At 38.1% G+C, this 72,089-nt stretch overlaps 3 protein-coding genes and 1 long non-coding RNA gene across 5 annotated transcripts; 3 read left to right on the top strand and 1 right to left on the bottom strand.

Moving 5' to 3' along the window:
• Positions 1 to 18,708: 18,708 nt before the first annotated feature.
• Positions 18,709 to 20,700, top strand: LOC110924453. Its single transcript, XR_002584330.2, has 3 exons — positions 18,709 to 19,199; positions 19,740 to 19,864; positions 20,394 to 20,700. It is a non-coding gene; the product is annotated as an uncharacterized LOC110924453 (long non-coding RNA).
• A 1,196-nt stretch (positions 20,701 to 21,896) lies between these two features.
• On the top strand, positions 21,897 to 31,907 carry LOC110921107 (protein JASON). Its single transcript, XM_022165376.2, has 7 exons — positions 21,897 to 22,122; positions 22,214 to 22,268; positions 22,445 to 22,539; positions 24,430 to 24,674; positions 29,855 to 30,563; positions 30,676 to 30,758; positions 31,536 to 31,907. Exons 1-7 carry the CDS (start codon positions 22,033 to 22,035, stop codon positions 31,636 to 31,638), a joined length of 1,380 nt encoding a protein of 459 aa, XP_022021068.1. The 5' UTR covers positions 21,897 to 22,032; the 3' UTR covers positions 31,639 to 31,907.
• Positions 31,908 to 36,756: 4,849 nt separating this feature from the next.
• LOC110920604 (switch-associated protein 70) lies at positions 36,757 to 41,147 on the top strand. The gene is made up of 10 exons (XM_022164781.2): positions 36,757 to 37,059; positions 37,150 to 37,266; positions 37,717 to 37,778; positions 37,869 to 37,952; positions 38,043 to 38,074; positions 38,186 to 38,267; positions 38,444 to 38,672; positions 38,735 to 38,962; positions 39,637 to 39,929; positions 40,584 to 41,147. The coding sequence occupies exons 1-10, from the start codon at positions 37,033 to 37,035 to the stop codon at positions 40,948 to 40,950; spliced, it is 1,521 nt and encodes a 506-aa protein (XP_022020473.1). The 5' UTR covers positions 36,757 to 37,032; the 3' UTR covers positions 40,951 to 41,147.
• Positions 41,148 to 43,206: 2,059 nt separating this feature from the next.
• Positions 43,207 to 49,709, bottom strand: LOC110926268 (probable receptor-like protein kinase At2g42960). 2 transcript variants are annotated; one of them, XM_022170022.2, is made up of 8 exons: positions 49,543 to 49,709; positions 48,464 to 49,162; positions 48,283 to 48,387; positions 47,355 to 47,477; positions 46,983 to 47,153; positions 46,734 to 46,863; positions 46,308 to 46,514; positions 43,207 to 43,581 (listed from the first exon to the last, which is right to left on the bottom strand). In XM_022170022.2, exons 2-8 carry the CDS (start codon positions 49,105 to 49,107, stop codon positions 43,495 to 43,497), a joined length of 1,467 nt encoding a protein of 488 aa, XP_022025714.1. In that variant the 5' UTR covers positions 49,108 to 49,162; positions 49,543 to 49,709; the 3' UTR covers positions 43,207 to 43,494. The 2 variants fall into 2 exon arrangements, with proteins under 2 accessions (XP_022025714.1, XP_022025715.1); XM_022170023.2 differs by having other exon boundaries at positions 48,464 to 49,159.
• Between the last annotated feature and the right edge of the window lie 22,380 nt (positions 49,710 to 72,089).

Genomic DNA, 72,089 nt, shown 5'->3' with positions numbered 1-72,089 from the left:
ACGAGTTTAACCTTAATATAAGCCCCGCAGGGGTATTTTGGTCATTTTAAGGGTTTATAAAAGAGTTTATTTATAATTCTGATGTTCGGGTCTGAAGTAATCAATAAAACCACTTATTTTAACAAATTACATCAGTTGGTAATAAGTCTTTATATGACAAAATGGTTTTAAAGCTATACTAGGCGTTTAATACGCGTAAAAAGCCATTTTAAGCGATTTCCGGGTTAAACAGGAAATCTGAGTTCTCTGATCAGGTTACATAGTTCAAAATACTTTATTTATTATATAAAATCAGTAGCAATTGTATTTGTGCCAAAATACCATGTAGAACTCATTTTGTGCCCGAAAAGGGTATAATCGGTATTTACCGAATCAACGCCATAACCTTAGGTTATGAGCAGGTTAAAAATAATTAAAAATCTTTAAAAATCTCAAAATATTATATTACATCAGTGTGTAAAAGGTTTGGTGTCGAAATTTGGGTTTTAGATAGGCTTTATGCTAAGTGCACCGTTTAATTAACAAAAGTTTCTTAATTGCGCTATTTAGCATAACTCCTATTCTGGACCTCGAACCGTTATGAAACTTTAGGGACATATTTATAAATCAGTAACAAAGATTTTTGCTTTCTCACATTCCCCAAAATTCTCGTTTTATGAACAAAGGGGCATTATGGTCAACTTTTAAGCATTTAACGGAAATGTGCAAATGACTCGGACATTCAACGAACCAGTCACAGAGGGTTATACTATCATGTAACCCGGTCCTAAGGAAGTCCAAAGGCCTTTCTAGATTCTACTAAAACATGTCACAACTGAAGTCAAAGCAAAAGTCAAAGTTTTGCGACTTTCGGTTCCGAACCGGGCCAAAACAGAAAATTGTCGGATCAAACAAGCTTAGACCAGTTATAATACTTATTACCAAGTTATATGAGTGATAAAATAGGTTACATGCCTTCTACATTGTTAATTATGTGTTAATTCAAAAATTAGCATTCTGTTGACTTTTTCTAAACAACTTTGACCCGACATTTGATCTAGTTAGAGTGGGAATCAGAGGGTGCCCTTTTAAGGGTTTAATGCCCACATAATTACCAACTTATAACTACCTTTGATTCGACTAATCACTGAACCATTAGTGATTAATCGTTAAGTCAACCGTTAACTACGACAGTTTGACTTTTAAGCTAAGACTAAGTAAAAACTCAACTAAGAAAGGTTAAGCATACTTACTGGAGTCCTATGCACGATTAGGAAGGCTTAGAGAAGGCTCTTGAGCTCCAGAAAGCTCCAAGAATGCAGATGGAATGAGTGAACACAATGTTGCAACTTAAGGGCCTTTTATAGTGTTCTAAACACCTTAGATCTTTGCCAAGCAAGTCTAGCATGGATCCCAGATTATTACAAGTGTTTCCTAGGGTCTAAAAAGCAAGTAGGGGTCGCCCATACTGGTGAAAAGATTGATGTAAGTCGGTTACAAGGCTGAACAGTGCTGCTGTCTACGCATTCTGTATCTGAGAGTCTGACGCGGCCCGCGTAAGGCCTTTACAAGGCTTACGTGGCCCGCCTGGATCACTCTGACAGATTTCAAATCTTTTCAATAATTGCAGGTTAGCTCTTGGCTCTTCAGAAGGGTATTTCTTGCATTATGAGCCCTTCTTATTTACGTACAAGGGCCTCGAGACTTTTACCCATCTTGTTAAGTCCTTGGTCACTTTGTTATTACCCGAGAAGTCATAACTTTCAACGTTGACGCTTTAACCCCTCATGTACGAATTTGATCATAACTTTCTCATTTTATAACGAAACTTTATGAAATTTTTATCGTGCATTCTAGTGAGCATAATTTACCGTTACAAAGCTTCGGGTTTGCTAAAAGGTCACTCAGAGGTATAACTTAAACATGTTGACACATTTAACCCCTGTAGTCTGTAATCTCTCACTTTCTTTCACATTTAGCTCCGTATGATCCATGATTTATTCGTTTGAAGGTATGAGCATCATGTAGGGTTACTGTAAAGTATATTTATCCCTTGTTGACCTCTTGAACCCTTGAATTCACATACATTCTATGTTTGTCAACTTTAGTCCATCTAGAGTATTCTTTCTCACGTTCTAGCTTATGACACGTGTCAATACATTATAGGACGCGAATTTTCGAGGTGTTACATGCATTTGCTGCCAGCTCCGGAAATTCAGATTTTTAACTTCGTTTGGCCATAACTTTTGACTCGTAAGTCCGTTTTAGGTGATTATTTTTCCTATACGTCTGTAAATTCATTACCGACGTGCCCATTACAATTATCATACCGAAAATTTGATTTACGGACCGAACTACTAAATGTCACTATGCATTTATTCGACCCACTATAACTTTACCCATTTTACTACCATTTCACTAGTAAGCCTATGGCGCCTTATGCCCATCATCCAGGGCTTAGCATCACCTGCATCTCCTTACCAATCCCATGGTTTAATGCTCTTGTGATTGTTATCGCCATTGCTAGCTAATTAAAACACTAATACTACCATTTACACTATTATTCGACCCGTTGGCTCATCTTGTGGGAATCCTCCAATATGATGACTACCAAACGGTTCCTTATCAATTCTAACCCTATTAATTCAAGTAACGATCATGGTCACTAAAATCAACACAACTTCTATTTTACAATGTGACTATGCATAGTTTAACAACAATTCATTTAATGTAACGGGTCAAGTTACATACCTTCAATGCACGCCCTTCAAACGCAAGTCGCCACCGGCTTGTCCACTCGACGCTCCGGTATCTTTTCCTATAGAGTTCAATCACGATACGTTTAGAACTCCTTTTCAATCACATGTCGCATAATTTGCCTAAACATCGCAATCATACGTTTTAACTTTAAATTTCAGTTTTAAGCCTTCTTTGAGGCATTTATACAAACACTTTAAGGGCAAAATTTCACATGATTATATATCAAGTCCCTAACTTATCATTTAGCCCGAACTTACATCAATCAAGCTTTCACATATAAAATTTTACATTCATATTTCAGTAATTTCTTTCCACGACCCATATTACACTAGAAAAATGCTCAAAACCCTAGTGTTTATCTATTCTTCACCAAAACCCATGAATCACCTTCAATGTGTTCATGAAATTTCCAGAATTTAGACTTGATATTTTTTTTCACACGTTGTTGTCTAGGTTTTACTCCTAGATACTATATCATCCCTATCTTAACCAAATAACAAACATGCATCATCAAATTTCAGATTTCCCAAATTCATGAGAATTTCAAGTAGAGAATTTTCATCAAATTTTACATACCTTATAACCCTCTTGCAATGAGGATCACTAATCTCAGCTCGGATTTCATTTTGGATCAGATTTGAACCTTCAATTTAGGTGTTTTGTGGAATTTAGGGTTTTGACAAGCTTAGTCGCCCCCCTGCTTTGGTCGATATCCAGCACTCTCACAAAGGGTGTTTGTGTTTTAATAAAATGTTTTTATTAAAACTAGTTTCAAGTTAAACACTTTTGGTCCCTCTAGTTTCTTTTAGTTTTTTTTATGTCCTTAACTACACATAAGTCATCATCTAACCAGGTTAGTGTCATTCCTAGTCAGTTTATTTTACTAATTTATTTGCAATCTAATTGCAAATTTAAGAATTTATATTTTCGGGATGTTACAAGTCCACCCCCTTCAAAGGGTTTCGTCCCCGAAACCAAAGTACGTACCAAATAATGTAGGGTAGAGACGTCGCATCTCCTCTTCGGACTCCCACGTAGTGTCTGAACCTTTCCTATGCTCCCACTTGATCTTGACTTGATCTATTTGTTTATTTCGCAAGTGCTTGACCTTTCGATCTAAAATCTCCAATGGCTTTACCTCATAATTCAGGCTATTATCCACCTCGATATCGTCGTAATGAATATAAGTTGCTTCCTCCGCTAGACATTTCCGCAACTGCGACACGTGAAACGTGCCATGTATTCCACTCAACTCTTCCGGTAGCTCGAGGCGATAAGCCACCTTGCCAACCCGTTCGATGATTTTAAATGGCCCGATAAACCTCAGGCTTAGTTTCCCCCTTTTTTCTGAATCTGATAACGCCCTTCCATGGGGAAACTTTTAGCATAACCATATCGCCTATCTGAAATTCAGTCGGTCTTCGTCTTTTGTCGGCATAAGACTTCTGTCTATCTTGGGCTACTTTCAAATGGGCTCGCACCACTTCAATTTTCTCATTAGCGGCTTGGATTATGTCTTTATGTGCCAATTCACGTGGTCCCACTTCACCCCAACACACCGAGGTTCTACATTTTCTACCATATAACATCTCGTAAGGTGTCATGCCGATACTCGAATGGTAACTATTGTTATACGAAAATTCGGCCAAGGGTAGATAAACATCCCAACTTCCACCGAAGTCGATGATACATGCCCGTAACATATCCTCTAGCGTCTGTATTGTTCTTTCACTCTGCCCATCCGTCTGAGGATGGTAGGCGGTGCTAATGAAGAGTTTTGTTCCCATCTGTTCTTGAAAATCTCGCCAATTTGAAGTAAACCGGGTATCTCTATCCGACACAATGGATACCGGTACTCTGTGACATGCCACTATTTCGTTTGTATATACCTCGGACATCTTTTCCGAAGTATGTGTTTCGCGTATAGGAATAAAATATGCACTCTTCGTCAATCTATCCACAATCACCCATATGGCGTCGAATCCCCGAATTGTTTTAGGTAGTTTAGTCAATAGGTCCATAGCGATATGTTCCTATTTCCAAATCGGGATCTCCAAAGGTTGCAGTTTCCCATAAGGTTTCTGGTGTTCCACCTTGACTTGTAAGCAAGTCAAGCACTTCTCCACATATTTCACCACATCCCTCTTCATTCCGGGCCACCAATAATTTTGTTTCAGATCGTTGTACATCTTGGTCGCACCCGGATGAATAGAATATCGGGATTTATGGGCTTCATCAAGTAGTAGCGCCTTCACCCCACAAGTATTTGGAACCCATATTCTTCCGGATCGAGTCTTCAACCCGTTCTTTCCATCCGGCAAGTCTTTTAACTGGCCGATTATTCTTTCCTTCTTCCAGTTCTCCTCTTTCACTGCTTCTACTTGCGCCTCTCGGATACGTTCAAGTATACCTGAGGTCACCACAAGCTGCATCGACCTTACTCGTATTGGGACATAGTCCGTTTTTCTGCTCAGAGCATCCGCCACCACATTTGCCTTTCCGGGGTGGTAGTGTATTTCGCAGTCGAAATCCTTCACCGTTTCCAACCATCGTCTCTGACGCATATTTAACTCCTTCTAATCGAAGAAGTATTTTAAGCTTTTGTGATTGGTGAATATGGTGCACTTTACCCCATATAAATAGTGCCTTCATATTTTTAACGCAAATACCACCGCAGCCAATTCAAGATCGTGCGTGGGATATTTCTTCTCATGTGTCTTCAGTTGCCTCGAGGCATAAGCTATAACTTTGCCCCGTTGCATCAGAACACATCCGAGCCCCGATAATGAGGCATTCGAATAAACCACCAAGTCCTCGACTCTGTCCGGCAATGTTAATATCGGAGCTTGAGTAAACTTCTCTTTTAGCGTCTGAAACGCCCTTTCTTGTTCAACACCCCAAATGAACTTCTCCTCCTTCCGGGTTAACTTTGTTAGTGGCGACGCAATCTTGGAGAAATCTTGAATGAATCTCCTATAGTACCCCGCAAGCCCTAAGAAGCTTCTAATTTCCGAAGGGTTCTTCGGGGGATTCCATTTCGACACGGCCTCGATCTTTGACGGGTCTACCAATACTCCATCGGCACTTATGATGTGGCCGAGAAATTGCACCTCTCGTAACCAAAAGGCACACTTAGAGAATTTCGCATACAACCTTTCTCGTCTAAGTGTCTCTAACACCTCTTGTAAATGGTGTGCATGCTCAGCTTCACTTTTCGAATACACCAAAATATCATCGATGAACACGATGACCGATTTATCCAGCATTGGCTTGCAAACCCGGTTCATGAGGTCCATGAAAGCCGCGGGTGCATTCGTCAGCCCAAATGACATCACGAGGAACTCATAATGTCCATATCGCGTGCGAAAAGCCGTCTTCGCCACATCTTCCTCCCTGACCTTTAGTTGGTGATACCCCGATCTAAGGTCAATTTTTGAAAACCAGTTCGCACCTTGTAATTGGTCGAATAGATCATCTATCCTCGAAAGCGGGTATCGGTTCTTTACCGTGAGTTTGTTTAGCTCCCGGTAATCGATACACATGCGCATACATCCGTCTTTCTTTTTCACGAACAGTACCGGTGCGCCCCAAGGAGACACACTCGGCCTTATGAATCCTTTGTCAAGAAGGTCTTGAATCTGGGACATCAACTCTTGTAATTCCGACGGCGCGAGTCGGTATGGTGCTTTAGATACGGGTTTTGCGCCCGGAATCAATTCGATCCCGAACTCTACTTCCTGTTCGGGCGGTATCCCCGGCAAATCTTCCGGAAACACATCTTCGTAGTCCCGTACTACCGGTACATCTTCAATATTCAGTGATTCCTTCTCGGGCTCATTTGCGTATATCATAAATGCCTTGCATCGTTGCTTCATAAGCTTGTGAGCTTTCGACATCGAGCATATTATGGGGTTACCTCCTTTTTCACCATAGACAGTGACGTGTTTCCCGCTCGGAGATGTTAGCTTTATCTCCTTACGAAAACACACGACCTTTGCGTGGTGCTGAGATAGCCAATCCATCCCAACGACTACTTGAAATTCCCCCATTGGCATCGGGATTAGGTCTATCAGGTATTCTTCATCATCGATGCTTAATTTGCAGCCTCGACAAATATCACAAACTATAAAACTTTTGTTGTCCCCTATTTCAACTTCTAAGGGCACAGATAATTTCGTCAATACAAATGAAGGATGTCGAATAAATCCATGTGAAATGAAGGATTTATTCGCACCCGTATCAAACAATACACGTGCAGGAATTGAGTTAATTGTGAATATACCTGAAACCACATCGGGTTCCGTCTTTGCTTAAGCCGCTGTAAGTTGGAAGGACCTAGCCTTCGCCTTAGGAGCTTCTGCTGGAGATTCTTTAACGTCTCTCCTTCCAACTAAGTCTGGGCATTCAGACTTTTTGTGGCCGGGCTGATAACATTTATAACAAACAGAAACCTTTCCCGGACATAGCGATGCGGTGTGTCCCATCTTCCCACGTATGGGACACGGCTTGTCTTTGAAGCGGCATTCTCCCTTGTGCCTTTTACCACACAGTTTACAACTAGGTGACCCACCTTTAGCATCAACCTTCTTTCCCGATTCCCCAGTTCGAGCTTTCTTTGTAGGGCTTGGATTCACATCCTGTGCCCTTCGCTCACCCCTTTCAACTTGTTTCTTCAACTCGATTTCCCGTTCCCGAGCAACGTTTATGATCTCGGTAAGGGTCTCGTATTTTGAAGGAGTCATAAACTCCCTATACTCGGCGCTCAACATGTTATAGTAGTAGTATATCTTCTGTTCTTTATTCATCACCAATTCATTGCAAAACTTCATCTTATCCATAAACGTCGCCGTAATCTTGTCTATGGTTTCGCCCTTATGCCTAAGTTGCATGAACTCTTCCTTGATTCTAGTAATGACCGCCTTGGGACTATGATGTTTAACAAACGGCGTCTTAAACTACTCCCATGTCATGGCTCTCGCCGCTTCGGCCCCTATTTCATTCTTTTTATTTTCCCACCAATCCTTGGCTTGACCTCTCAACTGACCCGTTCCGCAAGCAACAAAGTCACTTTTGTCACAATGGGTTCTTTCAAATACCCCTTCAACGTCGCTCAACCATCTTTGGCAAATTATCGGGTCAACCTCCCCGTTGTAGATTGGCGGTTTACACGCCATAAATTCTTTGTACGAACATCCTTTACGTTATCCCGAATTCTCTTTCATAAGGTTGACACTATCCTCCAACCTTTTGACTCGTTCTTCGACAAGTGACAACACCGTGTTTTGAATTTTGTCTATAAACCCGGATAGACTACCTTCAATTGCCTTCCCCACTTCTTCGGTAATTATCTCTTTCATTTGTTCGGTGCTTGTCTGCACCGGATCATCATCGTTTCTTTCCGACATCTTGAAACTGAAATGTTTACATTAAAGTTAAACATTTCATTTATAACATTGCTTCATTTGTTTCGGTCTAGCCAAGTTCCCAACTTGCTTTAACCGTTCACATTTGGTGCACTTTCCGGGTTTGAGTGTGTTAACACGCTCTTCCCATGCACATTTATTCGCATCTCATTTCTTACATAAGATATAATCTACTAAAATAATAAATTTATTCTTATCGGACAATCGATCAAGCTTGAACCAAACACTTTGTTGACAACCTTAAGCTCTGATTACCAACTTGTAACACCCTGTCTAATTACTACTTGAATTTAATAAAAATTCATACGATTTATATAAAAGGTGTCTAAATTAAAACATAGTTACCAAAACAAAGTTCTAAGTAATCAAAAACTAGTCATCTACCGACTAGTTAAGAAATTCATGACATGATTAGCAAGTTGTTTACATTCAAGATAAATAAAAGAAAACATCGTTTAACAAAGTTAGGAAATCGCGGAAGCTTCTAAAGTTGTGTTCGGTTCTTCAAAACTTGCTTGACCGCCATCCGTAAGACCCCCATTGTCACCTAAGGTCAAAACCACTAAAATTGTTAGTTTTGACATTGATATGGTATATATAAACAAGTTCTGACATCGAATCATGAAAAATAAAATAAAATTTCAAAATCGATCCTGTCGCGTGTCGCGTCAGGTACCCTGCATTCCGTCGCGTGTCGCGACAGATCCCGCGTGTCGCGCTGGATCTAAGTGATCCTGTCGCGTGGCGCGGGGGAGTCGGTTTTCCAGCAGATGCAGGTTTGTGACCTGCATTTGCTGCCAGCTTCGGAAATTCAGATTTTTAACTTCGTTTGGCCACAACTTTTGACTCGTAAGTCCGTTTTAGGTGATTCTTTTTCCTATACGTCTGTAAATTCATTACCGACGTACCTATTACAATTATCATACCGAAAATTTGATTTACGGACCAAACGACTAAATGTCACTATGCATTTATTCGACCCACTATAACTTTACCCATTTTACTACCATTTCACTAGTAAGCCTATGGCGCCTTATGCCCATCATCCAGGGCTTAGCATCACCTGCATCTTCTTACCAATCCCATGGTTTAATGCTCTTGTGATTGTTATCGCCATTGCTAGCTAATTAAAACACTAATACTACCATTTACACTATTATTCGACCCGTTGGCTCATCTTGTGGGAATCCTCCAATATGATGACTACCAAATGGTTCCTTATCAATTCTAACCCCATTAATTCAAGTAACGATCATGGTCACTAAAATCAACACAACTTCTATTTTACAATGTGACTATGAATAGTTTAACAACAATTCATTTAATGTAACGGGTCAAGTTACATACCTTCAATGCACGACCTTTAAACGCAAGTCGTCACCGGCTTGTCCACTCGATGCTCTGGTATCTTTTCCTATAGAGTTCAATCACGATACGTTTAGAACTCCTTTTCAATCATATGTCGCATAATTTGCCTAAACATCACAATCATGCGTTTTAACTTTAAATTTCAGTTTCAAGCCTTGTTTGAGGCATTTATACAAACACTTTAAGGGCAAAATTTTACATGATTATATATCAAGTCCCTAACTTATCATTTAGCCCGAATTTACATCAATCAAGCTTTCACATATAAAATTTAACATTCATAATTCAGTAATTTCTTTCCACGACCCATATTACACTAGAAAAATGCTCAAAACCCTAGTGTTTATCTATTCTTCACCAAAACCCATGAATCACCTTCAATGTGTTCATGAAATTTCCAGAATTTAGACTTGATTTCACATGTTGTTGTCTAGATTTTACTCCTAGATACTATATCATCCCTATCCTAACCAAATAACAAACATGCATCATCAAATTTCAGATTTCCCAAATTCATGAGAATTTCAAGTAGAGAATTTTCATCAAATTTTACATACCTTATAACCCCCTTGCAATGAGGACCACTAATCTCAGCTCGGATTTCGTTTTGGATCAGTTTTGAACCTTCAATTTAGGTGTTTTGTGGAATTTAGGGTTTTGACAAGCTTGGTCGGTCGCCCCCCCCCCCCCCCCCCCCGCTTTGGTGGATCTCCAGCACTCTCACAAAGGGTGTTTGTGTTTTAATAAAATGTTTTTATTAAAACTAGTTTCAAGTTAAACACTTTTGGTCCCTCTAGTTTCTTTTAGTTTATTTTTATGTCCTTAACTACACATAAGTCATCATCTAACTAGGTTAGTGTCATTCCTAGTCAGTTTATTTTACTAATTTATTTGCAATCTAATTGCAAATTTAAGAATTTATATTTTCGGGATGTTACATAGTCAAACCAAAAAGTGAGTTTGTATAAAAGGTTTTAGAATAAAACAAAGCAAGTAAAAATAAAGGAAAGCAATAACAAGAAGAATCGCTTGGATCCAACTCCCCAATAATGACTAAATTAACTACTTTGGTTAAGGACTTTTCAATATATCCTTAAACAAACAATACGCCTCTTCGGTGTGTGCTCCCGAGTACTCTACGAAATAATCCACCTAAAGTCGTTCTATGAAAAAAATGAATTTGTGTGCTATTGATGCCATAAAGTAGTAGATTTCCTTTTTTGGGCAAACGTTACACTCGACTATATTGGTCAGAAACAACACAGCGACCATCCCACAAAGTTGGAAAAATATTAATGAATTCTGATTATAAGGGATTGTCCCGTTATCTACTATGGACCCCTTGATTTGGTGTTATCTCCTCGAGGGTAGTAGGAATGTGACAACCCAAGTCCTTGCATATCGAGTATACCACATCTCCGTGCAATGCAATGACTTAACCCAAACCACGCTTCTAACCCCCTTCCAAGTAGTTAGTGTGTTTTATAAAGATGTACAAATACGAATGCTTGAATAACCAAACACAAAGTAATGGATACCTTAAAGCCCAATTTTAATATAACAAAATCATATTTAAAGTCATTGACACACACCAAATGAAAAGTCCAAACTAGGAAACTAGGAAATTAAAAGGACATTAATGTTCATCTTCACCAAGTGATGCAAGAACTTTAGCCAAATGATGAACATCATCAAACTTATACGAATAAACATGTTAAACAACAAGACTGAATTGTTATATGTGTAAGTTCTCACAATCTTGGATCATAAGACAAACCAAAACACTATTACAAGATGGAAATGGTGGTGGATAGTGATGAATGATGGTGGTGAGTAAGAGAGAATGGGTGCCAACGGATGAGGAAAATGATGAGCCAACACATCTATTTATAGGTTGAAGCATGATAGTGTGTGGTTGACTTTTGCATCCTTTTTGTCTTTTGTGTACAAATTTTGTACATCGACAAGGGGGGTGTGGGCTGGGGCACAACCCATGTCCTTTTGTGGAGAACGAGAGAGAGTTAGGGGAATTATGGGTGTTGTGATTTTGAAGTGGAAGACAATGTGGTATTGTTGTGTTATTCTTATGAATTCTATGCCATGCATTTCTTATTAAACAAATCACAAGGCCATACATATCTTCCAAGATCATCATCACAAGGGGAGGGCATGTGGGGGCCTCTCAAAACTGTCAACTCTAGGGGGTCTTGAGTTGTTTTTATTTGTTTAATCATTTAGAGCATGTGTTAATTTGTTTTGAAAGATATTAATGCAGTTAGGGTCTTGATTAGATTTAATTAGGACTATTAAGATAATAATCTAGTGTTATGATGTTGAACAAGCTTAACTAGTTCACTAGTTTAGGCTTTGATGGCTACTAGATGTTAGATGGACAATATTTGTGGTTATGGATTAATTAACAATCACTTATGTAATGTTACTTGATAATACATGTTTAAATACCATTTGAAAACGTACAATATATTCGATGGTAATTACATTATCCTGTGATCATATAAGTTCCTGCAACTTATGAACTTGTAGTCGATTTTTGGAAACTGTAGTTTTGTAGCTCGGATACGGACAATTTAATATTTTCCGAAAAGGTTATATCTTGTAAACTCATTTCCCCACTTAGGGGTTGGTATATGTTTGATGTTGGACATGATTTAATGTCTTATATGTGACATTTCAAGGAGTACTAGAACCGTGCTGGCATGAATAGTGTAACCGGATAATCTACCAACGATCTCTGTAATAGTTTTTATCGCATCGTGATGCGACGAATACGATCATGTGATCTGCAAATGTAATGCATTTCCTGGGGTTTGCTAGACTTATGAGACTCAATCATACTATAATTAAGTTTAATGCATGTAATTACATAGTTAAACAATGATTTATTTGTACGAAATTGTAGCGCCTCGCTTTTTGTAACTTTCCTTATTTAGAAAGTTTGTTTGTATTTCTATTTGTGGAAACTTGTAATTCCTTTGTATTTGTCTTTGATTTCCAATCAATGTAATCCGAGTCTTGAATCATAATAAAATTCAATCTTTTTATACACTTTGTTATACATATTTCATACATACTTGATAAGCATTCGTTGCATACTTGTTACACCTTCATCGTACGTGCATACTTGATACAAATATACGCAAATCCATACTTGTTTATACATGCAGAATTCATTTATACATTCATTTATTCATACATTACACTTATGCATTGCATTTACAGGTTTAAAACGCTTAAAACATAGCAATTATACGCGAAACCAAACAAAACCCAACATTCCAAGCGTCTGGCACCTTTCATGCGAAAGGCCCCTCTCGCCCGAAATCCCCTTTCGTCCCAACTCCATCCAGCCTATATATACGCACCTCCACCCTTATTTCTCACCTTCACTGACTCCGAAAATCTCTCTTACTTACTAAACTCGAACATTTTAGCTTAGCTACTTCCAGAATCGTCCTAAGTGAGTTCAAAGCTCACAAACACTTTAATTCCTCTTATTTCCTTCTACTATTTCTATCTTTTTACAATTCTTCATACAAAACAGCTTGGTTTCTCAGATTCCCTTGGCAGTCTGATAACAACATTCAATCATGTTGAGGACCAAGCTAAGGATTGAAGTTAAACTTTCAAACTTTTACAAAATAAACCTTCTAATTTCGAACTTGGTAGAATATTGGACTCACCAAGCTCACAAGATAAGTTCATATCTGTGGGTTAGTGTTAGGGTCGATTCCAGCCAAGAAGATGAACGGTTTAAACAAAATCGAACTGTTTTCATATCGAAACAGAGCCTATCGCACGAATGGCAGTCCATTCGCACGAAAGGATACCTCTTTCGTGCGACAGGACAACCCATTCGCACGAAAGGTGTTGTTTCTTCCTGTTTCGACATCTTCTAAGTGTTGAATGTTCATCATATCCTCATTTTCGATATGAACGATTCTGAGATAACAATGTGTGAACCGCGGAAGCCTTGGTTTCCAATCTAGTTCCACCACCTCACTTGAACTTGTAATACGAACACCCAAACAATCTCCTAGACGTAGAATAAGCTAACCCCGTCCAACCTCCAACACTTGGTTCATACCTTCCATGTTGAGACGGCACACCCGGATTGCTCTTGTTCGATTGTTTGGTTATTTACTTTATGTCTTTTACGTTCTGTATTCATGACCAACCGGTTAGTTAGCTAACTTGTGCTTTAATGAACTATAACGAGGTTATTAACCCCATGCATGACTTCTATTAATTCTATGACATTCTGGACTATTATCATACTATATATTATAACTAAATAACATAACTGGACTCACAACGTGACTGTTTCGTAGTTAAAACATTCAAACGAAGTTCGAATTCTCACCAAACTGACCTTATTCGCACGAAGGGTACTCCCCTTTCGTCGAAGGGTGTCCTTCCGCACGAACTGAGTTGTGATGTTCGGTTTTTGATTATTCCGTTTCCACATTCCTCGTTACTAATTATGACGGGCAAATCAGGACCCGTGAAATCATAGAAACTCAGTGTCTTAACGAGTGTCTGGACAGAATATATTTTTCTGTTTTAACTATAATTATATACTATATACTACATACTTTAAATTCTGAATCCAAATCTTCCTTTCAATTCCAACACTCACACATTCGTTTACCCACCTGTAAGGTAACCTCGGTGTTCCAAATGCACTAGTCATCAACTCTTCTACTTGCGGGATTAACTAACGAAGATTAGTAACACCGTGAGTACACTCGAACGCCCTTTTACGCTTTACACTTTTGGGTGCAATATGTTTAACTTATCAAATACACGTAATCACACTTATATTGTATGCAAACACAAACAATCCATCATACATGCTTAAATACGTGATACTTGATTTGTATTCTTGTAACATTTTTATGTGATTCGCTTGTCATTAACTTTATACGAGCCTCCCCTTAACATGTATAACGCTATAGGAGTAACGCACCGCCCGTAGCCTTGTAGTCATGTTAAGTCTTTAATTCATGCGGTAACCAGAGGATTGACTTGTATAATTGCCTGCCATGATACATTAATCCAGTTAACTATTTTTTGCCATGCGGATTCGTTTAAATCTTTTTCATACTTATGCTATTATTAAACTTGTGTACTCGCCAATACCTTGTGTGTTGAACTATACTTTTAAACATATTGCAGGTTGATGATGTTGACATTGATGAAATCTAGTAGGGAAGACTTAGAAATGCTTTTAGAAATACTAGATTTCGTTATCGTATTGTTGTTGAATTTTGCCATACTTTATCTTTGCAATGTTGTACTTTGATTTCATATGTTGTAACTTGACAACTATTGTTATGAAATTAAATTGGTTTTTGAATTAAATATTGTCACAATAGTGTTATGAAGTCTCGAGCAATCCCGTTCGTCTCACTTCGAAGTTTCCGCCATCGGTTGGGGTGTGACAGATTAATACCAGAGCCATAACTATAGGGAATTAGGTAGAATTGCGATACTTGTTTTTTTTCGTAGTTTTCTTATTCATATAATACTTCTTGTAGCATCATTGTGATAGATATACATCAAAAACGAAGTAATCTGGTAAATACTTTCATTGTGTTATGCATAGTTCACGAAGCCGAAACCAAAAGCATCGGTTAGTCTATTTTATTAACCAATCGGTTTTCGGTTAATCACTTCGATTTATTCGGTTTGATTGAGGGTTTTTGGTTTGGTTCATATAAATTCGGTTAATAGCCAAAACCAAACTTGTGCTAAAACTTTTGATTAGAAATACATGGAATTTAGGTATAAATACATGAAATGGATGTATAGGTACATGAAATGGAGGTATAAAAACATAAAATGGGGGTATAAATATTTAGTACATGATGTATAAAAGCTAGAAATATATGAAAATATGAATGGTTCCATTCAGTTAATTTTGGTTAAATTAGGGTACAAAAAATCGATAACCGTTTTTGGTAAATCACTTTTGGTTGATTTCAGTTCGGTCTCGGTTAACGTTTCGGTTATTACTCTCCCTTAGACACTGTTAATCACGTAAAATATCAAAATTTTAATTTATAAACTTTGGTAATATTATACTCAAATTAAAGAGAATAAAATACTCGTTTATATATGATGTAATTTAAAAAATAATACATTAACGTATCTAGAGGTTATAACCATTTAGAAATCGGGGGGGGGGGGGGGAGGGTAGTTTTTTTTATAAGGAGATAAAGTGTAACTATTAACTAATTATCTATAATTTTGTTAAAGATGAGAGATTAAAGTGTAGTCTAGATGAGAAGATTAAAATAACGGTAATCACTTGACATATGTAGATATTAAACATGATAATGACTAAGTACGTTGGGCTTTAATCACATGTACACTAAGACATCATCTACTTGTACCTTTTGATCCACACATCAATATTGGCCTAAGACAACTATCGAAACGTCGACAAAAATGATTAGCTCGTCACGATACTTTTGGATTTTTAAAACATCATAGTTTTTAAGATATGACAAGAATACATAAAATAATGATAAGTTTGTTGTGGATGGGGAAAATGTAATAAGATAGGGGACTAAAACATAATTATTGTTTAAAAGACCAATTTACCCTCAGTTTAGGGTGTATTTATAGTTTAAGAGGGAAAAGTTTTTATTTTTTTGGGTATCTTAAAATGTCCTCCCTAATGCATATTATAATATAGTATAGATGAACATAAAACCTAAAGTAAAACTTAAAGTAAAAATTCTCAAAAATAAATTAATAGGTTAAAATAATGAATTTATAAAACACGAGGATTTTTTTTTGAAATGTGAACTTCATTAAACGAAAACGACCAAAACCCACGAGATGTGGCAACCAAAACACAAACAAGCTACATATTCACAAAATTACACAAATCAACCAAAGAAACGGTTCTATCTCTTTACTTCTATTACATATCCAAAGGTATCCTAGCGTTTTGATCTCGCTTATCAACCACCTTCACTTGTTTGCTTTCAAACCTAAGTTTATTGCGCGCCCGCCATAAGCACCAGCAACCCACTCTCACAATACCGCTAAAAATGTCTTTGGCTTTACCCGATAGATCAACCTGCTTGTGCACTTCTAGAATTTCCTTGACCGAACTTGTGATAACATGAGCAATCTTGCACCATCTTGACACCGCAAACCAGACCTGAGCTGCAATCACGCATCTGGTGAATAAATGATTAGCATTTTCTTCACCCAAATTGCATAGAGGATAGGTCGTGTCTTTGATGTCCAATCTACGGTTGAGAAGAGCAACCAAGGTTGGAATTTTTCCCATCTCGGCTTTCTAAGCAAGCAGATTACATTTAGCCAGAACCAGTTTACTCCATTCAATAACATAATTATCGCTTAAAATCTCCCCCTTAGATAAAGTATACTTCACTTCTTTGACCGAAAATTCTCCTGACGTTGCCCCAACCCACTTCAATCGATCCCTGTCCTCTTAATTTGCCCCACAGTTAGATACATGCAAAGCCAATTGAGCTCGGTAATTTGGATGAAATTGTCAGCCCTTTTCCTCCACTTCCATGTCACGTTATGACTCCCCTCATAAGTACGCAATCTTTTAGCCAGTTTACATCTCTTGACAAAAGATCAAATACAAATAAATTTAACGTACAAAACGTACGAACGAAAGGTTTTGCTGAAAAACGCGATGGCATTTTCGTAATTATCAGTAATTATATTACTCTACAAATGATCCTGTAGAGTAATTTTGATCTTTGTAGAGTAATTATGTAAAATGTTCTTGTAGACTTTTAATCTTGTAGGGTAATTATCAAAATTACTCTACAAGTGTATCAAATTACTCTGCATCAAAATTACTTTACAAGTGAATCAAAATTACTCTGCAAGTTTATCAAACAGTTCAAAATTACTCTACAAATGATCATGTAGAGTAATTTTGATATTGTAGAGTAATTTTGTAAAATGACCTTGTAGAGTAATTTTATTCTTGTAGAGTAATTTTGTAAATTTGTTTTAGCAATTAGTTATGGGGTTTAGCTTTTAGCATTTAGTTTGGATGTGGGGGGGGGGGTTTAGGTTTTTTTTTTTTTGGGGGGGGTAGGTTTTTTTGAGTTTTTTTTTGGTGAGGTATAGTTTTTGATCAACATTACTCTACAAGAACATTTTACAAAATTAGTTTACAAATGCATCAAAATTACTATACAAGAACATCTTACAAAATTACTCTACAAGATCAAAATTACTCTACAAGAGCATTTTATAAAATTACTCTACAAGATTAAAATTACTCTACAGTATCATTTGTAAAGTAATTTTGATAATTATCATACAAATATATAATTTCAAAAATGCCTTCGTGTATTTTTATCCTTTTCATGTTATTTGTACGTTTAGTACGTTAAAGTTATTTGTACGAAAACTTTACTATACATCTCTTTTCTGAGTCTAATTTGAATATGTTGAGGGTGAATATAAAACATTTATATAATCTTAAAATCAATGGTAGGTGCACCGACGAAATTACTATTTTGCCATCCCTTCAATCCTCCAACTAATTTACGATATTGTCACTTTTGACTGTGTGTTATGAGAAGAAGAACCCCAATCTACCTTAGAGTCTTCGGATAACTCATCGCCATAGATCAGTTAGATGGGGTTCTCCTCAAGTGTGTTTGTCTCTCTCTCTAAGTTTTCAACAGTGTGGAGTGTTAGAAAGAATAGTAAGATAACATTAACATATTTTTCTTTTCGGTTGAGGACGGCGGTGGACGGTGAATGAAGACGACGCGGTTAGGTGGTTTCGTGGTGGAGGCGGCAAGGTTTTGTGGTAATTGTAGGTATTTCCGATGATGAAGATGGAGAAAAAGATGTTGACCAGAGTAAACATAGTGGTTTTTCCTTTTGTCAGAGAGAGAGATAGAAAGGTAGAAAGGAAGGGGGAGACAGAGAGGTTTTGTGGTAATGGTTTTGTCTCACAATCACAATGGGATATTTATTTCTTATTTTCTTTATTATATATTATAAATTAGCAACCAGTTTTGGCTGCTCTAAGTTGTACGCTATGTATAAAAGGTGTTTTGTGCATATGTATGTTGTACAATGGATTATTTGTTGTACCCATGACTACCTTACCTCTCTTTGCTACGTGTTGCCTCTTCATCTTCTCCTTTCTTTTGCTTGTCTTCATCTGCTCATCTCATCTTTTTCATTTTTACTCATCAATAGTACAAATTTAGAGCTAGAGAGAGGGACTCTAGAGACGAGGGTTGGCCGGTGGAGGTGATCGATGGTTGCGGTACCCATGTTCTAACCGTAGCGCGAAGCAAGCCATCACCGATTGTTCCCACGACCCTTCACCACAAACCCCCTGAAAATCGTGTTTGCTTTTATTATTTTTTTTCCCAATCTTCTACCTAAATCTCTTAAAGAAAGATGAAATGGGGAAATCGCCGAAGACGAAAGATGCCGCACACACATGCTCTTTTTCACTCTCTTCGACCACACTCATAAATATTACCCATCTGGCCATCTTCCACTTCACTACCATTCAATCGCCATTGCATTCATTGTGTTAAATCCCCCAATTTTGTTTCAGTCATGCTTCTTCCCTGATATTAGGGTTTTCGGAGACTATGCTTCCTTAATCACACGGTAATTATTGCTCATGTGTTTATTTATTACTGAAATTAGTTTAAATAGTGTGTTTGTTTGTAGCTTTTTTGATGTTAACTTTTGATATTTGTGTGTTTATGATGTTGTGATATTGTTTATGTGTTTGTATGGAAGATATTGTTGTTGAAATTTGTGCTATGTTGTGTTGCGATGTTATGTTTAGTGAAGTTGTTGTGGATGATTGTATTGTTTATTGCAAATGAGGTTTTGTTAGGTGATAGAAGGGATGATGATGATACATTCAGCTCGGATCTTGGGCATGGTTACTAGCTTCATGCTCGGTTTTGAAGTTTCAAAAGTTGCGAGTGGTTAAGATTTTAGTACCCACTTAAGAGATGAACTAGGAAGTTTGATTTAAATTTATTGTATGCATATGTTGAAAAGCATGTCACTCTATTTGATTTAAGATGAACGTACACACATGCACTCTAGGCTTTAAACTCCCAGCATGTACAACATATGACAATGGAATGTACACTGCTGGGATCTTGCTTACGTTGGACTGTTTTTGGGATGTAGGTTCAGTAGGTGAAGAAAACAGGAAGCCACATCGGTTTAAGCCTGGGACTCAGGTGCTGCGTGAGATTAGGCATTTGCAAAAGACGGTTGATATGCTCATTTCGGTTGCTCTGTTCATTCGAATTGTGAGATCTCTTTGCCTTGGTGGTTGTGTTGACTTTTTTGTATGACTGTTTTGCACATTGAATGGTGTTATGCTGATTATTGATCATGGGTTAAATCTAATATTGTGGGTCAGTAAAAGAGTTGCATTTGATTTGAAAATTAGCGATTTAGTTGTTGTCCTAGGGTTGAAAACGTATATACCAAAAAATTTCTATAGAATCGGGGGTCGAAAATTTATATACCAAAAAATTTCTATACGAAAACTACAAATATAACACTACTGAGCGAAAAGTTTGGGGGGTCGGGTGCCCCTCCCTGCCCCTTCTATACTTCGCCACTGGGTCCTGTGAAAAACAACAAGAAGAACCAACAATGTGTCCATGCTGGTAAGTGCTTTTGTTGGTAGTTCATCATAAACTTTTGAGGCTCACACTTTTGTCATTCTTGCATTGCATTTTAGTATTTGAAAACCTGTCATTCTTGAATCTTTTTGTGGGACTTTATCTTTTTTTGATGTTATTAAGTGTGTCTGGTACATGGGTTTTGCAGAAAGCATGGATGGCAAAGGAGGGTATGCAAAAAACATGGTTAATAAAGGGGTGTTGGAAGATGATCAACCAATTGCTGGGAAAAGATAGATTTGAAAGAAGAAATCAAACAACTTAACTGAGAACTCACGTTACAGGACACATTCGAGCGATTACGAATGGAAACAGAATAATCCATTTCATCATGGAGCACAAAACAAATGGGATTCATAAGTTGTATAAATAAGACATGTGAAGAAAACGCCTCGCTCACACGCAGGAAAATTTACAAGGCCCCGCGGGGCAACGCCCGCGGGTCTAAATTATAGTTTTTAATTAAATAACAAAATATTAGGTATTTTCTTATTTCTCATCAGTAAAAAAACTATTTGGTACATTCAAAATTAAACTGAGATTAAAATGTTCGACATTTATGATATGTTTAACCTTTACGACCAATTATACTAACAAAAGATATAATTTGTTTTTATTTTACATATCACTCGTTACTAACAATTCTATTATTAATGTGTTATGCATCTATATTTATATTTATTTTTCAAACTATCAGTTTCATGTTTTCATTCTCTTAAAAACACCATATTAGGAACAGAAAACTGAAAAATGCTTAACAATCTTTATGTGTAATAAGCTTACTATAAACCCATTTATGCTTACGAAGCAAAGTTACATTTTTTTCCTTATATTAATATAATATTTAATTTTTATAATTGTTTTGATTGTATTCTGTTTTCCACTTATAACTTTTAAGATACAATATAAAATATAGTTATGAGTATGTCATTGTAGTGAGACGACAATCTTGAGAGACAGAAAGATACGTTTCAATACAAGTTTTATTCAAAATGGAACAGGTGGAATATACTTTATTTTTTTTACTGTGACGAACCGAATCGATATCGTCCGAAAAACTTTTGTCTCGGTACCGACATTCATTTCCTATGGTTTCCGATATATTTTGTTAAAAATGGAGTTGTGAGATGTATTCAAATTTTGGTGTGGTAAACTATATCGAGTACTGGTACAAGTTGGGTCAATTGTAGTCTATACTTTATCACGTTGCGTACGACGCTAGAGTTTCGACATAAATATTGTTTGAAAGCAAGTCAGGTCAATTATAATACATTTTTATTCAATTGTATGAATTCGGATTACTTAACGTTTCAACGTAATAAGTTGTTGCCTCTTAACTTTAATAAAGTTACTATATGATGTGCATTTTATTATTTATGTCTCGATATAAACTTTTTTTAGAGATCGTGTTTTGAGTAGTAATGTATAAGTGATCGAAGCACAAACATACATCTAATTAAACCAAGAACGATTCGGTTTAGCGCGCCGCAACGCGCGCGGGATAAAAAACTAGTCAGGATAAAATTCAAAACATATTATATAATTTTTCGTTGGATTAAAAAAATCCTAAAAATCCTTATGTCTTTCAAAAGTCAAACACGGTGGGGGACGAAGTGTGAAATTCAAATTCCCCATTCCCTCGTGTTTTTGTCTCTTCTCTCTTTTAAATTTCGAAAAACGTTTACCTCACTCCTTATGCTCTCAACTCAAACATAATAGCTAGGGTTTCATCGTTGCTGCTATGCTCCCTGTTTAACTTCAAATTCGTCGATCTTCTTCACCGGACGATGGGCTGCTTCTTCGGCTGTTTTCGCGTCAGAGACGACCGTCGCCCTCCGATTCATCTCCTCTCTCAACCGGTTACTTCAAACGCAAAGGTAAGATCTAGATTCTAAGTTTCTAACATGGAAGAATTATAGGTTTTGTTGTTTATAAATTATGAATTATGACTGATGTATGTTTGTTCAGGATCCTGTTGTAAATTCAGCTAGAAATCCTTTATCGACGTTGCTGTTTTTGGACGGTAGGTGTTTGCTAGCTGATACTCTCGTAATTTTGTATTATGTTGACCTAATTTCATATGCTAGAGTGAATTCTGTTACTGTTAATTTATTTGATGCTATGTTAGTATGTTGCACGATATGTGTGGAGAAATTTGTTTAGATTGAGGATTTATTTATTGAGTTATTGTTGATTTAGCTGAAGATAGAGATCGATCCTCACCGAAATATGGGAGGAACGGCGGTACAGGATCCGGCGATTCTGATATTAATTTGCATGAGCTGAAGGCTGAGGTAATTGAAATTGCTTTCTTTCGTTGTCTTGTAGAATGAGTTCAGAGTTGAAAGTAGGGTTGGTACATGTGTTTTCAAGTAGAAGCTATATTTAGAAGGCCTTGGGTCACAATAATTGTTAACTTTTGAGAAGCTTGATGTACATGTTTTAACTTCTATGTTTTCAGTAGGATGAGCTTTAGTATCATGCTATCATCTGTCGTTTTCTTATGATAGAACTTAATTTTCATTTACTTTTAGAATTTGCATACGCGATCTACTTTTGTGGCGTGTGATATTTTCTATTTTGATTGCAAGTTTTCTGGAAACTCTTGGTTGAAGGGATGGCCAGATTTTTTTTTTTCAATCTCATATATGTTAGATAGGATCTTGGTTTTAAAAAGCGAGAGGCGCACAAAAGCCACGAGGTCTAAAATTGAGGCGCAAAGCGCAAAAGCGGTGGGCTTTTCGTACCCGAGGCGCAAGAAGATTATATAAATTTTTATATACATCCCATAGGTTTTTAGCATCCCTTATCCAAAATATAGTTATAACTAAGGTTTATTTATGATTTTACCTACATGTACAAGCCAAAAAACTATTTTCATGCATAAAAACAACATAAAAACACCCAAAATACATAAGGCGCGCGCCTCAGACCTCAAAAAACCCAAAAAATGCGCTTTTCTTGCGCTTAGTGGAAAAAGCGCGCCTCAGGTACCTTGAGGTGCTGAGACCTGCGCCTTAGTGCGCCTTGCCCCTAGGCGCGCCTCAGACACGCTTTTTAAAACCCAGGATAGGATTTATGCTAACAACTATCTATTGTCACTTCTAACTTGTAAGAACAAAAAACAGGTTCCAAATGTGAAAGTTGCCGGACTTTTTAGCATATACCACCTATAGTTTGAGATTATAAATGTATATATCCATTTTAGTCGAATGAGCCTAACTGTAATATGGTATGGCTTATATTTTGAGGACTGTACACTTTATTAGTTGCAGTGTTTTGTATATGATAAAACATACTACTTTGGTTTAGCTAATATATATTTAAGAATATTCATATGTGTGTTGCATTAAAAATAGCTATTTAGACTACCCATGTCATACTTTCTCTAGTTATGAAGCAAAGTGAGAATGCTTTAAGGCATACAGAGCATTAACGTTGTAGACATGCAACAAAACATGAGAGATCATCACTTTCTTTTTAACATTTTTTGAGTAATAAGACTAGAAAGAAATATCATGTAATGGAAGTGGTGCAAATATTAACAAAGGTGCAAAAGGAAACACTGACAGGTTACAACAAACATCAGCCTTTTTTTTGAAACTCTACAATGGGGGCTCCTGTAGAATGTAATTATACAATGTTCTCATTTTTAATATATTTGTTTTAAATTTCCTGTGCTTGTCAGTAGCAAATGCTACAAGATATCAACAATGATGACTGTGGTTCACATGTTTTTTAAGTTGTCTTGTTAGGGGGATTTTATTAGGTATTTGGTCAATAGTCAACTGTATGATGACTGTGGTTCACATGTTTTTTAAGTTGTCTTGTTAGGGGGCTTTTATTAGGTATTTGGTTAATAGTCAACTGTCAATACTTCTATTAAGTTACCTGCTAAGTAATCCGTGATTTTCTAAAACCCAAGATTCAAGTTCATTGCAGTGTATAGGTTTGAACAGTAAAAAGAGTTTAAATTTGTTAGTCGAGGATGAACATATTTAGTTGCTTATTGCATTTTACTCTACATATGCCAAAAAATATAACTCCATGTCAAGTTGGAATCTTAGGCTTTAGAAATTAACTTCTAAAAATATTATACATTTTTAGCTTAATAGACATTATATAATTGAAAGGGCAGGGGCTCTACTTCAACTTGCACCTAACTCGGAATTGTATCTGCACAGGCTAAATTTCTTAAAAATTGTGGCACTTTACCACAGACTCCAGCTGAGATTCGGAACAATAAGAAACTGACAAATTCAAAGCCTCAAAATGGAGATACAGAATCTACAACATTTCATTCATGGCTTCAAAATGCGAGTATTGAAAAGGTCAAACCAGAAAAACAACCTGGTGTGCAATATTCTCCGGTCAAACTCTTTGACAAATGGGAGAACAGATCAGATAGTTCATCACATTCACCAGACAGGTAATTTCTATTTGGACTAATAACTGAAAAGTCTGTTAGTTTCTGATTTTTTGTAGTTCCATCAATTGGTCAATCACAATCACTGTTACAATATCAATGTAACTTCTTTTAATACCTGAAAAGGCTGTTAGTATTGGATCTTTTTTATTCATTCTTCAAACTTTATACAGAAGTAATGTGTTAATCACAAACCATACTGTTACAATAATAAAGCCATTTTAGTGCTTTATGCATTTAATACACTTTAGATGACTTATGACCTGTTTGACTCATTTGACCTGTTTGACATTTTTCCTATCTAGTTACTGATTTCCAAATCAATAGGTAAATGGGTCAAAATTACCGTCTCTACTTGTAACAAACATATTAATAGATTAGATCAAGTTTATATTTTGTATAGATCTATATCTTATATTATTAGAGATAAATCTTTGTATTTATTTGGTGGTTATCTCCTCCCAAAATAGTGGAGAGCCATTTGTATTTATAGGGATATTGATTCAATGAAAAGGCAAGCAATTATACAATCTTTCATGGTATCAAGAGGGTAAAATACGGTCCTTCTTTCTGCCCTCATACCTCCGCTGCCTACCTTCTCCTACTCTTCTTCTTTTCATCTACGATCCCTATGGCCTCCAACCTGCACCCTGCAGTCACTGTTAATAACATTCGTACCCTTATTCCAATCACCCTTGACATCGAATCCGGGCATTACACAACATGGTCAGAACTTTTTAAAATCCAGTGCAAATCCTTTCAGGTGTATGATCACTTACAGCCTCGTACCACTTCTTCTTCAGCTGAGAAAGATAAAGATAAGGAACAAGCTCCTACCGAGAGTTGGGAACGATTGGATTCAATTGTTCTTCAATGGATTTACGGAACAATCTCTTCCGATCTTCTTCACACCATTCTAAAGCCCAACACCACCGCCTATGACGCCTGGACCGCGTTAGCCAATTTATTCCAAGACAACAAAGCAACCAGAACAATCGACCTCAACAACCGATTTTCAAGCACTCGCCTTGATCAGTTTCAGTCGATGTCCGCCTACTGCCAAGCCATGAAGATTATGTTTGACCAGCTAACCAACATCGGCTCCTCCATCACCGACGAACAACTGGTGTTACAAATTCTCGCAGGTCTCACCGAACAATACGAAAGCGTTGCTCTCATCCTCCAAAATACGAAACCCTTACCCAGCTTCTATGAGACCCGCTCTCAACTGTGTATGGCAGAAACCAGGAAAATCAATCAAGCAAAACAAGCCGCTCAGCTTGCTGGTACAGCCCTAACCGCCACAGCCGATCGTAACTCCTCTCGATCTTCAGATACTCGCCAGCCAGACAATCGGACTGATTCATCGGAACGCACTCGTGGTCGCGGCCGTGGTAGGGGCCGCGGTAGGGGCAGAGGGTATGCTTCTCGTGGACGCGGGAGCTGGAACTCTTCTGGATCTTCGATTTCTTCACAACAGGTGCCATGGAATTTCTCCTTTTCCCCTACGGCCGGTCATTCTCAACATAATTGGGCTGGCCATTTACAACAGCCATGGGCCCCTTGGATACCCCCTTGCCCTTATCCAACTGTCCCCAAAACAAACAATGCTGGGCCAGGTGTTTTAGGCCCACGACCAGCCCACAACTTTGCGGCTAATCAGGCCCAGTCAACTGCAGATGGCTATACTCCAACAGATCTGTCTCAGGCTCTATATCATATGGCACTTAATCCTCCCGAACAAAACTGGACCATGGACACAGGTGCGTCAGATCATATGACCTCTGTATTTACTAATTTCCCGTCTTTATTTTATAATAATTGCATAGCTCGTAATATTGTAGTCGGAAATGGCAAAACCATACCCGTCCTTGGACAGGGTAACCAAACCTTACAATCACCTTTTCCACCTTTTAAATTAACCAACGTCCTTTACGCCCCTTCTTTAATCAAAAACTTGCTTTCCGTCCGTCGGTTCACTAAAGATAATCATGTTTCTGTTGAATTTGACCCTTTTGGTTTTATTGTGAAGGATCTCAAGACCCGGACCCCTATCCTACGATGCAATAGTTCCGGTGACCTCTACACATTGGATCCTACACAAGTTTCAAAGTTCACTTCACCATCTACCTTTGTCGCTGTGACCCAAGATCTTTGGCATCAACGCCTTGGACATCCTGGCTCAAATTTATTGCATTCTCTTAAAAGTTCCAATTTTATTGATTGTAATAAATTGAAACCTAAACTTTGTCAATCGTGTGTTTTTGGTAAACATGTTCGACTTCCATTTATGGATTCTTTTAATTCTACTTCTTTACCTTTTGATATTATACATAGTGACTTATGGACTTCACCAATTCTTAGTAGTAGTGGTCACCGTTATTACATTTTATTTCTTGATGATTTTACTAACTTCTTATGGACCTTCCCAATTAGTAATAAATCACAAGTTTTCTCAATCTTCCTCACCTTCTCTACCTTCATTAAAACACAATTTGAGCGTCAAATTAAACAATTTCAATGTGATAATGGCAAGGAATATGTCAATGCTCAATTTAAACGATTTTGTGATCAAAATGGTATGCATTTTCGATTCTCTTGCCCTCATACATCGTCTCAAAACGGTAAAGCCGAGCGAAAAATTCGAACAATTAATAACATTATCCGTACACTTCTAGCTCAATCTTCTATGCCTAACACCTATTGGCATCATGCTCTAGAGGTGGCCACTTATCTTCTAAACATTCTTCCTAGTAAACTTCTTAACTACAACTCTCCTACTCAACTTCTCTACCTCACTCGTCCATCTTATACACACCTTCGTGTATTTGGTTGTTTGTGTTACCCTTTAATTCCTCACACCACCATTAACAAACTCGAACATCGGTCCATGCCTTGTGTTTTTCTTGGTTATCCCTCTAATCATCGAGGATATAAATGCCTTGACCTCGCTACTAACAAAATTCTCATCAACCGTCATGTTATTTTTGATGAAACTATTTTTCCCTTTTCTAATTCTCCTCAAAAGTCTCTTCAGTCCTATGACTTCCTTTCTTCTCCTCTTCATCCTCTCTTTTGGCCTCATTTTAATACTACCACCTCAACCAATCCCCCTCCATCTCCTAGCTCACCCTCTTCGGCCTCACCTATTCCCTCTGGGCCATCGCCTCCCATCGGCCCATCCATCCATTCTCCTACTACACAAGCCCAACCCTCTACTACTCACCCCACCAACCCGATTCCTAAACCTCCTGTCACCCAGACATACTCTCGCCGACCCAAACCACAAACCCAACCGATACAAACACCACCACCCCCTCCTCCTCCTGTTGTCCCAAACCCACCCCCACCTGGCCGTACCATGCGCACCCGTGCCATGGATGGTATCTCTAAACCTAAGCAACCATTAAATCTTAACGTCTCTCTTGTCACTCCCTTGCCTAAGACACCTACCGAAGCCTTGTCCAAACCGGATTGGTACAACGCCATGACTACTGAGTTCAATGCTCTTATTAAAAATAAGACATGGGAGTTAGTCCCTCGCACAGCAGACATGCATGTCATTCGTAGTATGTGGTTGTTCCGTCATAAATATCGCTCAGATGGCACGTTGGAGCGGTATAAAGCTCGGTTAGTTTGTGATGGCAGTACGCAGCAGGTGGGTATTGATTGTGGAGAGACTTTTAGTCCGGTTGTTAAACCGACAACTATTCGGACTGTCCTGACTCTTGCTTTATCTCAATCATGGCCCATACATCAATTGGACGTTACTAATGCTTTTCTACATGGGAACCTTACTGAAACTGTCTATATGTATCAACCCATGGGATTTCGTCACCGCCAGTACCCTGATCATGTGTGTTTATTAAAGAAATCATTATATGGGCTAAAACAAGCACCACGGGCATGGTACCAACGGTTCACAGATTTTGTATTGTCCATTGGTTTTCAGCAAAGTAAGTGTGACAACTCGTTGTTTGTTTATCATCATGGTTCGGACATGGCTTATTTACTTATCTATGTTGACGATATTATCCTTACGACTTCTCATGATGCATTACGAGTTCGTCTAATACATCAGTTAGCTGCGGAATTTGATATGAAAGACCTTGGGCCTTTGAGTCATTTTTTAGGGATTAATGTGACACGGCACAAACATACTATGTTTTTATCTCAACAGTCTTATGCTTTGGATATTATTGATCGAGCTGGTATGTCGTCTTGTAAGTCTGTTGCTACTCCTGTGGACACAAAGTCCAAACTTAGTGCTACTTCGAGCCCATTGTTTGACGATCCTACATTATATCGCAGTCTGGCTGGTGCACTACAGTATCTTACTTTCACCAGACCTGATATTAGCTATGCCGTTCAGCAGGTTTGTATGCATATGCATTCTCCTTGTGTAGATCATTGGAATGCTCTTAAACGCATCATCCGCTATATTCAGGGCACCACATCGTTTGGCCTCACTTTGGGCCCTTATACTGATCTCTCTTTACGCGCGTACACTGATGCTGATTGGGCCGGTTGTCCTGACACCAGGCGTTCCACTTCTGGATATTGTGTTTATTTGGGTACTAATCTATTATCTTGGTCATCTAAACGTCAGGCGGTTGTTTCTCGGTCTAGTGCTGAAGCCGAATATCGGGGTGTTGCTAATGTGGTTGCTGAGCTTTGTTGGATTCGAAATTTATTATTGGAGTTACACAGACCTCTTGTGAAGGCCAGCGTGGTATATTGTGACAATATTAGTGCTGTTTATCTATCCGGGAACCCAGTGCAGCATCAACGTACCAAACATATTGAATTAGATATACATTTTGTACGTGATTTGGTTCAACGAGGTTCCGTACGAATTCTACATATTCCGTCTCGCTATCAGATAGCTGATATTTTTACGAAAGGTCTTCCAAGGGTTCTTTTTGATGATTTTCGGTCCAGTCTAAGCATTCGGCCTCCTCTTGCTTCGACTGCGGGGGTGTAATAGATTAGATCAAGTTTATATTTTGTATAGATCTATATCTTATATTATTAGAGATAAATCTTTGTATTTATTTGGTGGTTATCTCCTCCCAAAATAGTGGAGAGCCATTTGTATTTATAGGGATATTGATTCAATGAAAAGGCAAGCAATTATACAATCTTTCACATATGACTGTTTCTGTGATGCTTGTGTTTTATAGTTGTGTGACAGGGCACACTTCAGAGAGGCTCAACTCAAGCTCAGCTGAAGGAGGTGGAGTTAAACAAGATTTAGAAAAAGCTTACATCCATGCTGATCTGGCACAGCACAGAAACAAATCTGTCCGATTCGATTGTGAAACTGACGCATCTCCATTTTCGTTAAAGAATTCTTCATCTGAAGTTACTAGCCAAGAACCAAAATCAGCCGGATATCCAAGTGATTACAGTGTTTCAAAACCTTCACCTTACCCGACCCCTCTAAATTTAACCAATGACATGCAGACACCTGGCACTGTTTTCCCTTCATATTTACACAACAAAGAATTTGAAAAGAATCCACGGATCAGATCTCATAACGTGTCCCCAGTGCTCACTCCTGTTGAAAATGCCGCACAATTGAAAAAACTAGTGGAAGAAAGTTTTAGTTCTGATTACTATTCTCAATCTGAAGAACATCTTGAAAAAGGAGGAAATACAGCTGGCGAAGAGTTGAATGTGGATACAAGTTTGTCATCATGGTTGCCACCTAAGCAGAAGACCCATCAAGCCGTCAACAACCGTTCGTTTACCGCCAAAACTCCGGTGGATAGGCCTATACTTGGAATGGTTGCAGCTCACTGGAATGCTGATGAAGTTGTTGATCCTCCAGCTCCACCTAAGTGGTGGGACGGGAATGGAATCCCTAATTCAACTAACAAATACAAAGAGGTAAATCTTGTTGATTTATTATACAGGCTGCTGTACACTTTTTTGTTACATGATAACATAAACAATGTGTGAAACTGTGAATTGGTTTTTTCATTTGCCTTTGGTTTTGCAGGACCAGAAAGTTAGTTGGCACGCTACACCATTTGAGGAAAGATTAGAGAAGGCTTTATCTGAGGATAGACTTATTGCTGAGAGGTACGATATACTTTGTGCAACTTTGTTTGTATTTAAATTTTAAAAACCAATGATATATATTTGCTGTGTAATAGGGGTGTTTACAAACTCTTTTGTCACCGAGTGAACCGTTTAAATAAAAGCAAGTTGGCTGATTCGGCCAGTTTGAGATTAATAAGGTTTGGTTCACAGTCTATTTTACGCGGTTTGGCGGTTAGTGGTCAGGCCGATGGCTTAAAACTGTTTGATCTTTTTTCCCATTTTCGGATCATAGTTGTCAATAGCGGTCACTATGGTCGCCATAGCGAATAGCGTATAGGTCAAAGGTCGCTACGGGGTATGTAGCCATATATAGCGGGATTTCAGTTTTTTTATAAATATAAATAAATAGCGACTAAATATAGCTATGAACTAGCTGGATTTTAGGTTTTTGTTAAATATACATGTAAGATAGGGTATATACCAGGGCATTTTGATATAATATACAAATAAAAATAAAAATTTCTTTTTCTAGTATATCGCTATTCATAAAATAGCGCCCACTATTTATCGCTATTCGCTACGTAGCATATAGGTACCTTATTTCTATTTGTCGCTATTCACCATTAACAACTATGTTTCGGATACACAATTATGTGTATGTGCTTTCAAAAACTTGGTTCAAACCGCCAAACCAAACCGTCGAACAGCCAAAACACAAACCGACAAACTGCACACCCAACCCAGCCGGTTGTAATGTTAACAATATCTAGAAAATTTGTGATATATAATTGACACTGAAAGGTTGTTGGTAAGCAGGAAGCAACTCGGAACGAGACCACTGCGAGCTGTAGACTTGAATGAAAAAGAGGAACATGAAGCTTCAAGCCATTTTGAATCTGGGTTAATCTTGAGTGCATGAAGATTAAGATGTGAGTACTTATTGAGATTTTCAGAAAATAATGCCTTATCAACTATATGGATTGTTTTGGAGTGATGGATTGTTTAAACTCTCGTACTTGGTTTTTGTACGACCAAGAAATGTTATTGTCTGTAAGAGTAATTGGTTTTAGACAAATAATGTAAATATAAAACCAAAACAGACCAGATCACTTGCAGTTGGAGTTGGTTGTAATGGAGCATCACTGCATCAGTGTGTTTTTGTGTAATCTAAATATAACGTTAACATTATTGAGTGTCTTTATATCCTTTTACTTGAGACTTTGAACCCTGCTTTTAAACTATCATGGTTGAAACCTCTTCCTCGATCTTCTGTGACTAATTGATACAACCCAACCGATGGAACATGTTGGCCAACCATTTGAAGGATTGAAAAAGTCACCGCCCATTGCTGATTTCATGCACACGTGAAGACGTGTTTCATCCCATGTTTCCTTTAATCGCTATGTTTTCCTTATTTATTTCTGTTTCCATGTCTCCAATAGTAGTTTCCTTTTGTTTGTATTTAAAACAACTTTGAATTGAGAACCTTCCTCCATCATGCTGCCTCGTAAAGATCCTTCAGCTTCTGACGATAACCCTCCATCTGTCACCAACCAACTAGCTCAACTGATTGCCGCCGCCAACACCGCATTGGCCAACCATTCCACCCAACTATCCGCCCTAATCAAAGCAACCGAAACTTTTAATTCCAAACTCAATTCTCAAACCGAACTACCACCCACCTTGTGAACCACATCACCCAACTTTTGGCTCATCTTACCACTGATGGGTCATCTCCATTTGGAAAAACCCCAGACTACATGAAACCTGTGATGCCACCAACTCCACTGAATACCAACCCATGACCACCCAAAATCACTCTTCCTTTTTCTGATGGCTCTAACCCACTTAGTTGGTTTTTTCAGATTGAGAACTATTTCTTATACTACCAAACACCTATCAATCAACGCCTTTCCCTCGTAGTGTTCTATTCTACGGGTGATGCGTTGTCTTGGTATCAACACCTTGGCAGTCGTTCAAGCGTGCACTTGAATTACGTTTTGGCCCATCCACATACAAAAACCATGATGCAACTCTTTTCAAACTACATCAAACCTCCAGAGTAGCCGCATACCAGGTGGAATCTGAGTAGCTCAATTATGCATATGTACTCCAAATATGGAGACATTAAAGCTGCGAAACGGTTGTTTGAGAGTTTGAATGAACCCAATCTTGGTTGCTGGAATGCTATGGTTGGAGGCTATGTGCCTTGAAGCTGTCAACACCATATGTTTCATGCACCCGAAAGGAGTTTTGATGGATGAATTCACTCTCATTCATGCCGTTATTTTTGCTCAGTTACAAGTGATTTTGATTTTGGAAGACAGATTCATGGATTGATTGTTCGTAAACAGTTACATTAACGAATTCACTTATTAATATGTACTTCAATGTTGGTGCCAATGAACATGCTTGGAAGCTTTTCCATACGATGGAGCACAAAGATATTGCATCATGGAACACCATATTATCAGTTTCTTCTCAGGCTGCAGATGTAGAGCAAGCTGTAACCTTATTCTCTGATTTTATGGTTACAGGCTTGAAACCGAATCGTATAACATTCTCAATCTTGTTTAAAATGTGTGGGGACATTCGAAAGGTTGACCTAGGTCAACAGTTGTAGGATCTTGCACTTCGTCTTGGTTTACACGACGACCCCAATCTCTCCAACTGTCTTATTAGCATGTTTTCTAAATGTAATGCATTGACAGAATTATAACTTGCAGGTTTTTACCGGAGAGATTTGTTAAAACAGAAAATTACATTACTTACAAATGATTGAGTTTTACATGGTATTTATACCCTATGCTGCCTTGGGGAACAAGGCAACCATACATAACTGCCATAACTTAGGTTATATTACATAAATTACTACTTATAAATAATCTTAGGATTAAATATCAAATATTGTTATTTGATGCCAAAGTTATAATCCAACAAAAGAAACCGCACGCTCGATTAAATAAACTAGAATGAGATGATCCATGGGTATAACTTGAGTTCTGATCTTGCAGCCCTCAAACTTTTCACCAAATTTTGGGGTTCAAGTTCAACCATTGAACCAGATGAGTGCACGTTCTCTTGTGTCGTGGAAGCATGTTTCAAGACTGAAAATGTTCAAGCAGGTAGACAAATCCATGGGATAATAATCAAATCCGGTTTTGCTTTAAACGATTATGTTTGTAGATCATTGGTTCATGGTTATGCTAAATTTGGAGTTCTTACCGACTCATATGCATTTTTTGATGATAAAATGGGCATAGTGTGTTGGGGTGCTTTGATATCTGCATTGGTGGATCAGGGCCACACAATGGCAGCCATTCGTTTTTTCAGTCGTCTAAAAGAAGACGGACAATATCCGGATAATGTCATTTTAAGCAGCTTTCTGAACATGTATCACATCTCTTAATCTAGCTAAATCTGTGCATGGTGAAGTTTTCAAATTATGTTTTGATACAAATAAATATGTCACTAGTGCAGTCATAGATGCTTATGGAAAAAAGTGGTGATATCAAGAATGCAAGTATCGTTTTCCACTTATAACATAAAAAGCCATGGAAGTTTACAAGAAGATGAAATCTACCAACTTAAACCCGAGTCAATCCACATTCATGGCGGTTTTATCAGCTTGTAGTCACGCGGGTCTTGTTGATCTTGGCCGTTTGTTATTCAGATCAATCATGTTAGATTATAAAATGGACCCATCCCCGGATAATCACGGTTGCTTGGTTGATTTAATGTCAAGAAACGGATATCGAGGCGATGGTTGATACATGCATTAGAAAAGATGTGGGTTGCGGTTGGATTAATACATAGATAATAAGGCACGTAGATCCAATCTGGTGTTTCATACGCGTACATAGCATATTGAAGTTGACTTTCATTTTATTCAGTCACATATGAAAAGTTACCGGTTTAGTTTACCTTGACAAAGGATGAACTTGTTAATATCATCATCAAACCAATGTTTGTTCCTTCGTATTTTAAATGAATTAAGTTTAGTCTTAAAATTTATATAAGAAGTAAAACAAAGTAAACTCAATAATTATAAATTATTTGGTAATCAATATATGAAACTCTATAACCATATAAATATTAAAATTTATTGCAGCTTCTTAAAAATGTAATCGTATAGGTTGGATTATGTTTTGTGAGTTTTCTAATAAAATATAATAACAATTAGGTGTGTTAGGTTGACGAGTTGAGCGATTTCGGGTTGACAAGTTGAGTATATAAACCTAAACATAAGTCATATATCTATTTGTGTCAAACACATCAACTCTAACTCAAACACACTTATAATTGTGTCGTGTTTCATATCAACTCATTTTAATGTTAATTTGCAAATATGAGTAATACTTAATCACATATTAATAATTTAAACAACCTATTACTTTATCTCAATTAAAAAAAAGAGTTAAATGTCATTTTAGTTCTTGTGGTTTGGACCATTTTACCAGTTTAGTCAAAAGGTTTAAAACGTTGCCATTTTAGTCCAAATAGTTTCAAACGTTGCCATTTTGGTCCACTGGTTTAACTCCATCCCTTTATTCTGTTAACTAGAAGGCTATTTCGGTCATTTTATATGTAATTCTGTTAACTAGAAGGGCAATTCGATCATATAAAATGATCGGATTACCCTTCTAGCTAACAGAAAAAATGGACGGAGCAGTGGACTAAAATGGCAACGCTTGAAACTATTTGGACTAAAATGGCAACGTTTTAAACCTTTGGACTAAACTGGCAAAATGACCCAAACCACAGAGACTAAAATGACATTTAACTCAAAAAAAATCTTATAATTGTCTTTATCCTTCCCTCATTTCATATAACAAATTTAGTTTTATATATTCTACTTAAGACCACACGGTGTGGGCGTGAAAACACGGCGTTGTTGTCAGTCCACGCCCACAAACCACCCCCCGTGCCCTGTGTTGTGAACGACGTTGTGCTTGGGGCTTGAGGATTTCCACCAGCACGGGGGCAAATATGTGGCTGAGGTGAGGCTCTTGATCGATGGGCGTAGTTTAGGTTTGTTTTAATTGGTTGATGTTTATTTTCTTTTTACTTTTTTTTACCTCTTCCATGCCACTTTGTCACATCGTGTTTTTTTCTTCACGCCACCATACTAACGTGGTTGCCACATGTCGCTCCACGCCCTTCCTTTAAGCCCCTCCACACCGTGTAGTCTAAGACCAAAAGAACATGATAGGATGTATTGGAATGACAAGTAAAAACGAAAAATATCTGAATAATGAATAAAGTTGTTGGAAACAAAAACTCAGTGAAAAGTTTGAAAACACAAATTTATTTCACTTAAGAAAAATGGATAATCACAGTGAACAAAAACAAAAAAAACACCAATTTTCTAAATCTTTTATGTTTGAATTAACCTATTTAATAAACGAGTCGTTTCAAGTTTACTCCAAATCTAGTTAATTTGAGGGATCAACTATAATTTAAAACATAGGTTTGTATCCTAGAGATACTAATATAAAATGAAAAAGTGTGCCAAAATGTATAGATTTAGGAATCATTTACGATTAAATTAGTAAATGTATTAGCTACCATTCTAAGTTTTATTTTATTAAAAAGATATTAGATTTAAATAACCAAAACTTTCATCAATTGGTCAATATCACTTTTAATTTTTGATTTGTACCATATCATTCTTAAATTTCAACATATTTTTATCTGACATTCTCAAACTAACTGAAGCCTAACCCAGTTAGCTGATGTCAGATACCACATCATAAAAAATGTCATGTGAGCAGCTACATCATAAAAAATACTATGTCAGTCGTCACGTCGCCGTCTCGTCATAAAAAATTGTCATACCAGCTGTCATGTCACCAAACAAAGTGTCACATTAGCAAAAAACTAACTGAAATAGGATTTAGTTAATTTGAGAGTACCCGAGAAAAATAAGTTAAAAGTTAAGAGTGATCTAATGCAAATAAAAAATTAGAGATGATATCAACCAAGTTAAGGTTATTTAAATTACAAATAAAGTGTTTTTGTGACAAAAAGCAAACCATGTTAAACAAGATACCACCAAAAACAGATCGTTACAATCTAGACATCGGTGACCACCAGTCTGATTCATGCGACCTTTCCCGATCACCACCGTCATTAAACACCGTATCCACCACGCAACGCATACCCTTCAACCCAACAACCAAACATAACTCAACCACTAACTCATAAAACCAAACACACACCCTTCAAAAACCCCACAACAATCACCCTTCATTTCTGAATCTTCATCTCCAACAACACACCAACTCTCACTTTGTTCAACAAGTCTTCTGCTATGGCTACCAATGGGGCTTCATCTGTGGTCAGATTCTTTCCATACACTCGTTTTAGGGTTGCATTTAATATTGTTTGATTTGAATTGAATTTTGTGGGTGTGATTTTGGTTAATTAGAGAGATAAAGATGGGGCTAATGCTACAGAGGCCAGTCTGGATAAGATTAAACGGCAATTGGCATCCGGGTCGGGTCGAAACCTCTTGCAGGGTCCTCTTCTTAAGCGATCTGAAACGGTACTTCATTGTTTCTTTCTAATTTCTTAATATAAATTGGAATTAATTTAATTTTGATTACAGAGTGTGTTTGATTCGTTTATTCATTTATGTATGTGTATTAAATCTGGGTGATTTTTATAAGATTTTGGTTCATGATCAGGAATGTAATTTTACATAGAAATTTGGAAGAAAATGATTCGATTTGTAATTAGATGATCACCCAAATACCCAATATTTTTCTGTATGTTGTGTTTTTTATGGCATGCAAATTATAAAGCTTTGTGGATTATAACTTTACTAACAGAGAAATGAAACCCTAATACTAGTTTGAGAACAGTAATAACCTAGAAAAACGAACTAATTGACGTCTTGACGGATTAAAAATGGATGATGTCTTGAACTCATGATAACAGATTGTTATTTAGCTGTTAATTTTGACCTCTAGCTTTGATTGTTATATTGTAATAGCTGAGGAAATGGAACGAGAGATGGGTAATCCTAGACCCGACAACGGGAAAAATGGAATACAAGTAAGATGTCGTGCATCGGTTACTATTTTTCATTAAAACAGTTGGCATTATTCGAGTGCGTTTGTTTATCAAGATAATTAATGTCGGCAGGATCAGAAGAAACGATCCGAATATTAAAGGAACAATCTTGTTTGATTCAAATAGCACAATCATGACATCACCGTATAACTTCCAGTAAGATCACTGCTCGACACTATAATATGTTGGACACCGGATATTTTTTTTTATTAAATTATATATTTGTTATTTCTCTTTTATTTTCAGTGGACTACCGAAGTATGACAACTGTATTATTTGTATCCACCACTTTTTCATTTTGGATTTACACGTCATTTAATTTCTTTTTTTTTATAATGTCTTAAGTATCGGAGAAATTCCCGCATGTATACCCGTAACTTGATTATTAGATATTGCAACACCACAGAAAAAAGAATATTTCTTATGTGCAGAAACTCCAGGTGCAGCTAGAGCTTGGGTGGCGACTTTGCAGTGAGTTATACGATGCTTTTTTGCATTTTTAGAATCAGTTTTTTTTTTTTTTTTTTTTTTTTTTTTTTTTTTTTTTTTTTAAATCTGGTTTCTTTTGAAGTATCTATACGTTCAAAGTTCTCATTATGAGTATTTAGGTTACTGATGTATGTTTCTTTCCTCTGCACAAACAACAGTGCAACACAGCTGGTATTAAGGGCTCATAAAGAGGCGGTAAACTCGTTAGCTGGAAATAGTAGCGCAAGTTTAGGGACGGTTTCCGCTGTTGTTACTGCTGCAAATTCAACTGCTCTGGAATCTTCTAAAGAAATTGAGGCTGCAATGCAGATTTCAAGGCGAAATGCTTTGGGATCAGTGATGAACAAACCACTTGATGCCCCATTGGATGATTTGACAATCATGAAGGTCTGTAAAAAATATAATTAGGCAAAAAAGCAATATGATTAAATATTTTATTATTATTTTAGGAGACTCTAAGAGTAAAAGATGAAGAGCTGCAAAACTTAGCTAGAGATCTTCGTGTTAGGGACTCAACAATAAAAGAGATAGCAGAGAAGCTGACGGAGACAGCTGAAGCGGCAGAAAGTGCTGCATCTGCAGCTCATACAATGGATGAGCAGCGGAGAATCGCAACTTCTGAAGCTGACCGGTTAGAGAAAGAGTTGGAGAAAAATGCAGTGTCTTACAGCATGAAGGTTTGTGTGTGTGTGTGTGTATAGAGATCGGTTAACGTACAAGCAGGGGCGGACCCACGTTGAACGGGTCGGGGGTCCCCGGACCCCAATGTTTTTTAAAAAATTAGTAGATCCGGTATATTAAATTTTATACGGACCCCATAAATACAATTAGGTGGACACCATAAAATAAAAGGAAAACTGGTGTAGTGGTAAACCTCCATCTTTAACAACAAGAGGTCGTGGGTTCAATTCTTGTATAGCCTGTTTTTTTTTAAATCTCGTTCAAACCTCGCTCTGACCCGACCCGACCCGAACGAGGACCGACCCAAAAATTTTAACGTTTTGTTATGAAAATTTTGAACACCGAAAAAATGGACCCCATTGGAAAAAAAAAATCCTGGGTCCGCCACTGTGTACAAGAAGACCATCTTTTCGTGTGATTCGTACGTGAGCATCTCAACCGTACATCTTATCTAATCTAGGCCTTTAATTGAAAGTGGTGGCACAATAGTAATTAACTTTGCATAATCACGCACGTTATTGCATAATTACGCACGTTATAATACATAATTGTGCACGTTATTTGCCTAATTACGCATGTTATATTGCTGGTCATGTATCTTCGCACGATAAGGTCTTGTATTTTAAACTCTCTCTCTCTCTCTATCTATAATTGGTTTTTGGTTTTACAGCTAAGAGATATCGAAGAGAAGGTGGCGCTTTTAAGTAAAGAAAAAGAACAACTTATGAAGCAACGAGACTCATCACAGCAGGAGACACTTTTATGGCGATCTGAGCTGGCAAAAGCTAGAGAACGTGTAGTTATTTTAGAAGGAGCTGTTGTTAGGGCTGAGGAAAAAGTTAGGGTAAAAGATGCAGAAACTGAAGCTGCAATAAAGGAAGCAACCGAGAAAGAAACCGCTGCTAGAAAGGAAAATCAAGAGCTTTTGGCTTATATTAATATTTTACAGTTACAACTTCAAAGGTTCGTTTACAGTTTAACCACATTTCAGCATTCTTCTTGTTTCGTCAAACGTGCGGTTCCTGGCCCTATCGAAGTTTTCTAACTTTTTACATGAATGATTGATCAGTTTGCAAACATGATAACAAGAATTATATGATTCCAATAATTTTCTGCTGAGTAAAATGCCAATTTCCTCCATGAAGTTTGGCCAGTTTTGCCGTTTTCATCTAGCTCGTTAACTCCATCCATTTTTCTCCGTTAAGTCGGGTATTTTTGTCTTTTTTGTTAACTTAAAGGGCAATTCAGTCTTTTGAATACTTGTACATCATGCTAAATGCTTGTACATAAAGGGAAAAAGATCGAATTGCCCTTTATGTTAACAAAAAAGACGGAATACCAACGGAGAAAATTGGATGGAGTTAACGAGCTAGATGAAAATGGCAAGATTTTAAAACTTTTGGATCCAGATGCGAAAAAACAAACCTTTGGACGAAAGTCGCAAGACTGGCCAAACCTCAGGGACGAAAATGGCAGTTGACTCTTTTCTTCTTTTTATGAAGATACTATTTTGACCCGGTAGATATAAAACATAATTTATAAGTAAAAGGGTTAGATTGCCACTTATACTGTACCCTCATGTTATTTGCTGATGTGGCGGGTTTGTTATGTTTTCAGGCAGGAGGAGAATACGAAGCAAGTCATGGAGGAAAGAGGAGAATCATGCTCACATGGCGATACTCAACCGTTGACTAAACACGTGCATCCATCTGAGGAGAACGTGGATAAAGCATGCCTTAGTGATTCCAGGAATATTCCAGTTTCAGACATAAATTTAGTTCATCCACCACCGTCTCCATCTGTAGATGAAACCGGTCCGATTAATGATGGTGAATGGAATGATATAGAAGCAACGGAAGCAAGAATAGCTTATGTTAGGGAAATCGCACCTGATACTGAAGGAAACAGTTTGGATATTCCCGTCTTTTTACAGCCAAACGATACACAACGTGAACCCACTACGGATTCCTACCATCAGCCTTAGATAATGTATGGGTAAACAGAAGATGACACATGTTTTTGTTGCTGCTGAAAATGACTTGTTTTGGTCACAGAGTGAGTTGTGAAAATGATTTATAGAGTGAGTTGTGCAAGTCATTGTAATTGCTGACTTTTTAGTTTTGAGGCTTATGAATGGACTGCTTTTGTGAATTTTATATGCAGCATTGGGATTGACCTGTTTGTGCGGCGTGTTTGGATGTGTGGTTTGAAATGACGCATCGTTTGGATGTGTGTTTTGAAACTAATTATGGTGACTTGAAGTTGAAGTAATCGGTGTATGTGATTTGAAGTTGAAGGAATTGGTTTATATGATTGTAGGTTTAGGTCGTAACAAAACTACTTTTTCAGTTGAAACGAAGTTATTGATTTTTACTCGTTTCACTACTCTTCGTGTAAATTTCTGTATTGTTTTTATTTTACATAAAAACACTCGGTCGCCGAATTATATGATTATTACAATGTCACACAACATAAAGACATCTATTTTTGATGTCTTTTTTAGAATGACAAACACAGATCCTCTATGCGTACTCTTAATTCTACATTAAGGTTCACTATTGAGCTTGAACAGTCGAACTATCACCCTCATAGGGGAGGGGCACCACTCTACACACCTTAACCCCACATTCCCGCTAGGGCCGCTGATACGGATATAGGTGGGGCCAATCACATCAAACCCCATGCTACATACAAATTTGTGTAACACATCACCATTAATACTTCTCCTTCTCTCTCTTTCAAATCATCATCCACCTCAACCTCCGCTCATCAGTTTTTTTTTTGAACGGCAATTGTAGGGGTCAAAGGACCCACTACCCCATAGGGACAGACAAGCTCTTAAACCCTACCCAGGCACAACTCCATACTGAAAGCCTTGAAATCCCAATATGTACACAACAGGAGTCGAACCTGAGACCTTCCCAGAGGAGAAACCTTATGGAAAACTCCCCTGACCAACTAGGCTATACCATGTTGGCTCCTCTCATCAAATGCATTGTAAATGGTCTCAGGTTTTTATATATATAATTTTTTTTTGTTTTATAATTATGTGAGTGCAATAGTAACTTTTACACTATGTGCATTAATGACTTATACACCACATTTACTTTAAATTTAAACATTTAAAAAATACGTAATGTGTGTAATTTAAAAACATTAATTTATGTACTTTTTACACTATCTTATTTCTTTTCTACAATATTTTATATAACTAACAAAGTATTTTTGTTTATAATAAGTTATATATCCTTATTATAAATAATTTGATTTGGTGAAAAAAACAATTTTAAATAATGTAAAAAGTGGTGATTGGTGTGCAAATGTAAGGACTTGTAAAGATGTTCTTACAGTTAGAGATATAATAAGCGTTTTTGAAGGACGGTTGAAAATCTAACGTGACAACTAATTGAGCGCGCTAATAGGTGTTTTTGAGCCTCCGATTTTAGCAGCAGGCACGTTGTGAAATGGTCGAAATGGGTAAAAAAAGGCAATATTTTTGTTTGGAGGGCGGTTTTAGATCGTATTCCCACACTGAATGCACTCCGGGATCGGAACTGTTGGGGCGGAAACGTGAATTGTTGTCTGTATGAAGATGGCGATGAAACAGTTGAACGCCTTCTTTGTTCATGCGGGGTAGCGTCGAATGTCTGGTATCACATCTGTCAGTGGTGCAAGGTGAGTCCTTTTATTCTGTTTTCGGCTAAAGATATCGTAACTGCCTCCGAGTTTTGCAATCTAGATAGAGAAGTGAAAGAAGCTTTCCATGGCATTATGTTCGTGACAAGTTGGTGTATATGGTTAGCCAGGAACAATAAAAGGTTCTTGGAGACTCAAGTTAACCCTGGAGAGATTATCCGTAATATTAAGTCCGTCGGTTTTTTATGTTATAAGAATCGGTCCAAAAATAGGTCCGTGAGTTGGGAAAAATGGTGTAGTTTCGATATAAGGTAGCTGCTAGTTTTCGGTCTTTAGGTTCTTGTGTTGAGTTGTTTTTCGTTTTGCTGTAGTGGTTGGTTCGGCCGCCTCTGTTTTGGGGGTTGGCTTCTGTGAATAACATTTACGTTTCAAAAAAAAAAAAAAAAAATCCCAAGAATTGGTTTACTTGCCTTTAAAAACATGTCAAAGCAGCTTTTGATTATCCTATAAATATGACAAAATCTTGGAACATTGGTTTCAGTTAGGTTCTCAACTCTAGGGTACACATGTTCTATGATAGCACACAAACAGCAAGATGTGTCCATTGGGTCACACAAACAGTAAAATTTGTCTGTTAAAAAGGACCGTCAAGGTTGTCCATCCAACCTAAAACAGAACCAAAAACTTCATTGATCATGATTATTATTAACACAAAAAGGGGGAAAAAAAGAAAAATGAAACCCTGTCTCATGTTATGTGATTTACATCTTTCATCATTTTGGATTTACCACCATACACCACTCACTCTTGCTAGTGATCAAGCAAGAACGATTTCAACCCGTCAACGGTTTTTGTTAATTCTGTTCAACAAGGGAACCGGTCAGATTTCTGTTTAGACGGCAGGGCGTTCTATGTCAGCAGAACCACTCATGGTATCACTGTCCATGCTGGCGGTGCGGCTCCTCCTGTTCCTTCGTTCCTGTTTTCAAAGTCAAACACGTTAAACTCGTCAAAGTAACATGTCATCCATCAAAAAGAACTACTAGAGTACAGAGATTAAGGTTGTACTTCCATTTTATTATGGAAAAATTACATATATCCCCTTATTCAACCCTGATTGCATATATCCACTTTCCAACAGCTAAAAATATATCAAATATAACCATTATATTAAATATAGATTAGAGAATGACTATTTTACCCTTTTTACTAAACCATCAAAAAATCAAATTTAACTATTTTTAACTAGTAATTTTTTTAACTTCCTTTTTTCAACTTTTTTTCCGTTTTTATTTTTTTGGCTTTCGTTATCTGTTTTTACTTTCTTTTATTTCTCAACAATCACCAAAAGGTACAAAACAAGTGCCAAAATTTTACAACAGTAGAACAATACAGAAACTTGAGTGGTTTTTATAGTTATAAAAGGTATGAGACTATGAGTTAATTTATTCAAATAATAATGAAATTTGATTACTATTTTATAATTTTATCCCCAGAGAGAATAAAATACATCCCTACAGCCATGACATGAATAGCAAATAGAGACATTATCTGTTTTCCTATCAGGTTTAAAATTCTACAAATTAAGCATCCATTGCCATAATTGGATATTTCAGGACAAAAGTTTCATAGCATGGCATACATGAAAATATAATTAAAAAATGTATCTTCCTAAAATTCTTTATGGCAAAGGCATGAGAATATGTTTTATTGTATCAGGGGATAAGAAATACCTTTGACTTTATACATGTATTCACTACAATAATTACAAAAGAAGCATGTAGATAAAGTAAAGCATCCAAACAAGAGCTGACAAATTCGACTTGTTTGTTTATTTATGGGTCCAGAAATTTTTTATGCATAAAATGCTAAAACCTCCTAAATCATTTTAATATATATATATATGGGTTAGGTTCATTTGTGAACAACCCCCTTGATAGTGAAATGTGTGTAGGGCTGTAAACGAACCGAACGAACACGAACAAGGCCATGTTCGTGTTCGTTCGTTAAGAAAATTAACATGTTTGTGAACTGTTCACGAACGCATACCGAACATACGTTTATGTCCGTGTTCGTTCGTTAAGGAAATTCAGTTGTTCACGAACAGTTCGTGAACACTAGTCTCGAACACAAGCAAATAAAAACAAACGCAAACGAACATTTAACTTGAAAATAAAAAAATAAAAACATTGCTATCCTTAAACAATGGATATAAGCAGTGGCGGACCCATGATTTTTGGACAATGGGGTCCATTTTTCCGGTGTTCAAATCTTTTGGATCGGTTGTTGTTCGGGTCGGGTCGGGTCGAGAAACATAATAGAAAACAATATCATAACTAAATTACAAGTTTCATTTACTACACTTTCAGCTAAATATAGGTGAGAAAAAATTGAAATAGGAAAAAAAATAGAGTGGTTAATTTAAAATCAGGTTTAAAAAAAAAACACAAAAAAACGAAACTAACAAGTATCGAACTTGGAACCTTTTGTATGTAAACAAAGGGTTTTACCACTGCACCAGGCTCACTCTCATTGTTATGGGGTCCAACTAAATTATTTTATGGCGTCCATAGAAAATTTTATATACCACTTCTACTACTTTTTAAAAAAAGATTGGGGTCCAGGGACCCCGTTCCGCTTAACGTGGGTCCGCCCCTGGATATAAGTAGTTAAATACAACCATCAAATGATAAATCAAAACACAAGAAGGTTACTAGACCACCAAACAATGAATCAAGTTTAACTAATTTAGACATAATTATCCCAAAAAATGTTTTAGAATGTCCAAATTTTAGCTAACTTAGAAAAAATAGTGTTTCAAGTTTTCAATATGTTTAGATAAAAGGTTTATTATTTATTTTTTTTTTGATATAATCAAACGGACATGAACGAACGTAAACGAACATATTACCGAACGTTCACGAACGTAGTCGAACGAACGAGACTTGTGTTCGTGTTCGTTCGCTAATATAACCGAACGAAATTTTTTGTTCGTGTTCGTTCGTTAAGCTAATCGAACGGACATAAACGAACTACCCGCCGAACGGTTCACGAACTGTTCGCTGAACATTCGGTTCGTTCACAGCCCTAAATGTGTGAACTAATCCTAGCCCTTGATTATCAGTCCACAAGTGTAAATCAATGGCCAGGATTTGTTCACTCAGTTCACAAATACACTAGTGTTCACTCTAGAACCCCATATAGGGTAGGGATCCTAAGAGAAGTCCACCCTATTTGAGAAACTTGAGAAGCATTCTGGACCACACATTTTCCCTAAGCTTTTCGTAATATACACATATGTATAGTATAAAATTGACTATATACACATATGATATATGTATATAGTTAATTTTAAACTATACATATGTGTATATTACGAAAAGCTTAGGGAAAATGTGTGGTCCAGAATGCTTCTCAAGTTTCTCAGTTAGCCTAGTGCTTCTCACGTGATCCTAACCCTATATATATTAAAATTTTTGTAATCATTTTTGACACGCTAATTATTTACAAAAATAAATAAATACAAATTTTAGATGAAAATTAGGCTCGGATCATCCCGCTTTTTTGACCCATGCCAAAAAAAAAAAAAAAAAATACATGTTCCCACCCGTTATCCAACCTGCCAGGCCCACCCATTTTACTACCCCTAACCAATGCCTGTTAATTGTTAAATACAAAAAAGAAAAAAAGATAGGAGAGTATTACCTCACGATATGGGAAATCTGAATCAAGCATTCTCACGACTTGACTCATTTTAGGCCGTTTCCCAGATTCAGGATCAACACATCTAAGCGCCACCAGAAGTGCACGTTTTAGAGCATGTGTTGAGGGTTTCGGGTCAAGACTTGGGTCAACAACTTCCTCTGCTTTTCTATTTCCCACCATCATTTTCAGCCACTCAACAAGATTGACCTGCAACAAGTTTGAAAAATATTCTAAATTGTAGCGCTATTTCACATGGAGCTGACGGTTTTGACCCGTTTACTAATGAACGGGTCAACTATGTTTTATCTCTAACTGATCACACCAGCACATAAAAAGACTTACCTTAAAGTAAACCGGTCAAATAAAAATAAGCTTCTTATTGAAATAATATAACTTTTGCAATAATATGACACTAGTTATTTTTACCTCATTAGCAACACGATTGTAATCCACTGGATCTCTTCCAGTTACTGCTTCCAGAAGGAGCACACCGAAACTATAAATATCGCTCTTTTCGTTTAACATGCCCGTATTTGCGTACTCCGGGGCCACATAACTGTGCATATTACAACATAAAAAAAAACTTATACAGTATTCTTCTACTTTTACCAATTGTATTTCTAACTCATGTTACGTATAATGGTACAGACGTTTAACAAGAAGTTGAAATCTCACCCGAATGTCCCCATAACTCTGGTATTTATGTGACTTTCTCCGGAATCCAAAAGCTTGGCCAATCCAAAGTCAGAAAGTTTGCCGTTGAAATCATGATCGATCAAAATATTGCTTGATTTTATGTCTCGATGCACAACCTTTGGTTCTATAGCTTCATGCAGGTAAGCAAGCCTGCAAAATCAGTACCCAAAAGTTTCAGAATTTAAAGGATGTATCTGCTCGAAACAAATTACATGTAGACAACAAAAGTCAAATATACATTTATGGACGAAAAGCTAATGCTGCGCACATTTTAATCGGTTAAGCTGAAAAAATATATGAAAAAAGTAACAAGTATACATCTGAAGCAATTCGATAAAAAGATTTACTTACGCTTTTGCAATACCAAGAAGGACCTTCATGCGTGCTTCCCAAGTAAGCACACCACTTTCTCGAGTGTCTCCGTGAAGCCATTGTTCAAGGTTTCCATTGTCCACGTATTCATAAACAAGCATCCTATGTAATTTAAGAAAACGTAAATTATAAGTCGATAGTAGTGAAAACTTGTGAAAGTTCTAAATACAAAAGGGTCTTAATGTGTGACAGAGTGTGGGAGTGAACAATAACGTGCGTGATTATGCAAATAACATGCGTAATTAGGGTTAACCCAACCCATGCAAATTATGCAAATAACGTGAGTAATTAGGGTTTAACCCAACCCATGCATAATTATGCAAATAACGTGAGTAATTATGTATTATAACGTGCGTAATTTAAAAATGAACATGCGTAATTTACTTGCGTACCGTTGCACGTTAAAGGGCTATTGTACGTTAACCTACCCCGTGAAATTTTAAACTCATTTACTTATAAATGGGTCAACTTTGGTAGTGATTTATCTCAAACGGGTCCAACGAACCATTATTTATCCTTCTAGGTGCATAAAATATACACCTGTCTTATAAACATTGGATATAAAGTAGTTAAATGAGTCGTATTCATGTTCAAAATTTTTGTTGTTCGCGTTATCAGATACCTGTTAAACCTGCTAAGACACGATTTGCCAGCCCTGATACAACCTTGAACCTCCTAATTGTTTTAATTTAAAAGACAGAATATTATTGCAATAATATTGTTTCAGTGATCATAAGTAACACATTAGCTATCAATAAAAAAAAACTTCAATTTTTAACAAAATGAAAAAGCATAAAAATAATGGACTAAAGGACCAGGCGACCAGCTAGAGAATTAAGAGAACAAAATAAAAGAAAATAAAAAGAAACCTAGAACTTAATTGTATTAAATAGAGAAAGAAATTTACCTTTGGGTTCCTTCAATGCAATACCCTAGAAGCCGAACAAGATTCTTGTGTCGAACATGCCCTATAGCTTCCACTTCAACTCTAAATTCTTTCTCTGCTTGCCCCCTATGCATAATACCACACAATAACATTATAATACAATAATAAAACCTTAATAATAACAAACAAACATTAAACTCACAAATTGTTAAGCAGCTTCTTCACTGCTACTTCGGTCCCATTAATTAATGTGCCTTTATATACCACCCCATATCCACCCTCACCAACCACATTTTCATTGGAGAATCTACGTGTCGCTTGCTCAAGGTCCCTCAGAGTAAACCAGTGGCCCCACCCTAAATGTGAGGTTTCCGGTAACCCGATAAAAGGAGAAGCTGTTGCTCCATGAGACAACGAAGACTGCTTCCAGATACTTCCGGAAGTTCCTTCTTCGGCTGATTGTGACCTCCCCCTTTCGTACATTGAACTTCCGTGACTTCCATTATCAGAACCTCCAGATTTACTCACTCCAAGTTGAAATAGCATCTTTCCAGAACTCTTATTATTACCACCGGGTCCATTATTACCGGTTGCTGTTGGGTGTTCAAAATTATTATGTGGGCCCGGGCCCCCGACACTATCAACTCTGATATCTTTCGATACATTTGGTATTTGCGAAAGTGGGTATCGGTTTCTTCTTCTTGACTTCCTTTGCCATGTGACCCACATTGATAAAAGACACAGAAAGATACAGATCAATACACCAGCGCATAAGCAGATCGCCACCCATAGTTTAAGACCCATAATCGACGTCTTCTTCGATAATTCCGTATCTAAACTCGACATTCCTCGCGATGATCTTAAAAATCTCAAAATTCTCTAGCTTCTGTTAACCCATCTCCTTAAAATTCCCAATAAATCACAAACATTATCAGCACAATAAGTCAATAACACATCAATTTATCAACCCACAAGATCACAAACTCCAATTGCCTTATTTTTTTATTCAATTAAGCCAAGATTTGTGATGCAATTAACATGAAGACAGAACAAGCACAAACAGTCTTCTAATCACTAGGTTTTTACAAAAGAAATTACACTAATCCCAGATAAAGTTCCAATCTTTAACATCATATAACAAAAAAAGTTGATAAATTTCATCACAATCTGACATAAAGATTATAATAATGCAATTAAATCTGCAAATCATGGGGTTTAATCAGGGGATTTGAGTAAATCAAGTAGTGATCTAAAGGAAATATAATGTGTTGAAAAACTTACTGGAAATGCGATTGAATCTTGAAGCGAATTAGGATCAAAAGACCCACAAGAAACAGTGATGGAGGAGCAGTGCACGCAAAGCCACCGAAAGACAAAATCTGAAGCAAAAAGGAGGTTGAGGAGGAGGGTGAGGTGTGAGTGGGCCAAGAAATACAGGAAGAAAAAATCTAGGAGCTAGTCATAAATGTGTAATTTTTTGTTATAGCTTATTGATTTTATGTAAGTTAATTCATTTATGACATAATTTGATTCTGGTCAAACAAATAGTAAATGGGTGTTTTTGGTGTTTCTTGTGAGTCAGTTTGACATAATTTGATTCTGTCATGAGTGTTAAATGGGTCGTGTTTACGAGTTGGCGGGTTTAACCCGATCTGAACCCAAAAATTTTACACGAATCCAAACCTGACCCGAACCCGAAAACCGTATCATACATATGAACCCGAACACGATCTGAAACTTCGTGAGTTGACCCGAACACGACCCGTTCAACCTGAATTTATTTATTTATTTTTTCTGAAATTAATATATTAAAATTAAAATTTACTTTAAAAAACACAAATGTATATAATACAATTATATTTGAATTATAAAATCTTATGTTAATTTCTCTTTTTAAGTTATAATCATGGCATAAAATGCACACCCCTATTTGGTTTATGACATAAAACATTTAGAAAAAATATAATATAATATAAATGTGTTAAACGGGCCAACCCGCCAACCTGATCTGGATGACCCGAACCCGAACCGTTAAGCTAAACGGGTTCGCGGGTTCAACCTGAAACTGACCCGCACCTGTTTAGGCTAAATCTAAACCCGCAAATTTCTTGTTAGGTTCATGTCGTGTTTTCGGGTCGTGTTAGAAATCCACACCCCTACTGCCAATGAGGTAGTGGTGGAGTGGTTGGGGAAAAATTTGGTGTTCTTTGTGACCCAGGTTCGACTTCCACTCTTCCCTTATTTTCTGCAGCATCCAGGTAAAGAGCGAATACAAGTGGCGCCGGTTCGTCTTGGATGAGAGGTTTTACCGATTATTCCACCGTCGTGCCTTCAGGCGGGCGGAGGTCGGGTTTTCGCGCATCTGGGAGAGCCAAGGGGCTGGCGGCGGTCGAGTTGTCGACCTTAGCCACAACGCCCATTGTCACGGTGGTTAACACGTCGTTCCTTGTCATTAAAAAAAAGTAAATGGGTGACATTTATTATTATTTTTTTGTCTTAAGTTCGTTATTATTAATGGTAGAAATGAAAATATTATTTTGGTCAAACTGATTTCAAGACGGTGTTTCATTAGCACAACAAACTTGTAAGACGTTAGAAACAGACAATGATATCATCATCATCTTCATTATCATACTCAGTAAATTTCACCAATAGCAAAACTAAGATGGGGTTTGAAGAGGGTAAGATGTAGACAGCCTTGCCTTTACCCCGTAGAAATAGAGAGCCTACTTCCACTGAGACCCCCGACTTGATGGTAGTTTTGTATCAAGCCTTAGACATAAGGCACATAACACTCGACAATTAAGACAAAGGCCAATTAGTCCATCCCCTCTTTTAATATTATTTTCACGAAATTAGTTAAATAATGTTAAATTAGTGCACTTTCACTTTTGCCCCCTGATGAGGATACGTCCCTAGTCGGACCGAATGTCTAGGGAACACAAAACTGAACCGAATGTTCAAAGGAACTGTCACACTTAATGCCATAGATGGAACGATCCAACTCCCTGATACGGCATAACTAACTGGGGGCCTACAACTTTAACCGCTATGACAATGACTGGTCCGACCCTAACTAACTTGCCACGTCAGCATTCCCCAAAAGTATAAAAACCCCGCCAAGACTCCACACCAAGGGTAATGACTACTTTCTCTCTCTAAACTCTCCTCTCTCTCTCCCTGACCTATTCTCTCCTCACAAATACTTATTCTCACGCCCGAGCTTGGTCATGGAGAGGCCCCCCTCCCTGTGACGAGGCTAACGGTGTGTTTCTTCCTTGTGATCTTGCAGGTTCTTGCCAGGTCATCTGAAGCTCTACTCAGACCAGGTCGGACCAACTGGTTTTGAGTCTTCAGTGGCGCCATCCACTCGAATTCACATAATTCGCTTCGTTGATTCTCTTCATTCGAAATTATGGAGTCCACAACAACTGTCTCCACAAGCACTTTCCCGTCTTACAGCGACATCCGGGAAGGAAGTGTTGCACCTATAACAGCTGTTCCTATAACAGTTGCCACTACAGCAGTCTCAGCAGGATCGGCAACAGTACCTCCACCTACAAGTTCTGCAATCGCGAGCTCTATCACCACGTTCTCAGTTACTGCTCCAGTCGCCACGCCGTTGCCTAGTTTCGACAACGCTTTCCTTTTACGGAATGCCGACTTACTACGGCAACTGCAGCAGCAGCAGCGAGAGGAAATGTTGTAGAGTCTCCGCACGAACTTGTTCAATAGTGCTTATCCAGGGGCTAATCCCGTCTCCGTCGGAGCTTTCACCTCTGGATCTATGGTAAGTCCTATAATCTCCACCCCCATAACATGTGTTTCACAAGTTTCCCCACTTATGAGTGCTCCGATAAATAACGGTCTTTACGGCCTGTTTCGCCAGGGATCTATGGGTTTAAACCCTCAAGATCAAGAGTTAATCATGCCATACCATCCTACGTCTATGACTTCTCAGTCGAAGTTCACGTTAAGGATCGTTAATGCGCCACTCCCGGCAAAGGGTGGGTGACACGTCAGGACAGCCAATCAAGTATTGACACGTCAGGGTGGGTGACACATATCAAAAGTCACATCGATTAGGGTAAAAATAGGGTAACCGACGGTCACCAAAACAAAAGTCACCGCCAAAATTCAAAATTCAAAAATCAGCGAAACCAGCGGCAAATAAGGGCCCCGAATCGCCAAAACTTCGCCACTTAGTTCAAAGCTTTTGCTGAACAAATGCTACAAACTAGGGGGACTTGATGAGGATACGTCCCTAGTCGGACCGAATGTCTAGGGAACACAAAACCGAACCGAATGTTCAAAGGAACTGTCGCACTTAATGCCATAGATGGAACGATCCAACTCCCTGATACGGCGTAACTAACTGGGGGCCCACAACTTTAACCGCTATGACAATGACTGGTCCGACCCTAACTAACTTGCCACGTCAGCATTCCCCAAAAGTATAAATACCCCGCCAAGACTCCACACCAAGGGTAATGACTACTTTCTCTCTCTAAACTCTTCTCTCTCTCTCCCTGACCTATTCTCTCCTCACAAATACTTATTCTCACGCCTGAGTTTGTTCATAGAGAGGTCCCCCTCCCTGTGACGAGGCTAACGGTGTGTTTCTTCCTTGTGATCTTGCAGGTTCTTGCCAGGTCATCTGAAGCTCTACTCAGACCAGGTCGGACCAACTGGTTTTGAGTCTTCACCCCCCAAACGCCCACACATATATACATTACATGTGCCTGCCGCAAGCGGGGCGTAAAACAAACAATGATAAATAGAGAGAATTAAAGTTGCTAAATAACACCAAAGCTGAACAAAGTCAAAATTAGCACGATTAGCACGATTTTTAATATATAAGTATCCCAAGTCCCAACACCTTGAACTCCTGAATAATATTATTGACACCAGCTTTGTTTTGCTTAAAAATGAGGTTCTTCTGCGCCTTTCATATAGCTTAATTAACAAGCCAATAACATGAGAGATTGTACCACCATTCTAGACACTTTTGAGACTAAACTTAGATTAAGTTTTATTCTAATATATTTCTTCACATAAAATGTATAGGCAATTACTTCTAAGGAGTGTCTTAATATATCTCACTAGAGTACTTATAATAATCAGTGTTGTCAAAATCGCGATTAGTCGGCGATTAATCGCTAGTCGGCCAGTAACTGAGTATTTTTTCGTTAATCGGTCTATTAATCGCCAGTCCGGCCTAGTCGGTCCTACTCGGACCTAGTCGGCCAGCCAAAAATCGGCTATTCTGGCCAGATTCCGGCAAAAACCTATATATTCCTGCCAAAACCTCTAAATTCCGGTGAGTTTCTAAACCAAACCATGTGAATTCCAACAGTTAATCTTGTATACTTAAAAAATGAGTTGAGGAAGAATTAAAACCTAGCTACTTAAAATATTTACCAATAAAAATATGTTTATGTACACATAAAACTGAAAATTACATATAAAAAACCTGATCCGATTAATCCCGAGTAATCCCTAGTAGTAGCTAGTCGCCACCTCACCAGCCGACTAGCGACTAACAAGTTCTTCAACCTTAATAATAACGCATCATTATAACTAGTTATAAAAATAAGACTAAATTGCAGAAATCAACCTTTATGTTATACCCAAACTGCACTTCGTACCTTTCACTATGAAATCGGCAAAAACCAACCCTTATGTTCATGTTTTACTACAGAGTCAACCTTTACCACTAACCTTGTTTGTTATCTTGGTTAAATGCCTTCACATGTGTTGCACATGAGGGCATTACAGTCATTTCACCTATCCTTTTAATGTCTTTTTGTTTTATATAAACTATAAATATAATAGCAGGTTGTTCGTCTTCTTCCCCTTGTCATCTTCATCCCCTTCTTCCTACCCAAATTGATTTGTCTAGAGCAATCACTATGCCGATACCTTTCAACAAGCTCCAACACTTCCTCCTCATCCAACGGTTCCCCAACAATCTTCCTCCTCTCTTCTTCAACTTTCACCACATCCACCACCTCCTGCAACGGCGTCGCCGTGCCGGTCCATTTCAGGTCAAGTCGTCCCGGCCTGAAAGGTGAGAACTTGGGTGTTTCCCGGTACCCAATTGGGTCAACAGATGGGTTTGTTTCAGAGTATGAGTACCTGAAATCAAAGGGTAAGTTGGATTTTAGAGGATAATTGTTTTGGGGTTTGTTGTTTGGTGAATCTTGTTTGTGGGATTGCTGATTAAGAAGTAAGTTGTCTTTATGGAAGCATAGTTGGAATTCCAGGTCATGGTTAGGTTTTCGTTCTTTTCGGTTTCTTGTCTTATTTGTAGGCATAAATTCAACGGAAGATGTCACACCCCGATCTCCACGTGTCACCGGTGGGCCCGGTGTGGGGTACAGTGACGTAGTTGGCATCGTCATAGACAATCCACACAATATAATAATGCACAGCGGAAGCAGAATAGATACATTTCAACTTTTAAATAAAGTGCAATAATAATATCACAGTAGTTGAAACGGATCCACATGCGGATCAATAAAATAAGATAAAATTGTTCAACAGATATTTTGTCGTCCGAGCTTGCGAGACTATAGTGGACGCTCTTAGGAAACAGCCAGCCTATTTCGTCTAGTACCTGCACTTAACCTTTTGGGAAAAATACGTCAGTTTACACTGGTAAATACAAATCGACTGACTCATTTTGAAAATGATTGAAAATTGATTTAAATGCACAAGGCATAAATATTTTTATTAACTTGGGATAATTATATAATATAAACTTGTGAACAATTTACATGCACTCGTATCTTTGGTGGCCCGGGATCTGCTGTCCGGGCTAAGAATTAAATGACACACCACATTAAAGAGTTATACACGCCGAGTGTACGCCTACACCCCGTGCTCTGGTCGTGGCCATCTCGTAAGATAATGCCAAGGATATCCGGGACACGGTCAATAACCCCCCAAAGCCTAAAGTAAGACAAGACTGTTTAAACGAAGTCGCACAAGCTATTCAAGACTGTACACCCATAAGGAGCAGGACTTGTGCGCCCGATCAAGCGGTATTTTAAATACCGTACCCCAAGCCCGTATAGGGAAAATAAGTCAAAATGTATTTACCTGAGCAAGTATGTAACACAAACGGTAAGTGTGGGAGCTTTTACTGGGCCTCCTAATCTAGAACAAAGGTTTATAATTAACCTATTAGATTCCTAACGGGTCTTTTATTTAAGCCTAAGCTTTGACCGGTTAGTTTTAAGAATGATACGGTTTACGCACGATTAAGCGAAAGACCGGATAGAATGTGATTTAGACCCGACAAGTTTGAATACTTGTATAATATGGGTATACTAAATACATTCTGGATTTTGAAATAAAAATGATAACGTTTGACCCGTTTCGGTTAATTTACGCAAACTAGTTACGTAAACCGAATCGAACGCGAAAAGGGCGATACAGGTAGACCAATGATTCAAATGCAAGTTCCCTGATATAATATGCTTTAATTATGATATAACATCAGTAAGTTATGTTCTATATTGCCCGTAATAATTTTAAACCCAATTTATGCCTTAGAAGGGCATTTTGGTCATTTAAAAGATAATAAAAGAGTAAAATTAGAAATCTGAGTTTCGGGTCTGGTTCATACAGTAAATATACTTAATATAACATATTATATCAGTAGGGTATGACCCATATATCAAATTTATCATTTAAAACCAAACTATGCACCGTAGGGGTAATTTAGTAATTTCACAAGGGCTAAAAACGCCAAAACTGGAAATCTGAGTTCTTATACTTATACATACTGTTTTTATATGAAAATATGCTAAACACATCAGTAGGTATAAGTCTTACATGTTTAAAACAAGTATAACGCTTACTATGCGCTTAAAACGCTAAATATGCGATTTAGAGCCGTTTCCGGGTTTATATATGAAAGCTGAGATTTTTATATTTCCAGAATACTTAAAATAATTTATTTAACTTATAAAATCAGTAGAAAAAGGTTTCGGGTCAAAAGGATGTGTAAAACTCATTTTATGACTTAAACGGTCAAAACCGACATAACCCGAAATAGCTAGGCGATCTAGGATCCGTTCAGCCAAAAATTAATTAAAAATCATCAAATTCCCAGAATATTATAATACATCAGTTGGTAAAAAGTTTTGCATCAAAACGTGGCCAGAAATAGGTCATACGCGAAAAGGACCGATTATGTAAATTTAAGATATCGTTTTACGCTAATGGCCATAACTCACAATCTGGACCACCAACTGATCCGAAATTTTCGGTGCAGGTTTATATATTAGAAATAAAGATTTCTACTCTTTCACTTTTCCAAAAATCACGTTTTATATCAAAAAGGGCAAAATAGTCAACTTTATGCATAAATCGGAAACATGCATTCGAATCGGCTAAGCATAGACTTAATCAACAAAATTCCAGAAAGTTTAACTAAAATAAAAATAGTCAAAAATACTTTCCAATACAGATCTCGAACATGCATGTACGAATCCGAATCGATAGTCTACGAAATAATCGTTTTACAAGACTTTCGGTTCCGATTCGTGTCTATACTATAGATTGTCGAGTTGATCGTGGTAAAATACATTCTTATATTCATAATAAAGCTATCTATGAAGATCAAACAGATTGCATGTCATTTATTTTACCATTTAAGCTATTTTTCTCAAAAATCACTTCTGTTGACTTTTTAGAAACATGTTTGACTCGACAATTAGCATGCATATAGTGGGATTCAGATAGTACCCTTTAGAGGGTTTGTTTCCCACATAAATACCAACATATATCAGGTTTCAATTCGAGAAATGACTGAAAGAAATTCGTTTAATCAGAAAGTCAAAGCTTATGAACAAACAGTTTGACTTTTAGCAATAATCAAAGCAAGAACGGATTAGAGAACGAATTGGAAGCTTACAAAGGTCCTATAGGTGCTTAGTGAACACTAGGATTCGGCCTTGATGATCAGATTAACTCCAGAAAGCCTGCCTTGAAGGTTCTTGAGAGCTCTTGAGAGAAGTGAGGTCTTGATCAAATGCAAATGTCCAAGAATTGGCCTTGTAATCTGATTTAAAGATGGAATTTCGAGGGTACTATAGCCATAGCCATGCATGGCATCTAATTGGAGCAAAAGGAGGCAAGAACCAGCTGTTTACAACTCAATTTCGGAGCCAAATAACCCAATTTCGCGACTTCTGTCGCTGGCAGCCCCACGCGGCCCGCTTGGGTCAGACCAGGCGGGTCGCCTGACCCTTGATCAGCCAAAATATTTTCCAACTTGACAGCTTTAGTCCCTGATCTTGTATTCGATGTTTTGGCTGCTTAATTTGACCCGTAAACCCCCAAACCTGGTTTTTAAGAACCTTAGGACATTTACCAACATGGTAATGTCCTCGGATAACTTTGCGCTCAACCGAAAAGCCATGAAATTCGACGTTGACGCTTTTAACCCCTCAAGTACGGTTTTGGCCATAACTTTCTCATACGTTGACGAAACTTCACGAAATTTTAACCACATATTCTAGTGAGTATATTTTAGCTTCTCAAAGCTTCGGGTCTGCCAAAAGTTCACTCAGAGGTATAAATTAAACATGTTGACACTTTTGGCCCCTATAGTTTGCAATACTTCACTTTTGTGCAATTTCAGCGTCGTATGATCCATGAACCATCCGTTTAAGGTTATAAACATTATGTAGGGTTATCATAGAGCCTATTTATCCATTGTTGACACTTTGGACCCTTACGTTCCATAGTTTTCACTGTTTGTCACTTTTAGTCCCTCTAAGGTATGTTTTCACATACCGGAACCTTATGACACGTGTCAAGACATTATTGGACGAAATTTTTCGAGGTGTTACATCCTCACCCCCTTAAAAGAAATCTCGACCCCGAGATTTATTCAAACAAATGGGGATATTTTTCTTTCATCGTGGATTCCACTTCCCACGTGTATTCGGGACCTCTACGGGCATCCCACTTGACCTTAACAATAGGCACGTGCTTCCTTCGAAGCTTCTTCACCTGTCGATCCTCAATCGACAAAGGTGTTTCCACAAACTTCAGACTCTCGTCTATGTGTATATCTGTATGCGGTATAACCAGTGAATCGTCAGCGAAACACTTCTTCAAATTACAGATGTGGAACACATTATGAATAGCACTAAGCTCTTCAGGCAAGTTTAACTTGTAAGCGACTGACCCGATACGTTCGATAATCTCGAAAGGTCCTATGTATCTCGGGCTTAGCTTGCCTTTCTTTCCAAATCGCATCACACCCTTCCAGGGCGATACTTTAAGCAATACTTTATCACCTACATCGAAGTGAAAGTCTTTGCGCTTAGGATCCGCATAACTTTTCTGCCTATCCCTGGCAGCTTTCAAACGATCGCGTATCTGCACGATCTTGTCTGTCGTCTCAAAGACAATGTCTGGTCCAGACAACTGGACATCCCCAACTTCTGCCCAACAAATGGGCGATCTACACTTCCTACCGTATAGGGCCTCAAAAGGCGCAGCCTTTATGCTGGAATGGTAGCTATTGTTGTAGGAGAATTCAATCAGTGGTAAGTTCTTATCCCAACTACCACCCAAGTCGATCGCACATGCGCGAAGCATGTCTTCCAAAGTTTGAATAGTACGCTCACTCTGACCATCAGTCTGAGGATGATAAGCCGTACTAAAATTCAAACGAGTGCCCAACGACTGTTGGAAACTCTTCCAAAAATGTGACGTATATCTAGTATCTCTATCAGAGATAATAGATATAGGTATACCATGTAGCACTACTATCTTATCGACGTATAATTGAGCTAACATATCTGAGCTATACGTCTCTTTGATGGGTAGAAAATGAGCTGACTTAGTCAGTCTATCAACTATGACCCATATGGTATCATTTCCCTTTTTCGTCTTCGGCAACTTGGTGATAAAATCCATTGTCACCATTTCCCACTTCCATTTGGGAATTTCAGGTTGTTGAAGCAAACCTGACGGCTTCTGATGCTCGGCCTTGACTTGCGCACAAGTCAAGCATTTAGCTACATGCTCAGCTACTGGCTTTTTCAAACCAATCCACCAGTAGTTTGTTTTCAAATCCTGGTACATCTTATCAGCTCCAGGATGAACGGAGTATTTAGAGCTGTGGGCTTCCTGGAGGATAACATCCCGAAGTCCTCCATAGACTGGAACCCATATTCGTCCGTTTAGTCGTAGCATTCCATCTTTGTCATGGGATAACTGCTCCTCAGTTACTCCCAACTTTTCTGCAGGATAGTTAGCTTCCAGCACAGCTTCCTTCTGTGCAGCTAACACCCTTTCATTCAAATTATTTCTTATCTCAATGCGCTTGGCATTGATTCTGATCGGTTTCACCCTTTCCTTTCTGCTTAAGGCGTCGGCAACCACATTTGCCTTGCCTGGATGGTATCTTATCTCACAGTCATAATCATTTAGAGTTTCCATCCATCGCCTTTGTCGCATGTTCAATTCCTTCTGATTGAACAGATGCTGAAGACTCTTGTGATCCGAATAAATTATGCACTTGGTGCCATACAAGTAATGTCTCCGTAGCTTCAAAGCAAATACAACCGCACCCAATTCCAAGTCGTGGGTGGTGTAGTTCTTCTCGTGCACCTTGAGCTGTCGAGAAGCGTAGGCAATGACTTTGCCTTTCTGCATGAGTACACAGCCCATGCCAGTATGTGATGCGTCACAGTACACCACAAATTCCTCTATTCCATCAGGCAATGTCAACACTGGAGCATTGCTCAGCTTTTTCTTCAAAACATCGAAGGATTCCTGCTGCTTAGGGCCCCAATCGAACTTAATCTTCTTACGGGTCAATGAAGTTAGGGGCGCAGCAATTCTCGAAAAGTTCTCGATAAATCGCCTATAGTATCCTGCCAAGCCAAGGAAACTGCGAATCTCGGTAGGAGTCTTCGGCTCCTGCCAGTTCATGACTGCTTCTACTTTAGCGGGATCTACTTGGATACCACGCTCGCTTACTACATGTCCAAGGAACTGGACTTCTCGAAGCCAAAATTCACACTTCGAGAATTTGGCATAAAGCTTCTCTTGATGCAGAAGTTTGAGAATACAACGAAGGTGTTTCTCATGATCAGCTTGGCTCTTCGAGTAGATAAGAATGTCATCAATGAAGACGATGACGAACTTATCTAAATAAGGTTTGCAGACGCGATTCATGAGATCCATGAACGCGGCTGGTGCGTTAGTGAGCCCAAACGGCATCACTAGGAACTCGTAATGTCCATAACGAGTCCTAAACGCGGTCTTGTGTACGTCTTCCTCCTTGACCTTCAACTGATGATATCCTGACCTTAGGTCAATCTTGGAGAAATAGCTTGCTCCTTGCAACTGATCGAACAGATCGTCGATCCTGGGTAACGGATATCTATTCTTAATAGTGACCTTGTTAAGCTCACGGTAATCGATGCACAGACGCATCGACCCATCCTTCTTTTTAACGAACAAGATTGGCGCTCCCCAAGGAGATGAGCTAGGTCTAATAAAACCTTTAGCTAATAGATCATCCAACTGCGTCCTCAACTCCTTCATCTCCGTTGGTGCCAATCTGTATGGTGCTCTTGCTACAGGTGCAGCGCCTGGTATGATATCTATCCGAAACTCTACTTGCCTATCTGGTGGCAAACCAGGTAGCTCTTCAGGGAAAACCTCAGGATATTCCGAAATAACAGGAATATCTTCAATCTTCGGCTTCGGCTCATCAATGGTAACTTGTGCCATATAAATGACACATCCTTTCTGCATGCACTTGGATGCCTTGAGCATGGACACTTGCTCCGGCAATCCATGCTGGGTATCTCCTTGAATAGTAAGTGACTCACCAGACGGAGTCTTCACTATCACCTGCTTTCTATTGCACAGAATCTGGGCTTGGTTACTCGACAACCAATCCATGCCTATCACTATGTCGAATCCAGCTAGCTTAAAGGGAAGCAAGGATAACGGGAAAGAATGATTCCTAATGGATATAACACATCCATCTAGAACAGTCGAGGCGGTTTCTATGGTTCTATCGGCTAATTCCACCTCATATTTCACACTTAAGGTTTTAACAGGAAGGTTCAACAGTTTACAAAACTTATCATCTACAAACGACTTATCAGCTCCTGAATCAAACAAGACTCTAGCAAAAACATCATTTACAAGAAACGTACCGGTAATGACGTTATCGTCAAGGACTGCTTCCTTTGCGTCCATTCTGAAGACTCTCGCATTAGTCTTCTTCCCATCATCTGCTTTCTTCGCATTCTTTGGGCAATTTGGCCGGATATGCCCTTTCTCGTTGCAACCGAAACAAGTTGCATCCTTCATTTTCTTGCAATCCACAGCTTTATGATCTGTGGACTTGCAGATCCCACAACGTTTCTCGAAAGACTGGGACTTAGACTCCTGCCTGCATCTCCCAAAATGATGCCTCTTACAAACCTTGCATTTGGGTTTCTCACCCGACTGATCCCCTTTCTTGAACCCCGACCCTTTCCTATGGTCGTTGTTTCCCTTGTGTCGTTTCTCAGATCTTCGTGAGGTGTCATCCTCACGTTTCCTTTTGTTTTCCTCCGAGCTCTTCATAGCTCTTAGTCTAACGACATCTTGAGTGAGGGAGAGGGATAGATCAGCTACTGATCTAAATGTAGTAGGCCTTGAAGCCTTGACGCTTGCCTTTATCTCCGGTGCCAGACCCCCAATAAATCGAGCGATCCTACGCGGCTCCGGGGTCACCAAATAAGGCACTAACCGGGATAAGGTGTTGAACGTAGTAAGATACGCTTGACAATCGAGATTCTTCATAACTAGAGACACAAAATCCGATTCAATTCTCTCGACCTCATGCTGCGGACAGAAATTCTCCTTGATCAGTGCAACAAACTGATCCCATGTCATGCTATACAGAGCGGTCTTTCCAGTAGCTTGTAGAAGCGACTTCCACCATGCTAACGCGTCTCCCTTGAACGACTGGGACGCGTACTTCACAACATCCCTATCAGCACACCCGCTGATATCAACCACAGTATCCATCTCATCAATCCACGTCATACAATCGACGGCTCCCTTTTCCCCAGTGAAATCTCTGGGCTTGCAAGATACGAAGTATTTGTACATACAGGACCTGCTGTGCGTATCATGCTTCAGCTTAATCTCCTGCTTTGGGACGCTGCTGTGGTTGGAGGAGTGATTATCATCCTCAGCTTTCTTCGGCTCACTCTTTTTAGAGGGTGGCTTACTATGAGCCTCAGAATGAGTCTTGGGCTTTGCGGGCGTTTCTGTTCGGGTCCTACTCCGAGTACCACTAGATTCCCTGAATTGCCTATCCATAGCCTTGGCAACAGCGTTATCTATCAGTGCTTGCAACTCTGCACCGGTAACGTGAATCTTTGCATTATCTGAGTGTTCCCCAGAATGACTGTTGGTCTCCTCCGATTTGGCCATTGTAGCTTTAAGCTACAATAAAGAACAAGGTCTATTTAGAAACCTAACAGTATTATCGTTCTAGACGATTTATTAACCATGGTATCAAGAACCTTAGCAGTTAATTTAATAAATTTCATTCAGGCTCTTATTAGCAATCAAGGAATGAAAATATATATATTGGCACCATAGGCCTAGTCACATGGACAATCACTAAATTATAAAATTTAGATTTTTATAGGATTATAAATTGTATAATTAAACAAATAATCCTTTTTCTAGACAGAGAGTCATATACCACACAACTGTCACTATATGACATAGTCATAACCCGTAGGTATCAAGTCATTAATAGACTTGTATACAGATATAATCTGTAGATAATTTATTAAAAAGGGTGACGTGGGTGATTTTACGAATCACGCTTAGTCAAGAATGTTAACATGTTCTCAGACGTTAACAGGGAGTTGAATCTTTTCAACCAGGTTTTACCATCATGGCCAGGCCTATTAATAAGGCATTCAAGCTAGGTTATACCTTACTAAGATTCTTATAAAATGGCAAATCAAATAAAAATTGATATTTTCCATTATTTTAATATTATATTCATGCATATAAATAAAATGAGAAATTCAAATTAACCATTTCAAATTTCAATATAAAGTACCAGTACATATTTGCCCTAAACGGGACTTTAATTCAAATAACACGAATAACATGCCCGCGCAGGGGCTAAACAACTAACAACAACAACAAATAAAATAAAACAAACCCACGCAGGGGTTAACAGAACCACATACCCACGCAGGGGTAGAATAAGATAGATATACCCACGCAGGGGTAGAATACAAGAATAGATGTCCACGCAGGGACATGAGTAATGAGATAACAATCAAAGGATTCAATGATCCTTCTTACTCTTACCCTTGAGTAAGTCAAACACCTTCTTGAACATACCATTGTTGCGTCGGCGATCAGCTCGCATCTCGTGTTGCAACTCGCGTCGCATGCTGTTAATCCCATGCAGGATTTCTTGAACCTGCGGCGGCGACATCATAGGCGCCGGCGGCGGTGGCTGGTACTGCTGCGGCTGCGGTGGCTGTGGCTGCTGGTAACCCGGAGGGTAACCAAAAGTAGACTGCCCAGCAGTCCAAGTGTCTCCAAATGGACCACTAGGTGGGAGTGAGCTGTAGTTCACAGCTTGCCAATAAGGGTCTCCTGTGTAATCATAACCCTGAGGGAAAACCTGCTCGAACGGGTTAAACTGAGCTGCGCTGGCATAAGCCGGAATCGGCTCTCCATAGTTCTGCGGCGGCAGAGGCGGGATCGGTACTGAAGTGACCTCCGATACGGGATGCTGAGACTCCCCCGTCTCGGACTCCTCGGGAAGAGGCGTGTAGCGGCTGCTACCAACATGTGGAGGGGTGCCTATGCGAATCCCTCCGTGCGTAGACATGCGCGCATTCCTCCTTGGCCTCTGAGGCGGAGGAGGTAAAACTGGTGGCGGCGGTGGTGACGGAGTGATCACGTCACGCCATAGGGCCTCAGATAGGTCCTGCTGTAGAGGCGGCTGCTGCTGAAGCTGCTGCTGCTGAGAGTGGTGCTGCGAGTGCACCGGCGAAACCTGGTGAGACTGGAGCATCGGAGAGTTGTGGCTGGGGGTGTAATACCAATCATACTGCTTAAATCTCTCCTGAAAGCTGTCCCCACCATTGTAGGGTGATCCCCTAAATGGCGACCCATCCGATATCTCGATGGGATGGTTGGGCGTACCTGACGGTGGTAGCGAGGGGTCCGTATCCTCGTCGACGTCCATCTCGTGACCACCAGAAAAGTGGTCCTCCGGTCCTAGTGGGTTATGACCCACTGGCTCATCCACAAAAGCATTAGGGTTATATAACCCTGGTAGACTGGTGCTGGGTATTGGTGAGGCGACTGATGGAGCGGTATGTAAGATCCATGGGAACCAGGGGGCCCATTCTCCGAGTGGGGCCCAAATGATTGGGGTAGTGATGGTGAAGTGCTCATAGACACCGAGTGTCTAGCCGGCTCAGCGAATGATCCCCAAAGATCATTGGCTGCAGTGTGGTGCGTAGCTGACGGAGCTCGTCTGTGTGAGGGTCCTGCCTCATGGTCGTGAGATGTAGCGAATCCTCCTCGACCTCTCATCCGTGGCGGCATAATGATCCTGTCAAAATTCAAACAAGTTGCACAACAGAATACATAAGACAATGATAATAATTAGAAATAAAATAAAATAAACGAAATGTTGAACATTTCCTAAGTTCTTTGTCTAGACTCGAAAATCGAGGAATGTGCAATTGTGTAACTGAGATTAAACACATTAGGATAGTGTTTAATTCACTCAGCGTTGGCTCTAATACCAACCTGTCACACCCCGATCTCCACGTGTCACCGGTGGGCCCGGTGTGGGGTACAGTGACGTAGTTGGCATCGTCATAGACAATCAACACAATATAATAATGCACAGCGGAAGCAGAATAGATACATTTCAGCTTTTAAATAAAGTGCAATAATAATATCACAGTAGTTGAAACGGATCCACAGGCGGATCAATAAAATAAGATAAAATTGTTCAACAGATATTTTGTCGTCCGAGCTTGCGAGACTATAGTGGACGCTCTTAGGAAACAACCAGCCTATTTCGTCTAGTACCTGCACTTAACCTTTTGGGAAATACGTCAGTTTACACTGGTAAATACAAATCGACTGACTCATTTTGAAAATGATTGAAAATTGATTTAAATGCACAAGGCATAAATATTTTTATTAACTTGGGATAATTATATAATATAAACTTGTGAACGATTTACATGCACTCGTATCTTTGGTGGCCCGGGATCTGCTGTCCGGGCTAAGAATTAAATGACACACCACATTAAAGAGTTATACACGCCGAGTGTACGCCTACACCCCGTGCTCTGGTCGTGGCCATCTCGTAAGATAATGCCAAGGATATCCGGGACACGGTCAATAACCCCCCAAAGCCTAAAGTAAGACAAGACTGTTTAAACGAAGTCGCACAAGCTATTCAAGACTGTACACCCATAAGGAGCAGGACTTGTGCGCCCGATCAAGCGGTATTTTAAATACCGTACCCCAAGCCCGTATAGGGAAAATAAGTCAAAATGTATTTACCTGAGCAAGTATGTAACACAAACGGTAAGTGTGGGAGCTTTTACTGGGCCTCCTAATCTGGAACAAAGGTTTATAATTAACCTATTAGATTCCTAACGGGTCTTTTATTTAAGCCTAAGCTTTGACCGGTTAGTTTTAAGAATGATACGGTTTACGCACGATTAAGCGAAAGACCGGATAGAATGTGATTTAGACCCGACAAGTTTGAATACTTGTATAATATGGGTATACTAAATACATTCTGGATTTTGAAATAAAAATGATAACGTTTGACCCGTTTCGGTTAATTTACGTAAACTAGTTACGTAAACCGAATCGAACGCGAAAAGGGCGATACGGGTAGACCAATGATTCAAATGCAAGTTCCCTGATATAATATGCTTTAATTATGATATAACATCAGTAAGTTATGTTCTATATTGCCCGTAATAATTTTAAACCCAATTTATGCCTTAGAAGGGCATTTTGGTCATTTAAAAGATAATAAAAGAGTAAAATTAGAAATCTGAGTTTCGGGTCTGGTTCATACAGTAAATATACTTAATATAACATATTATATCAGTAGGGTATGACCCATATATCAAATTTATCATTTAAAACCAAACTATGCACCGTAGGGGTAATTTAGTAATTTCACAAGGGCTAAAAACGCCAAAACTGGAAATCTGAGTTCTTATACTTATACATACTGTTTTTATATGAAAATATGCTAAACACATCAGTAGGTATAAGTCTTACATGTTTAAAACAAGTATAACGCTTACTATGCGCTTAAAACGCTAAATATGCGATTTAGAGCCGTTTCCGGGTTTATATATGAAAGCTGAGATTTTTATATTTCCAGAATACTTAAAATAATTTATTTAACTTATAAAATCAGTAGAAAAAGGTTTCGGGTCAAAAGGATGTGTAAAACTCATTTTATGACTTAAACGGTCAAAACCGACATAACCCGAAATAGCTAGGCGATCTAGGATCCGTTCAGCCAAAAATTAATTAAAAATCATCAAATTCCCAGAATATTATAATACATCAGTTGGTAAAAAGTTTTGCATCAAAACGTGGCCAGAAATAGGTCATACGCGAAAAGGACCGATTATGTAAATTTAAGATATCGTTTTACGCTAATGGCCATAACTCACAATCTGGACCACCAACTGATCCGAAATTTTCGGTGCAGGTTTATATATTAGACATAAAGATTTCTACTCTTTCACTTTTCCAAAAATCACGTTTTATATCAAAAAGGGCAAAATAGTCAACTTTATGCATAAATCGGAAACATGCATTCGAATCGGCTAAGCATAGACTTAATCAACAAAATTCCAGAAAGTTTAACTAAAATAAAAATAGTCAAAAATACTTTCCAATACAGATCTCGAACATGCATGTACGAATCCGAATCGATAGTCTACGAAATAATCGTTTTACAAGACTTTCGGTTCCGATTCGTGTCTATACTATAGATTGTCGAGTTGATCGTGGTAAAATACATTCTTATATTCATAATAAAGCTATCTATGAAGATCAAACAGATTGCATGTCATTTATTTTACCATTTAAGCTATTTTTCTCAAAAATCACTTCTGTTGACTTTTTAGAAACATGTTTGACTCGACAATTAGCATGCATATAGTGGGATTCAGATAGTACCCTTTAGAGGGTTTGTTTCCCACATAAATACCAACATATATCAGGTTTCAATTCGAGAAATGACTGAAAGAAATCCGTTTAATCAGAAAGTCAAAGCTTATGAACAAACAGTTTGACTTTTAGCAATAATCAAAGCAAGAACGGATTAGAGAACGAATTGGAAGCTTACAAAGGTCCTATAGGTGCTTAGTGAACACTAGGATTCGGCCTTGATGATCAGATTAACTCCAGAAAGCCTGCCTTGAAGGTTCTTGAGAGCTCTTGAGAGAAGTGAGGTCTTGATCAAATGCAAATGTCCAAGAATTGGCCTTGTAATCTGATTTAAAGATGGAATTTCGAGGGTACTGTAGCCATAGCCATGCATGGCATCTAATTGGAGCAAAAGGAGGCAAGAACCAGCTGTTTACAACTCAATTTCGGAGCCAAATAACCCAATTTCGCGACTTCTGTCACTGGCAGCCCCACGCGGCCCGCTTGGGTCAGACCAGGCGGGTCGCCTGACCCTTGATCAGCCAAAATATTTTCCAACTTGACAGCTTTAGTCCCTGATCTTGTATTCGATGTTTTGGCTGCTTAATTTGACCCGTAAACCCCCAAACCTGGTTTTTAAGAACCTTAGGACATTTACCAACATGGTAATGTCCTCGGATAACTTTGCGCTCAACCGAAAAGCCATGAAATTCGATGTTGACGCTTTTAACCCCTCAAGTACGGTTTTGGCCATAACTTTCTCATACGTTGACGAAACTTCACGAAATTTTAACCACATATTCTAGTGAGTATATTTTAGCTTCTCAAAGCTTCGGGTCTGCCAAAAGTTCACTCAGAGGTATAAATTAAACATGTTGACACTTTTGGCCCCTATAGTTTGCAATACTTTACTTTTGTGCAATTTCAGCGTCGTATGATCCATGAACCATCCGTTTAAGGTTATAAACATTATGTAGGGTTATCATAGAGCCTATTTATCCATTGTTGACACTTTGGACCCTTACGTTCCATAGTTTTCACTGTTTGTCACTTTTAGTCCCTCTAAGGTATGTTTTCACATACCGGAACCTTATGACACGTGTCAAGACATTATTGGACGAAATTTTTCGAGGTGTTACAGAAGATCACAATACATGACAGCAGAAAATGAAACATATCTTCTGGATTAGTATTCTGTTTTCTAACTTCTCCCACTACAGGTAAGAATAAACACAAGGATTAATTCAACCACCTCAACGACAACGAATTCTTGATACAACTTTGTACCCATTAATCTCCCTTTTTCTTTTTCTATTTTGATAAATGAAAATTATTTAAATGCCATGTTATTGTTAAATGTTGGAATGAAGTCATGTGAACAAGTACAGAGCAGAGTTCGATGATAACTTTGTATCTGGTTAGATTCGAACAGAGTTCGATTCAATGTCCAGGGTGGTTAACAATGGTCTGGGGTGGTAGCAGGTGGTGGGAAACGGTGGGGGATGAGGGGGGGCGTAAGTGATAATTATTTTTTTAATATATATTAAAAGACTAGGTTTTTACCCGGGATTGCTTCCCGGGCTCGGGAAAGTTATTTAGATTAATTAATTACTATTTGTTTGTAATACGACCGCATTACATCAACCATCTAATTCGATTAAACAACAATGTCTTCAAATCACCGGATTAGATCATGAACTCATATTAGAGGACAAACAAAAGCACGACAGGACCATATGAATAATATCATTTCCACTTTTACTTCAATGCACTTACATGATAGGATGATTTGGGATTTTGAAAAAATATTTGTTTTTTTACCTCTTTTACAAAATAAGATGTTGACCAAATTTGAAACAGATGTTGACCAAAAGTCAATAAGATATTGACAAATAGTCAAACAGATGTTGATCTTAAATAGATGTTTGGTTTAAGGCCAAACATCTGTTTATGGCCAAACATCTGTTTAAGTCCAAATATCTGATATAGAAGGAGAACATCTGTTTAAGGCAAAACATCTGTTTAAGGTCAAACATGTGTTTAAGGTCAAACAACTGTTTAAGTCCAAACATCTGATATAAAAGACCAAACATCTGTTAAAGGCCAAACAACTGTTTAAGCCTTAACAGATGTTTAACTTGTTAAGATCTACTGTCTTCTCACACAGTTTTCCTCTTCAAAACATTGTTGAACCTAACATGGAAAGTTATTTAAAAACACTGTCTTCAAATCACCGTTTTAACCAAACAACGGTTTCAACCACAGTTTTAACCCAACAGTGGTTTTAAACCACCATTTTAACCAAACAGCGGTTTCAACCACAGTTTTCTGGACAGTAGTTCCAAACATCTGTGGACATCAATCTGTTGACCAAAGTCAACAGATTTATCAACCACTGTTTTATTTTCAAACATCTGTTCCCAATAACAGAGCTTTGATCATTTAAATATACCTTTGCCAATGTTACAAGCTTTTACACTATCAAACCTAAATATTTATAAAAAGTACAAGTGTTAAACAGCATACAAAGTTCATCCATCAGTTGACCCAATTCAACAAATGTATCAACCACTGTTTAATTTTGAAACATCTGTTCTCAATAACAGAGCTTTGATTATTTAAACAGACCTTTGCCAATATTACAAGAATTTACACTCTCAAACATCAATATTCATTTACTTAATTTTAATAACAAACATTATTAATAATTTTAACACAACTAATTATATAAAAAATACAATTGTCAAAACAGATAATAGCATTCAATAAAATACAGGATCCTAATTCCTAATCTATTGGGGAAATAGTAGTTTCGATAAGTAAAGCTCCTTTCGGACCATTGTAGTTGTCAACATGTTGGACGTATTTCAGAAGTTCATTGGTCAGATCAACTTCAATCATATCCCCCCAGATGCTTGTTATCAGCCACTTGTTGTCTTCAATTATATTAGTACTTCGGCGTGCATCAACATAATCAACTACACGAGGATTATTGAAAACAAACATCTTCTTCCAGCCTTCTTCTTCATATCTGAGCAAATCAGCAGTTAGCTCAGCAGACTTTCCAATAACAATCAAATGCAACCTCTTTGCAATGGTCAAAAAATGCCCTTGACAAGGATTGACTACAATACTCTCAGGAAAGTGAAGCATTCTGAAAGTCTCACTAACAACATCAAAACAAACGATGTTCCTCTCACCTAGTGGATACCAATAATTTGAAACCATAAAATATATGGTTTTATCAGCATAAACTCCTGTAGACCATGAATAACGACTTGAACTATAATTGTTTATGATACCGAAATTTATTGTTGTCCATGACTCACGACGTCGTGAGTAAACACGAGCAGCAGTTACATTACGGTAACATCTGATGTTCAGCACTTTTAGATCATTGAACTGATCAAAATAAATTCCACCGGTATCAGAGTTTCGATGATGATTGTAATTAAAGTAGTCATCACACAAAACCTTATACTGCCTAATAGTTGGATTCTAAAGAATCAACTGACATCAAATCCCTTCATTGGAAACTAACAACAACCCATTAAATGAAGATAGAATACGTAAGAAGCTAGAGTGGACATTGTTAGGAAAACTTAAGGTTTTACTACTAACAACATCCAACTTACCACCAACTACGTCGTCAATGACAATTGACGTGTCTTTAAAGGATAATAGTTTCTTTTCTACTGAATCTCCACTTCGGAGAGCATGCATCATCTGAAATGCATGACTTGACAATTCCGAGTAAAAATTCTTGGAAAGACATTTGAAACGGCAAATATCTTCTGCAAAGAGCCTTGAGAAAACCTCGTCAACAATCACTTGAAACCCAAATTTTTCCATCCTACAGAGAGCCTTGTGAAAATCTCGTCAACAAAATTTTTGAAGATGATTTAGTAGATAGATGAAAATGGTAATGATCAAAACCTCTGCCAAATGTATTTTATATACCCAATGAAGAAGGCTATGACTAAATACATCGACAGACGAAAGAATATCATGCGACACTCATTAGGCTTTTAATGCATTTACATGGGAAAAATATAAAATTAAACACGTTATTATAATTACAATTAAGCTATTCATTTACCTATAACACGCCTTTAGCATAAGACAGAAGTGATTGCTTAACGTGCATTAATTGCAAAGTATATATCCCAAGGCATTTTGAATTTGAAATTACCGGAAATTTCAAAACCACTGCTATGGTATATGTTTGCCAAAGGAAATATCTGCTAAGTTATACTTTCTTGGCTATGGGCAGTAGTTTGCTGATCTGATTTGAAAGCAATTGTCATGATGAGTTTTCTAATAGCATTAATTATTGATTTAATTTGCAACAAATAGTCATCAAGAAATTTTTTTACTTTGTAATTTAACTTTAAATTTTATCATTAAAACAATGTTTTAAATTAAATACTGTTAAACATCTAATCTGGACATAAACAAATGTTTGAAATTAAATATTGTTAACATAAACAGAGATATAATATCTACAGTTTGCACATATAAATATTGTTAACAAAAACAAAGATAGAATATCTACTGTTGATGATGAACCACTTTTGTTGTTGGGCAGT

Source organism: Helianthus annuus, chromosome 17, assembly GCF_002127325.2.
Source record: "Helianthus annuus cultivar XRQ/B chromosome 17, HanXRQr2.0-SUNRISE, whole genome shotgun sequence".
NCBI classification, from domain to species: Eukaryota; Viridiplantae; Streptophyta; class Magnoliopsida; order Asterales; family Asteraceae; genus Helianthus; species Helianthus annuus.
The sequence above is the reverse complement of the archived record's forward strand: the minus strand, read 5'-3'. Positions and strand labels throughout refer to the sequence as shown.

Bases quoted from the DNA above. Each gene is read 5' to 3' on its own strand.
- LOC110926268 (XM_022170022.2), bottom strand. From the start codon at position 49,107: ATGTCGAGTTTAGATACGGAATTATCGAAGAAGACGTCGATTATGGGT. The intron at 46,864-46,982 runs GTGAGATTTCAA...TAATATGCACAG, and splicing joins AGAGTTATGGGGACATTCGG to TTATGTGGCCCCGGAGTACG. The intron at 43,582-46,307 runs GTAATACTCTCC...CTTTGAAAACAG, and splicing joins CAGATTTCCCATATCGTGAG to GAACGAAGGAACAGGAGGAG.
- LOC110920604 (XM_022164781.2), top strand. From the start codon at position 37,033: ATGGCTACCAATGGGGCTTCATCTGTG. The intron at 37,267-37,716 runs GTACTTCATTGT...ATATTGTAATAG, and splicing joins TTCTTAAGCGATCTGAAACG to CTGAGGAAATGGAACGAGAG. The intron at 38,673-38,734 runs GTCTGTAAAAAA...TTATTATTTTAG, and splicing joins ATGATTTGACAATCATGAAG to GAGACTCTAAGAGTAAAAGA.
- LOC110921107 (XM_022165376.2), top strand. From the start codon at position 22,033: ATGGGCTGCTTCTTCGGCTGTTTTCGCGTCAGAGACGACCGTCGCCCT. The intron at 24,675-29,854 runs GTAATTTCTATT...TGTGTTTTATAG, and splicing joins TCATCACATTCACCAGACAG to TTGTGTGACAGGGCACACTT. The intron at 30,564-30,675 runs GTAAATCTTGTT...TTGGTTTTGCAG, and splicing joins CAACTAACAAATACAAAGAG to GACCAGAAAGTTAGTTGGCA.